We start from the raw sequence: 72,089 nt of genomic DNA, 5'->3' as shown, positions 1-72,089 counted from the left end.
TGATCCAGGTTCCCGAGGCTTGAATCATGGCTGAGGAGCTCGACAAGCCATTGCTGGATCCTGATAACTTTAACCGAGATGGGATAGATTTGGTAAGTTGCGCAACAATGAAATAAACTATTAATCACATGTTTGGAATGTCGATAATTTCTAGTACTAAAATCTTTTCAAAACTTTGTTTTATAGGAACGCTTGCCACTTGATGAAGTATTTGAGCAGCTGAGAACTACACGAGGAGGTCTTTCATCTGAAGATGCTGAAATTCGGTTGCAGATCTTTGGCCCGAACATGCTTGAAGAGAAGACTGTAAGTTTAAGAGTTATAGAGTATTGTTAATCTGCATGAAAAGTTTATCAGCATATTGATAAGCCTCCATTATAATGATGCAGGAGAACAAGTTTTTGAAGTTCCTTAGTTTTATGTGGAATCCTTTATCATGGGTTATGGAAGCTGCAGCTATAATGGCCATTGTCCTTGCCAATGGTGGAGTGCGTAACTTATTTTACTTCCATTTTGTCCTTGCTTGTCCTTTTTACTTGCTTCTGTTTCGAATAGATTCAGCATTAGTACCTCTGCTTTCTAATTCTTCTAAAAATGGTGTTTCAGGGTCAAGGTCCTGACTGGCAGGACTTTGTAGGAATTGTATGCCTGCTAATAATAAATTCAACAATTAGTTTTATAGAGGAAAATAATGCTGGGAATGCTGCATCTGCACTTATGGCCCGTTTGGCACCCAAAACAAAGGTATGATAGCTTTCATTGGGGCCCTCAAATATTATGACAAACGATATATGTTTATTTAGAAATTTATGACTAAACAGAATCTAATTTATGATCACTCGATTGTGTAGGTCCTCAGAGATGGACAGTGGCAAGAACAAGATGCAGCTGTTTTGGTACCGGGAGATGTAATCAGCATTAAGCTTGGGGATATAGTCCCAGCAGATGCTCGATTGCTTGAAGGCGATCCACTAAAAATTGACCAGGCAAGTGCATTTTAAACACTTGAAAAGTCATTTTACATTGTTCGTTCTGTATTATAAGCTTATGATGAATACAGTACTAAATTTGAAACATTTTTCTTGCAGTCAGCTCTTACCGGAGAATCTCTCCCTGTCACCAAGAGGACAGGAGATGAGGTATTTTCTGGTTCAACTTGCAAGCAAGGTGAAATTGAAGCTGTGGTCATAGCAACTGGTGTCAACACCTTTTTTGGTAAAGCAGCACATTTAGTAGATTCGACTGAAGTTGTTGGACATTTCCAACAGGTAGATCATATGCAATTATCAACATTTTCATAGAAATTCAGAAATTTAATGAAATCTATTCTACAAATTTTGCATTAAGGCCGGTCTTACATATTCAGAGACCTTTTACAATCAGAAAGCTCAAAACTGGAATGGAGTATGATATGACTTATGACTGAATTAAAATTTTCTTTTGTGATAGGTCCTTACATCCATCGGGAACTTCTGCATTTGCTCGATTGCAGTGGGGATGATTCTTGAAATCATTGTCATGTTCCCGATACAGCAGCGTTCGTATAGAGATGGAATCAATAACCTCCTTGTTCTATTGATTGGAGGAATACCTATAGCTATGCCCACAGTTTTATCTGTAACACTTGCAATTGGCTCTCATCGGCTATCTCAACAGGTGCAGATCTTAAACTTCTGTATATATCAAAACAATGAAAGTATCATGGTTCATAAATCATCAAATTTTTCATTCAATGTTGGCATTCTTTGCAAACCTTTTCTTTTGTTACTTTTTTAAGGGTGCCATTACAAAGAGGATGACTGCAATTGAAGAAATGGCAGGAATGGATGTTCTCTGCAGTGACAAAACTGGAACTCTCACCTTGAATCGCCTCACAGTTGATCAAAACCTTGTTGAGGTACAAAAGGCTATTTTATTTTCCATGAAGATTGTCTTCAAATCAAGAACAACAACAACAACAACAAAGCCTTAGTCCCGAAATGATTCGGGGTCGGCTAACATGAACCATCATATAAAACCGTGAAAATCAAGTCGTGTCAGCGACACAGATTCGCTCCCTCCACTCCGTCCTATCCACTACCATATTTTCCTCAATTCCCAATAAACTCATATCACTCTCGATCACCCTCCTCCAAGTTTGCTTAGGTCTTCCCCTACCCCTCACCACTACATCCCTTTGCCACTCTTCGGTTCTCCTAACCGACGCATCAAGCGCTCTACGTCTCACATGGCCAAACCACCTTAGTCGGTTTTCTCTCATTTTATTCTCAATAGATGTGACCCCTACTTTTGTCCTAATTATTTCATTACGCACCCGGTCCTTTCTCGTGTGACCACACATCCATCTCAACATACGCATCTCCGCCACCGACATCTTATGGATGTGGCAGTGTTTCACTGCCCAACACTCCGTACCATATAACAATGCTGGTCTAATTGCCGTCCGGTAGAATTTTCCCTTCAATCTATTAGGCATGCCGGGATCACAAAGGAAACCCGTAGCACTCTTTCACTTCGACCAACCAGCTTTAATCCTATGAGCAACATCTCCATCTACTTCAAATCAAGAACACGAATAAAAAATCTATCAATAGATACTTTTATCCATTAAGTGGCGGGATAAAATAAATTTCAGTTTTTTGACCCCTTCATCTTTTTTCCTGATTATCACACTATGGCTGGACCTTATTTTCACTTCTAATAATACCATATACACTAGTTCTCTGTTTCTTAACAGATTGTCCTGTTTTGAATCAGAATATTTAGTTTAGTAAGTAGCATTTTTTTTCTTGGATAAGTTCATCTTTATATTTCAAATGAAAAATATGTAACCCATAGTTTGTACCTCAAATTTCAAAGGTAAGACATAATTCAAACAGAAATTATACATAAAAAGTTTGTTGTATCGCCAAAGAGCTTCTGGGCTCTGGTGATAGTTCTGCTTCTTCTTCAAGAAATTAACCAAAATTTAATCTGAAACAGGTATTTAACAAAGATATGGAAAAAGATACTATTGTCCTTCTTGCAGCAAGAGCATCTAGAATGGAGAATCAGGATGCTATTGATGCATCCATTGTTAACATGCTTTCTGATCCCAAGGAGGTAAAGATTGAATATAGTCATTAATTATTCTGTTGTTATTCAGTATAATAATACAAGATGATTTCATCTTATTGACTTCAGGCCCGAGCAAACATCCAGGAAATGCACTTTCTGCCTTTCAATCCAGTGGACAAACGTACTGCTATTACATACATTGATTCTGATGGTAACTGGTATCGTGCCAGCAAAGGAGCACCTGAACAGGTATTAATAGCCTTCAGAATAGTACATTACCGGGTTCTGGACTCTTTTCGTGCATCGTTCTTTTTAGTGTTTCTTAGTCATTGCCTAATAGTATCTGAATAAGAAAGTTAGATTAGTTTTCCTTACTTTAGAAAGTTCCGCCATCTGATGTTTCTGTTCTTATTTTTCATGATATCAGATCCTACATCTGTGCCAAGAGAAAGACGAGATTGCTGGAAAAGTTCATTCCATTATTGATAAATTTGCTGAAAGGGGTCTGCGTTCTCTTGGAGTTGCAATTCAGGTACACAGCCTGCTTCAAACTTTTCCTTATTCATATAATACCAAAATGAGAGGGCAAGCCTTGGCGCAACGGTAAAACGTTGTTGTCGTGTGACCAGAGGTCACGGGTTCGAGTCTTAGGAGCGGCCTCTTGCCAATTAAATTGGCAAGGGAAGGCTTGCCCCCAATACACCCTTGTGGTGGGACCCCTCCCCGGACCCTCGCTCAGCGGGGACGCGTAATGCGACCGGGCCGCCCTTTATATAATACCAAAATGAAGAAATTACAAGGTTGACTTTTGAGCTCTTATTGAGAAGAAAAAACTCCGGACACTCTTTCTGGTGTCAAATTCATCTTCCTGATGTACATCATTTCATGTGGTCCGTTGCAGGAAGTGCCTGAAAAGACTAAGGATAGTCCTGGAGGTCCTTGGACTTTTTGTGGTTTGTTGCCCTTGTTTGATCCTCCCAGACATGATAGTGCTGAGACGATCCGCAGAGCACTTAACCTTGGAGTTTGTGTGAAGATGATCACAGGTACCTGAAATTTTTATGTGATATTTTGTGCTTTATACGTTTACATGTATTTTTACAATTATTATGCTTTTCTCTAATGCTGGAGTTTTACTTACTGCCTCTTTAATATTATTATTTTGAAAATTTAGGTGATCAGCTGGCAATTGCAAAGGAGACAGGAAGAAGACTTGGAATGGGAACAAACATGTACCCCTCTTCATCATTGTTGGGTCGTCACAAGGACGAAAATGAAGTTCTTCCAGTGGATGAGCTCATCGAGAAGGCAGATGGTTTTGCTGGAGTTTTCCCTGGTATTTGGTTTCATAGTTTAAGCTAGATTATGTAATGTTTCCTAAGAGAGAATCAAAATATCTCATTCCAATCTACACATCTCTTGATCCGATTTATAATTGAACTGTAACTTTCAGAACACAAATACGAAATTGTGAAAATTCTACAAGAAAAGAAGCATGTGGTTGGAATGACTGGAGATGGTGTGAATGATGCTCCTGCATTGAAGAAAGCAGATATTGGTATAGCAGTTGCAGATTCTACAGATGCTGCAAGAAGTGCTTCCGACATAGTCTTAACTGAGCCTGGATTAAGTGTCATTGTCAGTGCTGTCTTAACCAGCAGAGCTATATTCCAAAGAATGAAGAACTACACGGTTAATTATTGATCTTTTCTTTTGTATATATTTCATATTTGTCGCACATTAGTCATATTTCATTATGTCCCTTTTATTCTTTGTTTCAAATTTAGCTACAATATTGATCTAGAGGCTTTAAGTTGAGTCGAAGTAAGACAGAATATTTGGAGTGTAAGTTTAGCGGCCGTAGGAGTAGGGAGGTAGGGACAATCACCCTAGATGGGAGAGTTGTTCAGGCCTCGGATTGCTTCCGGTATTTAGGATCTATTATCCAAACGGATGGAGAAGTAGATGGAGATGTTGCTCATAGGATTAAAGCTGGTTGGTCGAAGTGGAAGAGTGCTACGGGTTTCCTTTGTGATCCCGGCATGCCTAATAGATTGAAGGGAAAATTCTACCGGACGGCAATTAGACCAGCATTGTTATATGGTACGGAGTGTTGGGCAGTGAAACACTGCCACATCCATAAGATGTCGGTGGCGGAGATGCGTATGTTGAGATGGATGTGTGGTCACACGAGAAAGGACCGGGTGCGTAATGAAATAATTAGGACAAAAGTAGGGGTCACATCTATTGAGAATAAAATGAGAGAAAACCGACTAAGGTGGTTTGGCCATGTGAGACGTAGAGCGCTTGATGCGCCGGTTAGGAGAACCGAAGAGTGGCAAAGGGATGTAGTGGTGAGGGGTAGGGGAAGACCTAAGCAAACTTGGAGGAGGGTGATCGAGAGTGATATGAGTTTATTGGGAATTGAGGAAAATATGGTAGTGGATAGGACGGAGTGGAGGGAGCGAATCTGTGTCGCTGACACGACTTGATTTTCACGGTTTTATATGATGGTTCATGTTAGCCGACCCCGAATCATTTCGGGACTAAGGCTTTGTTGTTGTTGTTGTTGTATTAACTGATTTTGATTTATGCAATTTGCAGATTTATGCTGTCTCGATAACTATTCGTATTGTGGTAAGTTAAATTTCTATTAATTGTCTAAACATTATTATATCCTTTCTGAACAGAACTTAACATTGAGATTTTCGAGGTTTGTTTTCTTTCAACTCTTGATGCTTGAACTGAATTCCTTTGCAGCTAGGTTTTGTGCTTCTGGCCTTGATATGGGAATACGACTTCCCTCCTTTCATGGTTTTGATTATAGCAATACTTAATGACGGTAATATTTCCAACCGCAGAATCTTATCGCTGTCTTTATGGTTCCTATATGCCCCTTGTGATGTAACTTTTCATAAAGTCTGACTCCTGACAGAAAATTTCAACCTTCAAATCCGGTTTTTTAACAGTAAAATTTCAGTTCAGTTCAGTTTACTTTACTTAATTTCAGTAAAAAAGAACAGGGCCTAACAGTGCTTGTAATGTACTGTGAAAGGAACTGTTTTCAAGAGTCGAACTTTTTGTCAATGGTCAAATTCTACTATAAAAGTAAAAGTATATGAGTCAAATGTGCGAAAATTGGAGTACATGAGCTATAATTTTAAATTGTACTAGTACATGGTTAAATTTCAATTTTTGCCTGGCCATATCAGTTCCCACCTATGTGAACTTTCATTCTCTAAATAAGCACAAGGCTACATATGCAGATCATATACCATTAGTAAAGAAAAAGATTTTTGTCTGAAAACATTTTCACGGGATACGTTTACTGAAGATTGATCTTGTGTTGTGTGTTTGTAATTAGGAACAATCATGACTATTTCCCAAGACCGAGTCAAGCCATCACCAAGGCCAGACAGTTGGAAACTACAAGAGATTTTTGCAACTGGAGTTGTCATTGGAACATATCTTGCTTTGGTTACTGTCCTTTTCTATTATATTGTGATTGACACTGATTTCTTTGAGGTATCATCTTTCTATTCGGAACTACCCGTATTTCATCTATTGTTATTATCCCTGCAAACAGATACTTAAGATTATTAATTTGGGTGCAGACAACATTCAATGTTAAATCGCTATCAGGCAATACTGAAGAGGTTTCATCTGCTGTATATCTCCAAATTAGCATCATCAGCCAGGCTCTCATATTTGTTACGCGTAGTCAAAGTTGGTCGTTTATGGAGAGACCAGGAACTCTTCTGATGATTGCGTTTGTGGTGGCTCAATTGGTAAAGTTCATTCCAGCAATGCTTCTGTTTACAGTCTGAGATTGGCGTTCTACTGAGTCGCTAATTTCGTTTTCTTTTTTCCGATGATTAGGTGGCTACCTTAATTGCTGTCTATGCAAATATTAGCTTTGCTTATATTAGTGGCATTGGATGGGGATGGGCTGGTGTTATTTGGTTATATAGTTTGATCTTCTATATACCATTAGATATCATCAAGTTCATTGTTCGATATGCCTTGTCCGGAGAAGCTTGGAATCTCGTATTTGACAGAAAGGTTAGCTCTTTCACTTGGAATCTCTAATACGTGTTAGAGATAGTAAATACTATTCGTTGTTCGTTATATGATTCTTTGACATGGTATCAAAACCGGTCAAACCAAAAGTTATAGAGTTCCATATGCCTAAGGAGCACCCATACGCAGGTTGTGTTCGATAATAAGTACTATAAACGAGTTGTTAATCATCTGATGTGCTTTCTATTTTCATCAGACTGCATTTTCTTCGAAGAAAGATTACGGAAAGGAAGATAGGGCAGCTAAATGGATTGTTTCACAGAGAAGTCTGCAAGGATTGATGGATGCAAACCTCGAATTCAACGGCAGGAGATCAAGATCTTCTCTGATTGCTGAACAGGCGAGACGGCGTGCTGAAATAGCCAGGTATATATCTTTGCTTTCAGCATGATTTTCTTTCGAGTTTCAGACATGAACATACCTAGCTAACCAACTCTTTCAAAACTGTTTAGGCTCGGAGAGATTCACACTTTGAAAGGACACGTTGAATCAGTAGTGAGGCTTAAGAATTTGGACTTGAATGTGATTCAATCAGCTCATACAGTTTGAAGCCCTTACTTGAATCTTCAATTTTTTCTAGAATGGCATTAATGATCCAATCAAATAGGTTGTCAATTTTTTTTTTTATTATTTTTTTTCATAGTATGTATTGCAATTTTTTATTTTTTTTGTTCAGAAATTTTTGGGAGAGACAAGGAGTATTAATTTGTCTTGAATCTGGAAATTCTTATTCTTGGTTGCAAAGATTTTCTTGTAATATCTTGGTAAATCCCATCATTCCAGTGTAATAACGATACATGATACAGTGAAATTTCCTTTTATTTATAATGAGAAGATGAAGCTATGGTTGAATATTGATCTCGGAGATTTTTAAACCGGGCTGAATATCCGAATAAAGAAAATGAGAATTAGATTTAAACCGGCCGAATATCCAAATAAAGAAAATGAGAATTAGATATTGTTGACTTACATAGTTATATTGGGTACAATTTTGGAGATTTTTAAATTCATATTATTATCGAGTAAATATGTCCACTGATTCTTGAATTGGATCGAGTATCAAAATAAAAGATCCAGAGCCCGGAGAGTTGATTTCTTCTTTAGGACCGGACCAAATTATTCTGTTGACTATAATTAAGTAGAGTTCTGGAGGTTTGAATTCTCAAATTGAACCGAACAGATGTCATCCCTAATCCCAACCATGACAGACGCTTTGCTAAATGCACACTCATTGAACTTGCAAAATGTTACACTGCTACTTTAAATGCACAATCATAGAACTTACAAAATGTTACACTAGGACTATGAAAGATTAACTCGATGTTAGTGTCTGTTTGGTTTCTCTGGCTTTTTTGGTTTGTTTTTTCCAACTCAAATAGTAAAATTGAAGTGTTTAATTAGTAATAGATGTTTATGGTTATTCCAAAAGGAAAATAAACTTTTTTTTTTTTTTTTTTTTTTTTAGCTATCAATAATAACAAACAGCTAAGAAAAAAAATTAATAACTAAAACCAAACATACTCTATGTGAGAACTCTTAGAAAAGTCATTATTTTTAGGGTTAATTACAAAAAACTACCATGTGATTTGCACTTTTTATAATATGGTATTGATGACTTGTGGAGAAATTCCGATCAGCTTCCGTCCCTGTGGGGGCGTCGTTGGGTTCGACGGGGGAAGCTCCGATGCCAAAGTCAGTAAGGAAGAACAAGAGAGCAAACTGAATTGACAAATGGTAAGTGAATGTGTACCTTGATAGCCTGAGACGTAGGCTATATATAGTCATGAAGTCGTAACCTTTGGTAACTAGAAAGTCTCCATTAATGTCCCATTAATGGCGGTTACAGGTTACCCTTAAGGTGGCGGTTAGCTAATTGATAGCTCATTAATGGTCTTTATTGTCGGATCGGCTCAGCCGTTCGAATGGCGGATTGAGAGCTTATGGAGATTCGCCTCACAGGTTCGCCTGCGGGTCTCTCTTGGCGAGTCCTTGGTGATCCGCCCATCGGATCTCTTTACTTCGATACGCCGCGGAATTCCTGTATCAGGCGACTAACACGTGGCGTTCTTTAGGCGAATATCCCTTTTGATCCTTGGGATAATATCACAATGTTATCAGGTATCTGTGGTATTTTTTTTTACAAACTCCTCCCGGTGGTTGTCACCGTTACCAAATTCGCGGAAACGGCTGGAATTCCATCAAGGGTGATGACGTGACCAAGGGCAATTTTGTCATTAAAAAAAATAAAAAATATTAATAGCAGAAAATCGAATTTAAACACAATAAAGACAACACATTGACCTTTGATCTTCTAACCCTTCTTCATCTTCCTCTCGAAACCACCGAATACGTAACTTTAGCCCTACTACATACTTGATTCAGCTAATCTTTCTTCTGTAAATTACAATGAACGAGTAAGAGAGTATCAGTGCGAAGGATTTACATCGGATTCTCGCGTAACAGAGCATGGTTCTTGCTTCGTTTCTGCTTAGCAAGTAGGGAAGTTCAGTGGGCTTACTTCGGTTGACGTGTCAGACAAGGTATGAAAAGTCTTCTACTTTAGTAGTCGTTTTGGATTTTGTTGATCGGTTTAGGGTTTCTGTTACTGTTGGTGGATAAATTCATCGTTGCTGTTGATTTGTTGAGTTGCGATTCAAGTTTTTTTTATCCCTTTTAATTGTTTGCATGCCATGTATGCATGTTATGTTTTTGTGTTTGGATACTTGGTATCTTTACTAAATTTCGCTTTCATTTCATTTGTATCAGATTATGACTGATATTATAACTCTGGTACTTCATTACGGGGGAAAATGGTCTTCTTATGACGATTCTATGGAGTATATTGGAGGGGATGTGGCTGAGGTTGATGTGGATATAGACTTGCTGTCATATTTTCAGCTTTTAGGGTATTACAGAGACCTGGGGTGTAGACATGGATGTCGGATATGGTATCATATAATTGGTTTGAGTGGTGAGGTCTCCTATGAAGAGATAGATGATAACAAGAATGTAGCTTTTATGTGTGTAGCAAACAAGGATTATCCCGAATGGGATATTTATTTTGAAGCCCTTAGTCCACCACTTAATATGGACATGACTGATGCGGCACCACAAGTGAGGCATGTGGTTAGTGATGTTGGAGCTTATGAGGAAGGGAGTAATGAGGTTGGGGCTCATGAGGAAAGGGCTAATGAGGTTGGTGCTCATGATGAGGGAGCCGATGAGGAAGGTGCTAATGAGGAAGGGGCTAGTGAGGTTGGGGCTCATGAGGAAGGGGCTAGTGAGTTTGGGACTGCAACTTCAAACGACCGCAAACATCTTCTTAGGTTGCGAATTGAGGCGAAGAACAACCCAAGCGACTGATTTATATTGGATTGAAGATTTTTACGATTTAGGCTTAAGAATCGTAGGATTTTTAGCAAAATCGAATGGATTTTGGGTATTTGATGTATTTGTGTGTTTAAATTCGATTTTCTGCTATTTATATTTTTTATTTTTTTAATGACAAAATTGCCCTTGGCCACGTCATCACCCTTGACGGAATTCCATCCGTTTCTGCGAATTTGGTAACGGTGACAACCACCGGGAGGAGTTTGTAAAAAAAAAAATACCACAGATACCATATTGTAAAAAGTGCAAACCACAGAGTAGTTTTTTGTAATTAACCCTTATTTTTATATCACAGTGCCGTTAAAGAAAAAAATGCCAATAACAGACTAAAAAGTGACCACTGTTGAGTTTGTAAAAATGCCCTATCAAAGGACAAAATCTCCTACAAATATGTCGAACCAACATCACCTAAACCGTAAATTTTGTTTTTATTATTTGCACCTCCAACGGCCTGTAATTTTTTTTTCTATTATTTGCAACTCCAACGGCCTGTAAATTTTGTTTCTGCTCATTATCGATTTTATACACTCCTCCTAAAAAATAAGCACACCATTTTTTTTAATTGAAATACGGATCTAGCCCAATGGGAAGTTCAACCAGGTTGGCATCCCCGAAAAGGCAAAGAACCAAATATATAAATGAAGAGATGAAAAAAGTATGAAACCAGTACAAAGAATGTTTTAAGAAAATCTAAACACATCCCTACCAAGGGCATTATCTCTAGCAAGAAAGGAGCAGAAGTCTGGAAGGGTATTCCACATTTGTAAATCTGAGGCCAGACGTCCGTAATTAGCAAGAGCGTCCGCCACTTGATTTCCCTCACGGAACACATGGGAGACAACCACCTGAATATGTGTCATTGAATCTAAACAATTTAACCAATCCACACGCATTGTCCAGGGAATGATCTGCGCACGGGCACGGAAAATTCAAATAACGTAAGTCGAGTCACTTTCAATCCAGAGACGAGTCCATCCACGTGACCTCGCAATTGAAACTGTAAAAATAGCAGCTTGCAATTCCGTCATGTGTACCAAAGCACAATCAAGGGGGAAGGCAAATGACCCAAGGGGATGCCCTGACTATTTCGAAAAACCACACCGCAACCAGCTCTACTCGAGATCACGGAGGCATCAGTGTTAGCTTTAATCCAATCAGACGGAGGGGGCTGCCATCTAACACCATTTGAAAACACCTGTATAAACAATATATCAATTAATATATTTGTTCAACTAAAATATAAGCACAAACAATTAGTAACACAATTTATAAAAGTGATAATGATTAAGAATACGCCATCAAACTCTAACCGTGATACTTATCACCGAAATAAAAAGTAAGAACAAAAAAGTGGGCGACTATATACCGCCCCCTAATTCCGTTTCACCGCATCCTGTTGACCATATTGCCCTTCTCATTATTTCAAACAAGAATTTTAAAAATTCCAAATCCTCTCTACTTTCTTTCCGTTTTCAAAAAACCGACCTAAAACGAGATGGCACGAAAAGTAGGCATCGGCAAAGGATACATGGGTATTACGGTAAGTTTTTTCGTTCAAATCATTAACGAATTAGTGATTTTTGGGGCTGAAATTCGGGAAAAAAATACCGTAAATCGCACCAGGCGGGTGCGATTTTCTTGTTCCACCGTAGGTGGAACAAGTGCGCGGCGAGCGATCCACCGTATGGTGGAGCGCGCGGCGCACGCGCTCCACTGTAAGGTGGATCGCGCGGCGCACGCGCTCCACCATAAGGTGGAACGCATATAAGACGTGCGCTCCACCTTATGGTGGAGCGCACGGCGCGCCCGTTTGGCCTACGGGCCAAACGTTTGCGGCGCACTAGTCGGCCCTATGGCCGACTGGTGCGCCGCACCCGTTTGGGCCTTAGTCCAGGTGGTGTAAGCCACCCGCCCAGGCCAAAAAGGGCCAAATTTTGTTTTTTTTTTAAAAAATTTGTACGGACCGGGCGTAGGCAGACCCGAACATATAAAAAATAAAAATTTATGGTAAATTGAATATAATAAATAAATAATATTACAGGATCGGGCGGGATCTGACCCCAGACACACGTCTTCACGTCTTGTTACTGCATCTGCTCGGCGGGAGCGGATGGAGCAGCAGCGGTTCATGGTGGACGCCCGGAGGGTACATGCAGCACAGGCGGAGCGTGCTGAGGGACAGGATGAGGCGGCTGATATAGAGATGGACGGAGATGCCTATATGCATCGTCCTAGTTCTGATACTATCCCCATACATCGTGGCGTCGTGACGAGGGGTCGAGACGGACGATTTTCTTCTACCGCAGGATCTTCTTCTGGTAAGAGAAATTTAAAAATCTGCTTATTTTTATTTGTTTTAATCGTGATTATTGGAAAATATACCAAAAATTTAATGTAAACCGTTTACTGTAATTTCAGGTAGTAGCAAGCGATCGAGGAGTGTTATAGAGGATGACTGGGTTGTGAAGGACCCTGTACCCGGGGGTCCATTTGATGGTGCTGTGATCCCGAGCTTTCTGGGACATGTTGCATGTGCTATCTGGGCCGGTCAGGATAGGGGCGTCCTTAGGTGTCATACCAGATCAGGGTATTGCTCGAAGCTGAGATCATGGTACAGTGGTTCTTCCAGGACGATTCAGTCGCGTATCGAGTCATCTGGCATGTTCCATTTACCTGGTATTATGCACAGTCATATAGATGCTGCTCTGCCAGACACGTCATCATTCACATGCCGTTTGGCGAGATGACCATTTTGATGCATGATGTGTGGGAGATATTGCGCATCCCCGTAGATGGTGCCATGGTGACTGCTGATGCGAGTATTGATGAGCTTAAGGAGTGCGTAATGGATTTGTTTGGGATGACTCGGGTTGAGTTAGATGCGCGTCATTATTCTTCTGGTGGTATACGAGCCGCTTCCATCATGGAGCACTGTGGAGGTGATCGGATTCCTGAGACCCAGGCTATAGCTTGGACGTGGCTGATGCTCGGTTCCACCTTGTTCGTAGACAAGAGTGGTGACCGCATCCAACCTTCTTGTCTGTTAGAGGTGCAGGATTCGGCAGCTGGAGCCATTGGACTTTCTTGGGGATCAGCTGCACTAGCATATCTATACCGTCATCTTGGTATTGCTACCAGAGGAGATTGCGGGCAGATGACGGGTTGTATGACATTGCTCCAGTCCTGGATTTACGAGTATTTTCCTTGCTTCAAGCCACATCGAGAGGCAGTTACAGTTGACCCGGATCTTCCTAGGGCTTCGTTGTGGCCATCTATATCGATGGAGAAGAGCGATGAGCGGCTGAGAGCATTTCGTGCCCGGCTTGATGTGTTGACGGCAGATGAGGTATACTTGCTATATAATTATAAATATTGTTCAATTAAAACAAATTTGTATTACTTGTATGTGTTAATGTAATTTTATACATCTGTAGGTGATGTGGATGCCATATGGCCCTGATGCCATTACGGAGACCCCGAGGACTCTATACGCTGGATGGATACGGTATCGGGATGTGATCGAGCCGTACATGCCGGGGCGATGCCTTCGACAGCTTGGACATATTCGGGAATGATTCTAATATTGTTCTCCATCTGCCATTCTTGAATTTAGAGGCAAGGCCTTTATCTCCCATGATTCTATACACACGATCTTCCACATCCTTATTTATATGCCAAGTGCATAGCAAGTGCGCTGCTTGTGGAAAAACTTCTTGGATCGGCTTTAATAACCCAAGCTCCCTGTCACTAACAACAACGGTCGGGTTAAGATCATCCCCAATTAAAATCTTCAGCCTTTGCAAAATCCAACGATAGCTCCCTTCGGTCTCGTCTTTAACAATAGCATACGCTATCTTGAAGTTATTATTGCATGGCGTCATCCCCACAATCTCAACAAACGGCATTTTGTACTTGTTTGTTTTGTACGTTGAATCAATGCCGATGTACCAGTGGTAAGTCCTGAACATATCAACTGACTCTGAATGTGCCATGAACACATGCATTATCACACCTGAATCAGCATGTGTGTAATTGACATATTTGTTCTCCACAGCAATATGGTAGAATTGACTAGCCAGGTCTCTACCTTCAAACCCGTCCCTCCTCATTTTGTCCCTGTAATTATATATGTGTTTAATTACTGAGTTGTCCTCTGGGTGTTTTTCTTTAACTGCTGCTAAAATAGCACAAGACTTTCCTTGAGCTGAAGTCATATCATGCACAATTTGTTTAGATACGATACTGAGTCCGCTCATTTGCCGACTTCCCTCTAGATACATACGCATTGTATGGTTATGCATTCCAGTTAACCCAGCCTTAGCCTGTATCCCCCATCCAGAAAGGTCTGCATGTTGATAGGCTTTAATCTGAAATTTACAGCGACGCGCTTTAGTTTTACTTTTCCTAATTGCAGGTTCTTCATCAATTTTCACAACACCTCTATATCGTTCACCCCGTGAACATCGCAACAGCTTCTGTTTTCCCCCATGTTTGTGCGAAGATATTACAATCTCAAACCCATTCTGAATAGCTATCTTTTTTGCCCAATCAATAGCATCCTGACTTGAGGGGAAAACGGTATCCGTTATGAAACGCGAACTATAATCAATGTTATCGGGGTTCCAATCTTCTATCGGTACCTGAATATACGAAAAATTGACATTAAAATTACAAAAAAAAAATACTTCGGGGCTATTTCTCCCGTGCAAAAATAATTCGGGGCAATTTCTGCCCATTTTTGCCTGAACGGGCAGGCTGCCCATTTCACCATAGGTGGAAACGGGCAGCGCGTACTGCCCGTTCCAAGGGTGGAGCGGGTGGCGCATACCACCCGTTCCATGGGTGGAGCGGGTGGCGCATACCACCCGTTCCGTAGGCCGAACGGGTAGTTCATCCGTTCGGCCTAGGGAAAGGGTGGTATGCGCCACCCGCCCAGGCAAAAACCAAAATAAAAAAAAAACAAAAATACCTAAATAACGTTTTTAATAATCGTAATATTACCTCGTGTTCGAACTCATTGTCTTCGGGAATGCTTTGATCTATTTTTGTCAAATCCGGGATTTGTGCTCGGGAGAGAAAAGTAGAGAGAGTTTTTAAGGTTTTGGGAAAAAAATGAGAAGGGCAATATGGTCAAAAGGGTGCGGTGAACCGGAATTTAGGGGCGGTATATAACATTACAGAACCACACAGAATTAATCAGAATTGACCTGTAACATTACAGAACCACACAGAATACATCACAATTCACCTGTAACATTACAGAACCACACAGAATTCATCAGAATTGACCTATAACATTACAGAACCACACAGAATTCATCACAATTCACCTGTAACATTACAGAACCACACAGAATTAATCACAATTCACCTGTAACATTACAGAACCACACAGAATTCATCAGAATTGACCTGTAACATTACAGAACCACACAGAATTAATCACAATTCACCTGTAACATTACAGAACCACACAGAATTCATCACAATTCACCTATAACATTACAAAACCATACAGAATTCATCACAATTCACCTGTAACATTACAGAACCACACAATATCAAGTACTAATATCCCCTAAGTTTGGCCAATCTGGTCCACTGTGCCACCCTATCCTGATAGAAGCGCTCCCATCCTACAATGCTTTGACCTCGGTGCAGAAACCACCAGTGTACTATAGGGGGCACCGGAAAGTTAGGCGATAAATTTAAACGTATGTAGTGATGGCAGTGATTCCCTAAATGAGCTATACAAGTCTCACGTGCTGGTCTTGTAGCAGTGGATGCGGCATACAATGGTAAGATAGTACCACACAACGCTAATGTGTCCCCACCTGAGAAGCCAAATAACATGATAGCAGAATTGTACATTGTAGCAACCGGCCACAAGTCATCCCAAACGATCATCCAATAATCCGGTGTACAACCTGCACCGTCCCAACTTACCCTACGAAGAGCTGCATCAACAGTATCAACAAACACTCTTTGATACAGACAACGGTTAGCAATTACTTCATTTCGAATGTGATGCCTAACTGTCTGCCACGCTTCTTCGTCACCAAAAATGTAAGTTGCTACCGTACGGAAACCACAATTTCCATCACCTACAACGTCGTAGTATGATTCGACGTATGGTTTAATTATGCCAACTATTTTATCGGAATGTACGAAGTCAGAACCATAATACGTTTTTCCATCTGCATTCATGTATATTAGTGTAAATGAACTCTATATTGCAAAACATTTATAAAAAAAAGTTAGGTTTATCAGATAAACATTACCTGATGAGGCAGCATTATGTACCGAGGATGACGAGCTAATTCTGCCACTTCTACCACGACTCCTAGATGAACTAGTAGAACGAGCCCGTCCACGACGAGTTTCATTATATTCCCAAGAACTCGACATACGTTTTGTGGATTTGCTCACCTTAGGTCGCCCTCGCACGTGAATTTTGACATCGGGTTCGGTGTACTGAGCTTGATCAGGGTGTAGTTGATCATGGATAAACATTGAAATATTACGCATTAAGGATGGGTCGCCTTTAGAGACCTGGTCCACTAAGGACTGAAAATATCGCTGCTCCTCGTTCAGATCATTGCGCCCGTCATTTTCATCAGTGTGACCATGATTGATTAAAAGTGTTCTCCAAAACATGTGAACACTCTCAGTACTGATCATTTGTTCCAGATCACAAGCTCGTTTCAGCTCGCATGCACATGGTATCTGATGCGATGTTCTCAATACACAACCGCAATGCACGTACACTTCATGGCTCAACCCTCTCATGCGCTCTAACTCTTGATTCAACAACTGCAGACAGTAGTGAGAGACTTTGAATACAAGTTGGCTTAATGGGCGTCCGGCGAAAGTGACTGCTTGACGAAGCCGGGACTGCTCAAGCATGTACCTGATATGAAGACAAAATTATTATTAGTTAGTGAAATGATACAACCATAAATGCAAATTCCTAAATTCCAGTAGAAGAAATTGCAAATACCTTATATTGGTTGCTTGTGATTCAATCTGCTTGTGAACCTTCTGCCATACCGTGTCAAGGGAGCCAGTTGCCGTATTGAGCCATTGCTTTAGACTAGCATGTTCGCTCTCCACTCGACAAGTAGTTGTGTTGCCAAAATATAGGAACTCCTTTGTCCAAGCAACAACAAACTTCTCCTTATGCACCAACCACGTCTCCTCAACATACGAGATAACTCATTTGAACCTGCTCATCTTATCCTTCATCATCATAAGATTGGTCTCGTACTCCTCAATGGTTAATGATTCTAATATTGTTCTCCATCTGCCATTCTTGAATTTAGAGGCAAGGCCTTTATCTCCCATGATTCTATACACACGATCTTCCACATCCTTATTTATATGCCAAGTGCATAGCAAGTGCGCTGCTTGTGGAAAAACTTCTTGGATCGGCTTTAATAACCCAAGCTCCCTGTCACTAACAACAACGGTCGGGTTAAGATCATCCCCAATTAAAATCTTCAGCCTTTGCAAAATCCAACGATAGCTCCCTTCGGTCTCGTCTTTAACAATAGCATACGCTATCTTGAAGTTATTATTGCATGGCGTCATCCCCACAATCTCAACAAACGGCATTTTGTACTTGTTTGTTTTGTACGTTGAATCAATGCCGATGTACCAGTGGTAAGTCCTGAACATATCAACTGACTCTGAATGTGCCATGAACACATGCGTTATCACACCTGAATCAGCATGTGTGTAATTGACATATTTGTTCTCCACAGCAATATGGTAGAATTGACTAGCCAGGTATCTACCTTCAAACCCGTCCCTCCTCATTTTGTCCCTGTAATTATATATGTGTTTAATTACTGAGTTGTCCTCTGGGTGTTTTTCTTTAACTGCTGCTAAAATAGCACAAGGCTTTCCTTGAGCTGAAGTCATATCATGCACAATTTGTTTAGATACGATACTGAGTCCGCTCATTTGCCGACTTCCCTCTAGATACATACGCATTGTATGGTTATGCATTCCAGTTAACCCAGCCTTATCCTGTATCCCCCATCCAGAAAGGTCTGCATGTTGATAGGCTTTAATCTGAAATTTACAGCGACGCGCTTTAGTTTTACTTTTCCTAATTGCAGGATCTTCATCAATTTTCACAACACCTCTATATCGTTCACCCCGTGAACATCGCAACAGCTTCTGTTTTCCCCCATGTTTGTGCGAAGATATTACAATCTCAAACCCATTCTGAATAGCTATCTTTTTTGCCCAATCAATAGCATCCTGACTTGAGGGGAAAACGGTATTCGTTATGAAACGCGAACTATAATCAATGTTATCGGGGTTCCAATCTTCTATCGGTACCTGAATATACGAAAAATTGACATTAAAATTACAAAAAAAAAAAATACTTCGGGGCTATTTCTCCCGTGCAAAAATAATTCGGGGCAATTTCTGCCCATTTTTGCCTGAACGGGCAGGCTGCCCATTTCACCATAGGTGGAAACGGGCAGCGCGTACTGCCCGTTCCAAGGGTGGAGCGGGTGGCGCATACCACCCGTTCCATGGATGGAGCGGGTGGCGCATACCACCCGTTCCGTAGGCCGAACGGGTAGTTCATCTGTTCGGCCTAGGGAAAGGGTGGTATGCGCCACCCGCCCAGGCAAAAACCAAAATAAAAAAAAACGAAAATACCTAAATAACGTTTTTAATAATCGTAATATTACCTCGTGTTCGAACTCATTGTCTTCGGGAATGCTTTGATCCATTTTTGTCAAATCCGGGATTTGTGCTCGGGAGAGAAAAGTAGAGAGAGTTTTTAAGGTTTTGGGAAAAAAATGAGAAGGGCAATATGGTCAAAAGGGTGCGGTGAACCGGAATTTAGGGCGGTATATAGCAATACCCAAAAAACAGATAAACATGACATTTTGAAAAATATATTGGGAAAATTATAAAACTAGGTCAAATTGAAGGCTTATTTACATATTTAACCCATTTACTCAACCTACTACATATCTAGATTGATTTTGTGTGACTTTCCCATAATACCCTCAATATTTACGCGCGTCTCGCCCCCTCCCATCTGACTTCGCAGATTCCATATTATGCGAAGCCTGTGAAGCTAATGTTTGGGTTTATATGCGAAGCCTGCGAAGCTAAAATATGGTTTACTTGATGAATTTAGTTCGCATATGCGAAGCCTACGAAGCTAAAATTTGGTTTACTTGATGAATTTAGTTCGCATATGCGAAGCCTGGATATATTTTGAAGCTAATTCGCGAAGTGGTATATAACAAAAAATGGCAAGCAACAATGGATTCTAACATTAAAATCATAACATTATCAAAATTTATAACAAGATTGCCACAATAAACTCCTAACAGATCACTTCAAAGTGAACCTGACTAATCTGGTACCAATTTTGAAGCGGATGAGTAATCTTGGTGTGCACCGTGGGACACATCCATCCCAAAAGGTATGGACTTCCATTTCTAGAAATGGCAGTCCAAACCTTTTGGGATGGACGTGTCCCATGATGCATACCAAGATTACTCATCCGCTTCAAAATTGGTACCGGATTAGTCAGGTTCACTTTGAAGATTGGCACCATGGGATGGACGTGTCCCATGGTGCATCCAAGATTGGCACAATCTCTCCTAACGAACCATTTCAGGAGTGAATGTGTCAATCTTGAGGGAAGTCCATCCCTATACAGGAAGGAAAATCATCTCCCCTGCAGCCCAGTATGCCGCCTTCCAGAAAAGGATGTTACGTATTCAACCACATTCGGAAAAAATTAATCATGTTAGGCAGAAAAAAGATGATTTTGGCTTCGCGAAATGAAGATTAGCGAAGCATGCAAATGTAAATGTGCAGGAAAAGAGTTGATTTTACTTCGCTAATCGATTTTTTCGCGAGGTATGCGAGGTCTGAAATGTGACGATCTACTTCGTGAATCGATGATTTCGCGAAGTCTGCGAGGTCTGAAACGTGAGGATCTATTCGCAGACTTCGCAAACTAATGGATTCGCGAGGTAGATCCACACGTTTCAGACTCTTTCTTTTCGCAGATCTTCGCGAAATCATCGATTCACGAAGTAGATCGTCACTTTCCAGGCTCTTTCTCTTCGCAAAGCTTCGCGAAACCATCGATTCACGAAGTGTATTCATGAAAAAACGCAGAAAATACAACAGATACTTACATTTTTCGCCCATTTCACCTCCAAAAGCGACAATAACAATATGATAACATGGGAAAAATGAAGGAAATAATGTAGAATAACCATTTCTAACATAGTAACAAGAAGAAAGGAACCAAGTAACGAACAGAAAGATGAAGAACCATGGTTTCGTTTTCTAGGGTTAGGAAGTTGCAGAATCAAGAGATGAAGAGAGGAAAAAGAGAAATTCATTGTGATTTGGCGAAATGGTGCAGATTTCGTGCAATTTAAAGGAAGAAAAGAAAAAGTTGGCTCATTCATTAATGATTTCAAGACTTTTGTCTTGAAATCATTAATGCAGGAGCCAACTTTTCGCGTAACCAAGGACTCCTTATTTATTGTAATAAAAAATTCATTCAGCCTCCAACTTAAAAATGTATATATGGGGGCCCAAATTTATCATCTCGCCCCTGGCCTCTAAAAGGTCAGGAACGGCCCTGCCAAGGAGATAGGGGGAGCGGCCGTTCGCGAGTGGTGGAAAGTGGGAAGGTTAGGGGTATTATGGGAAAGTCACACAAAATCAGTCTAGATATGTAGTAGGTTGAGTAAATGAGTTAAATATGTAAACGAGCCTCCAATTTGACCTAATTTTGTAATTTTCCCAAATATATTTGGCTATTTAGATGTTGTTAGTTAATGATTTGAGCTTAGGTACGGGCTCCTCCTTTACTGCGGAGCTCTGGGGGATCTTGTCTGGCATTAAACTCGCCATTCGCATGTGTGTTAAAAGACTTTCGGTGGAGTCTGACAATTTGGAGGCTATCAACAGGATTTCGAATAGACAGGTTGTTTGTCTTAAGAGTCAAAATCTCATTAAAGCCATCTTGAGGCTTCGTCCTGCCTTCGATTCTCTTACCTTCTCCCATATTTATAGGGAGCAAAACCGCGTGGCGGATCGCTTGGCAGCTGCTGGGCATGGGGGGATGTTAGGTGTTTCTACCCTTTCCGTTCCTCCTTCTTTTCTGTTACCTTCTCTTCTTGAGGATAGGATTGGGGTCAGTCTTCCTAGACTGATCCCGGGTTAGGTTTTTGTTTGTTTGTTTTTTTTCTTCCCTTTTTACCAAAAAAAAAAGTTAATGATTTGAGAGAGAACATAATAAAGTTGATATAATGAAAGCAACGTTAGTTCATTCCTCTATTTTTCCAACCAATGGAATTGGTTTCTACTAATGTAAATTATTTCGTGGAGAAGAAAATCTGCTATTATCCTTTCAATGTCTCCTTTCATATCTATCTCATAGAAAATGTTCAACTTAATTAAAATAATATATTTTATGTACGAAGGGGATCTACACAATAAAAAAAATGACCACTTTTTATGAGAAAGACATAAAAGGACACACTGACATAGTAACAACAGATTTTTTTCTATTTCATTCATTGTTTTATTTTAATCAATTAGCAGTTGACTCTTTTCTTTTAACCAAACACTACAATATTTGTTGTTTGAATGAAACACCAAGCCAAAGCTCGATTCGAATTCGAACTCGTTAATTTTATAGTGATCCGAGTTTGAGCAGGTCAAACTTGGCTCGATTATAGTCCTATTAAAAAGTACTGTAAAAACAAACACCTTGTAAGGCATTAAATGTAGAAGAAAATATATTTTATTTTCTTTGAAAGTACTTGAGTATTTCCATGAAATAAATGAATTCCAATTTTCTATTAAAAGACATACAAATTCAAGGTCAAAATAGCCTCCGAATTTAATTTTCAAAACCAATTTAGCTCAATTTAAATTTTAGGTACCTAACTCCACTCTTAGATTAAGAATTTAACCCAAATTTTACCAGTTTTAGATATTAAAAACTGATTATATTTGAACTAATTTAACAAAATTTATCTTGAGAGCTTAGTTTATACCTAAAATTTAATGCTTAAAGTACTATTTGGGCTCTGATCTATCCAAAATTTTGTCATTTGGCTATTGACCTATTATTTGATCACATTTTGCCCATAATCTATCCCAATTGATGAAATTTCACCCAATTTGTATTAAAACTTAACCGAATCGTTATTTCATTGATAAGTAATGATATTTTGACACTTGAACTTAATAGATCTTAGTTTAGGATTTGTTTTTTTTTTATTTTTTATAATGTAATTAATTATTTCCATATAATGGGACAAAAAAAATTTAAAAAGCATCATCTGTCAAGTTCAAGTGTCCAAATATCTTTACTTGTCAATGAGATAACGATTCCGTCAGTTGTGTTCACATGACCCTGATGACCACGTAAATTTGGTCATTCACCGTTAGATCTAGGCGGATTAAACCTTAGGATGTTTTGAATCTCCACCTTAGAATTTTAATCCGCCTAGATTTAACGGTGAATGACTAAATTTACGTGGTCATCAGGGTCCATGTGAACGCAACTACCGATTCCGTTAAGTATTTATATAAATTGGATGAAATTTCACCAATTGGGATAGATAAAAAACCAAATATGACCAAATAATAAATCAGGGACTAAATAACTAAAATTTAGATACGTCAGAAACCAAATAATGTTGGCAAAACACATTATTTGGCTCTTGACCTATCCAAAATTTGTGTGTTTGGCCCTTACCTATTATTTGGTCATATTTAACCCCTCACCTATCCCAATTAGTAACATCAAACCCAAAATGGATGGAAAGTTAACTGATGTTGATTTTGTTATACAAAAACAATCTATTGTGGCATTAGTAAAAAATTTAAAACTTTATTGAACCTAAAATGATATTTTACATTCCACCCCTTCTTCTTCAATTGCGCAACCTGATTCTTCTCCGACTCCGTAACAGGCTTTTGCGATTCCTTCTTTCGGCAAGAACTGCACAAGCGAGTTTGATTACAGGGATTGGATCGAGAAAATGATATAATTTTCTCAATTCGAAGAAGATTAGCCTAATTGAATTGGTGATTATGTGACAGAAAACTTGATTGGAGAAGGAGAATGTTGCAGGTGTATGAAGGAATTCTTCCGGATGGCAAATTAGTGGCAGCAGAGGTTCAAAAATTCATCACAAGAAACATGAAATAATTTTTCTCAAGAAGTGGAAATCATTTTATCATTAAACATTATTTGTCTAAATGGAGTTTGTATCAAAGCTGGTCATTTCTTTTCGGTTTATGATTTCTTCACTAAGCCTTTGTTTGGGAGTTAGGTCAATGGAAGTGAGAGTTAAAGGAGGTAATGGAAAGGGAAGTGAAGTGATGAAATAAAAAGTTAAAAGTTAACATTGTTTGGAAGTTTATAGGATGTAAATGAGGTTAAATGTTTAACCTTGTTTGAAAGTTTAAATATAGAGGGGAATGAAGGTTAAATTTACATTGCAGAGACAAGAAATTTTAAAAAAGTTTACGTTACTCTCATTAACCCTCAATTTGGAGGTTAGAGTTTGAAGGATAAAGGAAGTAAAGATTAAATCCATTAACCTCCATTTACTCTTAAAAAATAACTCCAAACAAAATTAACTTAATACTTAACCTTCCATTACTCCCGTTTACTCCCGTATTTACCTTCTCCCAAACAAGGGCTAAAGGAAGTTTGGAGTTAAATCTATAAAGTAAGACCTTCAATTCTTCTCTATTAATGAGTACTCGTCTATCATCTATCAAATTCTGCAGGCAAGAAGAACAAAAAGTCTTCACTACCATGGAAAGTGAGCAGAGCAGTTATTGCAAGCCATTTAACCCAGATCAGATCGCTGCTGGTATCGGAGACTAAGAAGAGCGTTTGAGGATGAGAACCAAGATGCAGAGAGACAAAGTGCTGACCAGAGCAAGAGTAAGCACCGGAGATAACCGGGATGGGAATCGCAGAAGCCGGAAAGAAGTGGTCGGGAATCGAAGAAGAAGGGTTTGGACGTAAAATATCGTTTTAGAGTCAACAAGGTTTTGCAATTTTTATTAATACCACAATAGATTGTTTTTGTATAACAAAATCAACATAAGTTAACTTTCCATCTATTTTGGGTTTGATGTTACTAATTGGAATAGATATGAGGCTAAATGTGACCAAACAATAGGTCAGAGACCAAATACACAAATTTTAGATAGGTTAAAGGCCAAATAGTGTGTTTTGCCAACAATGTTTTAGGCCAAAATTTAATTTGAGATTAAATTAATTCTAACTATCGGCTTTACCTTTAAGGGTGATTTTGATAATTACTGATATGTTCCAACGATAATAGTCAAAATCTATTTAGCTCAATTTGAATTTTAAATATCAATTCAACCTTAAATTGAGAAATTTTAACAAACCAACCCAAATATTATAGCTTTCAGGTTTAAAATTTATTATATTTGAATTAATTTATCAAAATTTATCAACTTCAAAACTGAATTGATACCTAAAATTGAATTGGATTAAATTGATTCACACGGACAACAACTATAAAGGTAATTTCGACACTTAATTCAAAAACATATACCGCATCATTAGAAGTAATATATAATTATTATTGTGCAAAAGAAAATACAATTATTAAACAACAACAACAAAAATCATTAAAAAAAATAAAAATAAATGACCCTAAATCAAACAATTACCCAACACATACACATCACCAGTTTTGATCACATCAATCCTTAAAACATTTATTGAAAAACATAGGTTTTTATTGGAGGAACAACACCTCAATAATGTATAATATATGTCCATCAATGAACTCTTATTTCACATTCATGATAATCTCCTTAGCATTTGAGAAGAAAGCTTTTGAAAGAGGTGAAAGGAGTAAGTGATCCCTTCCTTCCAACCCTAACAGAATTGATATACTCCACAGGGCTATGAGCAGGAAAAGGTGGCATCAAAAGTCCTATTACCCTAAACAAAGTGCTCAACCAAGTCTCCTTGTAGTCTGGGCCATATATATATCTTATAAATATACTTCTAAATAGCTCCCATGCTGCATTTGCCCACATTGGTATCATATACCTCAATGCAAAGAAGTTCTTGTTTGGCTCCTCCTCCATAAACTACAATGTATAACCATACATGAATACAAGTTAAATTATTGGTCAATTCACTATAAATTATGTGAAAGTATGTGCGGGTGAGTGTCAAAGATAACATACAAAAGTTATTGGCCTAATCATTACCAGTTCTCTGAACTTGTCCAAAATAGTAGATTGACTCCCTGAACTTTCGAAAGTGTTTCATCAGCTTCCTAAACTTGCTTATTTCGTATCACCAACTCCCTAAACTTGTCCATAAAAATAGATTAGCTCCCTGAACTTTGCAAGTATCTCACCAACTCCCTAAACTTGCTTATTCTGTAGCAACTGAATACAAAAACTTATTAAACCTAAATTCTAAAAATACGTCTTCATCAATTCGAGAGGTAATTTTTTTGCTTCTCCTACTTTTAAACCTATTATAAGAGTTAGTGTTGCAGGTTTGAGAGATTAAATTAATAAGGATCGAGGGTTAGTATTATGGTTTTTGTATTTAGTTGTTACAGAATAAGTAAGTTTGGGGAGTTGGTGAGACACTTGCAAAGTTCAGGGAGCTAATCTACTTTTATGGACAAAGTTTAGGGAGTTGTTGATACAAAATAAGCAAGTTAAGGGAGCTGGTGAGACACTTGCAAAGTTCAGGGAGCCAATTTACTATTTTGGACAAGTTGAGGGAGTTGATAATGTATTAGGCCAAAGTTATTCATATGTCTTACATATAAGTTTAAGTTATTTGGCTAAATAAGGGGGTATTTAGTTGGCACAGACATGTGCATAACTTTTGTATGTTTATATCTGAAGTTGTCTGTTTATATCTGTTCCAGAGAAAAGGAATGATATATCCCTGATATATTTGCTATTATAGTTGATCTGTGAAAAAAGTACCTAGAAAAGTTCCAAGACTACATCAAAATCAGGGGCCAAAAACAGTACATACCTTACCAAAGTAGCAGCTATCATAGTAAATACATGTTCCGAAATGCTTGAATGCGAAGAGCTTGTTGTCAAAAGGAACCCTGGGAATCAGATCATTGCAGTAAACAATCCTGAAATATCTCATCGCCGGATAGTTCAGACGAGTTTCCACGAAAGCCCCAAATTTAGAGTCTCCGATCCTTGGCTGGCCAAAGGTGTAAACATTTAGCAACCTTTCAAGCATTTCTGTTTCTTCCTGAACTACAAGCACACTTGGAAATAATATAGCAAGTGCACCTCCTAAGCTGTGTCCTGTGACTAGGAATTTTGCATTCTTGTGCTCCTTCAATAGGTCCGTAAGTGCCAATGCCACAGCATAGTAAGCACTTTTCTCGGCGAATTCCTTCATTTTCGCCTCAGTATCGCCTTCCAAATGGAAGAAGTCTGTTTGATGCTTGACAAGGTGAGTTTGGAAACTTGTAGGATCAGTTCTGCTCCCCAAACCCAGAGCTTCGAGGAATCCAATGTGGACTTTTCCAACTTTGGGGATTTCATACCAGGAGAAATCGAAATCCGTAATCATATCTTGTGCATTTTCTGTTCCCCTGAAACTCACCACTATCAAGTCTGCATCTTTCGGCTTGTCACAGCATATGAACACCTGGGTACTGCTTTGCTCTTGGCTCTCTGCAGCTCAAATTGTTCAATAGACGGTAAAACTTAATTAAAGCGATAAGTATAAATTTGTCAGTAAGGTTGTAAAAAACATCAGAGGCTAGTCGGACGGAGGGCCCTAGAGGATTAACCGGATTCATATTTTTGTATTTTTTATTTGTTAATTTATATAAATTCAATTAAATATGTATTATACTATCTAAAATAGAAAAATACGTATATTTGTAATATATATCTTTAAAAATTAGCAAACATCAACATTTCAACAACAATATTATTGAAACAACTCAAAAATGAATTATAATAAAGAAAAAAATAAATTCATAATAAAAAATCCTTTTGTTCATCGTTACTTAGGCGGCATTGAGGCAGCCTAGGCGGCTAAAAATCGCTTAGAAACCACAAAAAAGCCTAGAGAGATTAACCAGAGAAAATCGGGGCGGTTTCTCGATTTGGAGCGCTTAGACGGTCCAAGCATCCTTTGTTTTGAACAGTGATAACAGTTTAGAGAGTTATTAGGCATTCAAGTTGAAGGGAGCGAATATTAAGCCGTTTTCTTACCATTCCAGCAGTCATAGAAGGCGACGAAGTGCATCTGTTCATGTTAAGAAATGACACAATTAGATACAATAAGAATATATAACACTAAAGTGATGAATTTAATGAACTAATGAAGATGATAATAGATTAAGAACTTGCCTTCCAGAAACTATCGATCACATATTGAATAACTTTCGGATTCTCATAAGCCAGTTTAGAAGCCATAATGCTAAGGTCCATCAGATATCTGTTACCCAGATCAGCTTTTACGTTTGCAACATCTGATGCAATATAATTATCTACATTCTCTGATAAGATTGTAGTCTTGTACAGTTGAATTCTTCCATCTACTTGCCCGTTGATACTCAAGAAATTCACCGTATCTCTTTGTGGTATCTTCAGACTTCCTGCAAATTCACATACATGATCACATATTCAATCAATATTACAAGTAAATGCTTAGGAAATTACTGATCGAATCAAAATCAAGTGTTTTGTTAGGATTGAGAAATAGCTATTTCGGCAAGAAAATAACCGAACTTCTACCAAACTGTAAACAGCTAACATCAACAGTAAGAGGGAGAGAAGAGAACATGTAATATATACCGCGAAATAAGTTTTGGAGTATGCCAAAAAGGCCATAATTTTGAGAAAGAAGATTGAGAAAGAAATCAACAGCGTAATTCATGTATTTCATTGGCTTATCAATAAGTTTAAAGATTCGGCAAATGATGATAGAAAGCAACAACATCCATCTCTGACTAACAGCTGCATTAACCTTAATTTCTTCTTCTGAACTATCCAAAAAACTCATTCCACTCTTCACATCTTTCCATACGAAGTACTTCACTATGTCTCTCTTTCTTCCCTTATTAGGATTCACTATCAGGAAACTTGGAGGAGGGGAAGAAGCAGCACAAGTCATGGCTTTTGCTTTCTGATAATTTCACTCTTTCTTTCTCAACAAAGGCTCTGAACTATATTGAAGATGGAGTGATAGATGAGGATTAGGAGTGTATCTATAGGTGAATTTGGTTTCTAAAAAAGGCAGAGATATGATTCATCCAATGCATGTAGTTCTTTTTTCTGCCAAGAGATGCTTTAATTATTAATGTTAGTTATTATCTAGAAAAGAAGAATACTCCCATAATCTTTTTGAAGTTTAATGATAAGCTCTAGTATACAACAACAACAACAACAAAGCCTTAGTCCCGAAATGATTCGGGGTCGGCTAACATGAACCATCATATAAGCTCTAGTATATTAAATATTAATTTATCAAGCTAATGAATTATAGTTAGGGAAAATTCCTAATATAAGCAATTTGGTTTTGCGATTTGTAGATAAGTACCTGTAGTTTTTTTATGCAAAAAGAGACTGAGTTCCTTGCCGTTAGCAAAACCAAAGAATTCTAGATTGGCATTGTCAGCGTCAGTTTGACCATGAATCACTTCAAAATAGATGATATTGCAAGAATTGCTAATATTCTAAGGAACTTTAATTCTTCAATTCGATGTCATTTAAATGTTGTTTGGTTAGGAGAGAAAACTCCGAAAATGATGATTTTCGAAATCGAAAACGTGGTTACATGGTAAATTTGATACTAACAAAATTTAATTTTTGAGATTTTCTATTTTGATGTCATTAACGGTCAAACTGACAGTATAAACCTAAAAGTTCTTAGTTATACTAACAGTAAAGACGTTTATCCTATTTTTACAACAAAAGAAAAACACAGAACTCATTCAGGAGTTATATTTAAATTTTAGCGTATAAGTATGCACAGTGAGCCTCTAGCGAACGAGATGAACATCAAAGATACAACGGATTAGGCGTCTTTAAATCGAATTTGATGTTCATCCTGCTAGTCAAGAGCTCAATATGTGTATTTATAATTTAATAAAATTTAATCTAAAAAATAAAATTAAAAACTCCCATGCTATTTAAAAGTTGTTTGCAGTCCTAAAGTTGGTATATAATTGAAAATTGTATTATTTAGCTTCCTAATCATGTGAGACTGCAGGACATAATTTAACTATAGATTTTAGTCTTCCTTTTCCTCAAAAAAATATTATATTCGTATGGTATATATATGGTGATGATGAGAAAATGGGGCTATGATAAAGACATGCAACAAGCTGCTATGGTCATTTTCTTTGTTCAATGTGACAAGATTGCATTCCATAAAAAAGTGAAATACGTGTGATATGTTCATTTACATATCTAAATTCATTTGCACTGATGTATCTAAATTTTTAATCAGATTTGTATGTGACATTACAATTGTAATAAATCATAAGATCTATTTTAAGGTGATAGGTAAGACTGATTTAAGAAATCGCATTGTTTGTTACAGCATAAGTTTCGTATCGGAGAGTAAAGGAGAGAAAGATGGATTGTTAAGGGCAAAAGGTAGACGTAGGGGTACAAACGAGCCAAACTGAGATCGAACAGGAGCAGGCTTTGGCTCGGCTCGAGAAGTTCGGAGATCGGACTCGGCTCGAGCACGAAGCTCGTCGAGCCTGGAATTTTGGAGCTCGGCTCGAACTCGATATAGGTTCGGCTCGAACTCGAAACTCGTCGGGCGGCTCATTTTGATTTTTTTTTGAAATAGTTTTGAATTGTACCCGTTAACATTTTATTATCTAAAATCAGATTTCTAACGAAGGAATACTAAATTTAAACTCCAAAAAGCAAATATAACATAGGATCTAAAACAAATTTAAACAAAGTAATAAGATTAAACAAATATAGAATCCAACAAATTCGAATTTAACATGTAATCTACAAGCATATAGTTTCGAATTGAGTTTTGGACCAAACGTTCATGTGTGGTTCAAAGTTACTAATTAAAAACACTAATAAAAAAATTAAAAAATATTTAAATTAAAAAAATAAAAATAAAAATCAAATATATATATATATATAACTCTCGAGCCTGCTCACGAGCTTTGACCGAGCCGAACTCGAATATTTTACGAACTAGGCAGACTCGTTTGCACCCTTAGGTAGAGGAATAATAGATAGAATTAGAGGAATGATTGGGTCCATTGCACTATATTCTTATTTTTAGAGATAAAGGTATAAAAAAAATGACCTCAAGTTTTTTTTGACAAAGTACCAATTTAACTCTCAAATTATAAAATAGCATCATTTTAGAGTCAATGTCTGTGAAATGTTACCAATTTAATCTTTAATAACAGAACTTGATACCTCAATGCATATGAAATGGTAAATTGGTACCATTTCGCAAAAGTTTAGGTGTCATTTTGTACATTAAAGCTAAATTAACATTTTCCCAGAAATTTTGAGCCTATTTTGCTAACATTTTACTAATCTTTTATCATTAAGTTGAGTCCGGAGTTATCCGGAGCTCTCATTGTAGTTCTGCCACTATTCGCTAATAACATAGTTCATTTACACAGGTGAAAACCCAGAATGAGGCCCAACCTTCAAACTAGTAACGCTATCACAGAAGATTAAAAACAACATGGAATAGTGCAAACCTTGCCATTGGAGAATTGAACAAATCTGCGAAAAGTAGGAAGAAAATGAGAAACGCGAGTTCCAGATTCACCATCTTCCAATTTCTCAGTAATTGCCCTCTCTCGCGTACAGAGGAACATCCGACCTATTAAATATCACAAAATCAGTTCAGTTATTTTACAATTCAAATCAATCTCACAATATAAAACAAACAAACACGCGAAGAACTAAAGTAATACCATCAATCGGTGATAGAAACTCCTTGATCGCGTTTAATTTGCTTATAATTAACAATCGACCTTCTTCGCGAGGGCATAGGCATCAGTACCATCAGGAATTACACAAACATCATCCCCAAGTATGACGTAGTCGATATCGTATTCTTCCGTAAGCTTCTTCATGAACTCTTCTGTAATTGAATACGGGCGCGCCTAAAATTAGGGAAAATTACGCAGAAATTCATATTTTAAAAATTATTTACAAAGTCATCGTTTTTGTATTATATCAAACTAGTAAAATCAGTACATTTGATATATTTTAAGGATCAGAATTTATAAATTAGAAGTTTAAAATATATTTTATAGGGTTTATGATTTATGAATTGGAGTCTAGAATTTGTAAATTAGGGTGTAAAATCACAATATATAGAAAATAATGATATATTAAGAATTAAGTTTGGTGATATGACTTAATTGTAATTTTATACTTAATTATGATATTCATGTATTTGACCCTTAAAATTACCTCATCGGCCCAATTAACAGCGGAACCAGAACCCAAACTAAGCCGGAGCTTAAATATTTAATAATAAATTTTTATAACGTTAAAAATATTATATCACGTAAAATTCAATAATTTTTAACATAATAATTTGGGGGACTAATTTTAATCGTACGTTTACGGTAAATTGTAAAAGTCCAGCCTGTTAGGATTGGGTAAAAAAAATTTAGCCTCCAACGCGTTAAAACTGTAAAAATGCTATCATTTTTTAGAAACTAGCATTGAACTAATTGAAAATTAAACATGTTTACTTTTTTTAATGGTAAAGACATAATAAAAATGAATATTAAATATGTTTACTTTTTTTTTTTTAATGGAGTTGAACATAGACCTCTCAAATGGAAATAAGCATCCTTAACCATATCAGCTATATTTAAACATTGAAATAATACTACATAGAGTCAATATAATTCCCTCCAAAATATTATCGGACAGCATTATTAAAAAAAAAATTCTCAATTCTTCTGCGCCCTGCCGGGGCTCGAGCTCACCCTAACCTCTCTGGTTCCGCCCCTGGCTTTAACCATTATCATTCACTCGTGGAGGGGATTTTATTTCCTACACCGGGTGAGAGGCGTTAATAGGGGAACCTTTATTCGATATGATATGGACTTCACTTATCCGTAGTCGGTTAACCAATGTATTAAGATTAATTTAATCGGTTAATCATTCAATTAGTTTTTTAATAACACTAATCATTTATCAATCTATTTAATTCGGTTAACCACTAATTTAGTTAATCAATTATTTCTATAGATTAACTTTTTATTTCAGTTTCTAACTATTAGTAAATAAAAATAATAAAAGAATTCTAATTTTTATTATGACTGAGACGACGGATCAATAATGAGTTGAAGTACATTATATCTATGGACTATGAATTAGAAAATGAAAGAGATGAAGAAAGGAACAACAGAAACTCGAAATGATCAGTTAAATAAAAATATGATTCAAAACAAATAAATGAAAAAATAATATATAGATGAATTGTATAAATAAAAAATATTTATTTTTATTTATCAAAACAATAATAGATATGCAACTTATATTTTAATTCGTATAAATAAATTTTAGCGCAAACTAAATTTTGTTTCAATTTAGTCGACGAATATTCTGTTTTCCTAGAACCAATAGACGAGAAAAGCAAAATTCTTTCATCCAACTATTTACTGAAAAGGGGCAAATATCAACATTAATTCATTTGCTATGCTTGATACACGCATCATTAAGATCCACATAAGAATCATCATCAGGGCAAATCTGAGAGTGCAACCATACAAAAAGAAAGGTGTCAACCATCATAATTCCCAAATGATTGAACGGATGCCTAATTACCAATTACAAATCAAACAATTATAACCTTCGAATTAGTAATTTTACATGAAACTTTTCGTTATTCTGTTCTTCCTTTAGCTTGTGATACCAGACTAATTTCAGAGAGAAAGAGATTGAGAAGAAAGAAGAAATCTGTTAATTTTCATTGATGATTTGCAAGGAAAGGTACAGGGGAATATATGACCGTTGCTCTCGTGTGTTGCGCAGCAACAAACAAGAGAGAGAACAAACACGTGTCAAGCACAATTACAGCTAGTTAACGGTAAAAATAACAAACATAGGCAACAGTAATTAAAAGAACAAAGATGAAATTAACCACATAACATCACTCCCCTTAAGCAACCTTGTCCTCAAGGTTAAAATCTGGAAAACGTTTCTGCAGATCAAAAGCAAATTCCCAGGTAGCTTCCTCTGGTCCATGATTGACCCACTGAACCAAAACCTTGGTTGCAGCCCTGTTTCCCCTTTTCACCATTTTTCTTTCAAGTATAGCAGCTGGAAAAGGAAGTTGAATTGCATTGCCTGGTAACTCTGTAGTGACACTTGACTGGTTAGAAAGGTGCTTCCTGAGCTGTGAAATATGCACTACAACAAATCACCACTTGTGCCACGAATCATGCCATGAGAATTCAAAATCCGTGGCATAATTCCATCTTGCCACGGGAAAAATAGATTCCACCATACACTTATTATCACATCATATATTTATGCCACGAGTCAATTTTTTCTGTGGCAAACATACACTTATGCCACGGTAAATATTTACTCGTGGTATAAAATTAATTATGCCACTGGTATTTTATTTCGTGGCAAATAAATTACTTATTCTAAAATTATTTTCTAATATATTTATTTTTTATTTTTTTTATCTTGTATTGGGCGGGGAGAACAAATTTATTTTGCAGAGTACTGACACTACAAGAAAATGAGGTATTAGTAAGCAAAAATTATTAAGGGTATGAAATTCTCTTATTAAAAATATATTCACAATACATTTAATAAGAGTAAATCCTCTAATTATATTATTAATAAACAAAACAGTTTTTTTTATTAAATTTTGCTAAAACTTCCTCTTATTAACTCATTATAAATTATAAGATTTTTATTTTTATTTTGATAGAAAAAAAAACCCTTACTAACTGTAATAATAAAATAAACACTTATTAATTGTAATGGTAAGAAATAAACCCCTTAACTTTTCTTTTCCCTTTTACCGCCAACATTTCCCCCCTCCATTTTCGTTTCCCCCAATTCATCTTTTCTCCCTTGAAAACCAAAATTTCAAAATCAAAAATTCTTCCCTCTCCCAGACTAAAATACATCGACTATATGCAAAAACCTCCTCACTTTATCTTTGTAGAACCCCTTTCAATTTATTCTTGCAGAAACCCTAGAAGACGAAATTCTCATCTTGTATTGAACGCCTAATTTCTTCCGCGAGTGGTTGGGTGGCCGATATACTAACATGGATAGGCCTTGTCAAGCTTTCAGCTCCAAATTCGAAATTGTAACTGGTTCAACAGTTAATTTTCACTTCCATATCCGGCTCCTCTTCTCGTGCTCTTCTTCAGGTATTGATCTTTAACTATCCCTATTGCTATCTATTTGGTTGTTGTCTTAGTTTGAAGCTTTAGAATCTATAAATTATTCAAATTAGGGTTATTGTGTTAAGCTCAACTTGATGTGTAGGCAAGGTTTGTTTGATTTTTGTCCTGCTTTCCTTTAGGGTCGTAATTAATGTTTTTGTTATGTCCTTAGGGTTTCATATGAGTTCTGCATAAATTATTCTAAGCATCTAGGCTGTTTTATGCCCTTTGGGGTTAATGGATGATGAAACAATTAAGACTGGAATTAGTAAGAGACTTTATATGTAAAACTAACCATGCTCTCTTGATGTTAAGTGGTGGTTTGATGATGGATGAGATGCTGGTTCTCGAAAAGTGGGTGAAGATTGTGTGGAACAAAGGTTTCAGTTATGTAGAAGTGTAGTCTAGATGAGATGATTCTCTGTGAACTTGTCAGCCTTTTCTGGTCAGGAATTGTTGATCCTCAGTTGGTTATCTTGAATGTTTTCTCTTAGTTTTAGCAACTAGTGTTGCAGGACGGACAAAAATGAAGAAACATCAACTGTCTTAATTTTTCTGCAGAAAGCTTGAATGTATATAATGAATCATAAAATAATGCTTGATTGTTAATGTGAAACGCTGCTCAACATTTACTAGAAATGTTTATTATCAACTAGAAATTTATGTTTGTTCAGTGGTCGTGTATGTTGAACAGAAGTATGCAATAGTTGAACAATTAAATGTGAAAATAATGAAGGCTTGGACGTGGATGGAAAATGATTCTACTAATTGAATGCAAAACTGATTCTACTATGAATAAAATGTTATACAGGTAATTGTTCCTTAGTTGTGAGTGGAGGTACAATTTGTTTGAGATCAGAAGATTCTAATTTGTGAATGTGAAGATGACAACAACCAAAAAGTTTTCAAGTTTGAGTATCAATTTATAGAACTTTATCAATTTAGTCTTTCAAGTTTTTTTTTCTTTAGTCCAAAAGGATATGTGCTAATATCAGAAAATAACATTTTATATATTGACATGTGCTACTTTTGAACTAATTTGACTAAAATGCCATGCTATAAACTAAATTGCAACTGAAATTTCATTTTGGTTTCTGCAATTTATTCCATATCTTTCTCTCTAAGTTGGGTTTCCCACTTGCTCTTTGATTTCAGTCTGTATCTCGTTATAAGGACAGGATTGGCGAAAGGGAGTGTTGAATTAGCAAAATGGGAGTGCTGAACTAGGATTAGTCCGTAGGATTAATGTTTTTCTTTATTTCAAACATTGCAGGTTTTGAAGCTCCAAATTGAAACTTCAAACTCCTTCAGTCTTTCTTGCTGTTCACCCTTCAGTCCGCTCTCTTTCAGCGTTTCAGGTAAGCTCGCCCTATTATGTTGGATTCTTTTCGATTTTATTGTTAAATTCATCTCGTTTTGCTTCAAATTTTAGTGTATTGCCTTGCCTTGTTGTGCTATATTCAGTCTGTTCTTTATTTTCGATTGAATTTTTTTGTTATTAATTTTCAGATATTGAGCTGAAACAGTCCAAAAATTTAGCTAATTGATTTTGTCTGTTATATGATAATGAAGATGTAAGCAAAAGGTCATGTAAATTAGGAACTATTTCATTTTGTTTCTTATGTTATTATTTGATTAAGGTCATGTCAGATGCTAAGTTGTTATTATTTAACTATCCTACCAACATTAGGGATATTTTTTACCCTGGTCCCTTTTTGGGACAGTATATGCATGTAATGTCTTTGGGTCAAGAAATTTTGTGCTCCCAAGTTACGAATTGTCATAGCTATAATATAATATGTGCAACTCAGGCATATGATGCCAGCAAAAATGTTTCTTCTTTTGAGGCACAAAAAGGGTTCTGATCCATGTTGTGGCTTATTCAGACAACAGTACTTTTAGTAACTTGAGTTCAAAGTTTCTATGAAGTTAAGTTACTGCTGAATCGTAATAAGAAAAAGCTCATTGGCTCCCACTCACCATATCTTAATAAATGCATATGGAGATATTAAAAAAAGAAATGACAAAAAGAAAAACAATGGACTATACCTGGCTTCTTCTTTTTTTTTTTTTATCTATACTTGGTACCAGAACCAGGAATGTGCTCTCTCTCTCCTGCCTTCCCCATGTACTCTTGCAAAGTTCTTGTAAAAAATATTGCCTCTCTCTCCTGCTTCTTTTCTATGATAACTAATTTTGGTATCTTTAGTTTCCTTTTAGTCAATAGTTTAAGGGGCCTAAAATAATGATTGCCCCAATGAACTTGCTTAAAGTGACTTGATTAACCTCCTGGTGCTACATGGCCAGCAAGACACTTTAAGACAAGTTCAAGGAGCCAATAGGTCACTTTAAGCAAGTTCAAGTACCACTTGGTTAGTTTAAGTAAGTTTAGGGTTTAGGGTACCAATCAGTCATTCTAAGTAAGCTAAGGGAGTTAATAAGACATGCCCAAAGTTCAGGGGTCAATAAGTGTTTCGGACCGAGTACAAGGGACCCTTGATGTATTCAACGTTTTGTGTGTATATGTGTATCGTGGATCCAGTCTCACTCTTTCCTTGACCTATATACTCTGCTTCAGGATCAAAACCCTCAATTGCGGGAGTTCATCTATGCTGCTCAAATGGCAAAGGAATTTGATGCATCAGAAGAGAAGGTAAATTCTGTGTAATTTGAAGTGTTCTTTTTATTAAAACATGGAGAAGAAAAAAAATCAACAAAATCAGAATCATCTTTATACATAGAGGGAGTTGATATAGAGTATCAATGAAATTTGAAGTCGTTTTAAAGCAAAAGGGGAATTTTGTAATGTGTTAGTTACTTGCGCTGCTAATATAAAATTTGTATACAAGTAATTTGGTCCCTCAGAAAGTCTTTATGGATTGAAAAAAAAGCATACTAACAGCATCACTCATAGTGTAGTGGACATGGGATGATGTCCTTTATGGATGCTTTTTCTATTAATATAACCAGATCAAGATGGTCGAGGAAGACCGAGAGAAAATAGCCTTTATCACCATGTGAGCTAGGAGGTCATGGTCTAAGGAATGTCGGGTTCATTGTCAGCACAAGAGAAATCTCAGTCGAAGATAGGGCATCATTCCTAACTTGATGGTTAATCTAATAGATAGAAGATCTAACGCCATGGTAAGAGAGAATAGGGCTAGGAAAGAGGCTCCCTAGTGCTTTAGATAGCATTCCTAATTCCTTCGTAACTATCATTCGCCTCGCTCCACTGGCTATTAAGAAGTTGAAATAGGCACTAGTACACTCAAACCTTAACCCTATCTCCTACCTCTATTAGTGAGAAGTTTGAATTTAGGAGCCCAGATAACCTGACTGAACTACCGAGTAAGACAGACAGGAAAACATCTGATAGCAGGGCAAGAAAGTGCTAACATGTTAAGACCAATTCATCATCCCAAACTTGCTCGCTGCAAGTATTCCGCTCACTCTAGATAGAACTTCTTCTGAAGATCATTTCACATCTAGATTTGGATGTAAATCCAACTACTGGTTCATTGATAACGTACACCTTTGCCAAGGATGAAATGCCAGATTGAACTAATACTTTTGGCCAGAATCCTCTAGTCTCGTTTTCTCTTATGTGGCGCTATTTCTCAGTTAGCATGGTTTATGTCACATGATTTTTTCCAATTGCATCTACCTAATTTTTATGATTGAGCTTATAGCCAAATAATAAGAAATTTAAGTCAAACCTAATATGGAGAATTTATATGTATTTTTTAGTCGAACCAACTCAGCAACTCTGGGAAAAGTTGATGCACATGCCTATAAGCACAATCATGTGAACAGACACCTTGTTTTACTCTCATACCTTTTCACAATGCGTGTGCCTTTTTATAGTTAATCACCATATTTGTTTTAATTATATGCATCTATGTGTACATATAATCAACCAATTAAGTCTACCTTTTCTCTACATATTAGTTGAGTAGAAGCTTCTCAACTAGTTACGTGGTTATGACTTTAAATTTGATACTCATTAGTGTAATGTGGTATTTGATTATTTAAGTGATTATACTTGTCATCACCAACTAATAGCTAGGCTTGGAATTTGTGTACATTTTCAACATAATTCTGAATGGTATTAAGTGATTATACTTGTCATCACTAAATTCATTCTTTGCACCTTGTTCGATCAGGTTAGGTCTGTCTAAGCTGAGTTGCACAGCCGCTGCCCTCTCCGTATCTGGCACTTCCATCTGCATCATTGTTGTTACCCTTTACCATTTGACAAGGCACTATCCATTATAGGTATATGCATAAATATTTAAATTTATTATGTAGTTTTTTTTGCTTTCCAAAATGCATATTTCTGTTTTTGTTCAAGCTGGAACATTTAATGAAAAGAACAACTGTGTAAAAAATGCATCCAACTGTGTAAAAAAATGACAAAATAATTGCAAATTATGCTATTAGCCATATTTTACACTATATTCTACAAAAGTAAAAAAAAATAGGTAGGCCCACATCCAAACATTGGTCTCTCACAGTAATAGTTTTGAAAACACAAAATTAACATTGTATAGCATCTAATTTTGATTGCTGATTTTATCAAACGCTTATGTGAGAGTCTTTCTCCTTATTGATTTTGTGTTCATATTATTAATGCATAAGTTCAGTTTTAACTTTGATTTTTGATTGCTCATGTTATTCGATGCTTATGTGATAGTCTTTCTCATTGTTGCTTTGTGTTCATGTTATTAATGTATAAGTTATGTCTTAACTTTGATTACTTATTTTGTGGTGTGAACCATTTTATCTCTACAACTATGAGTGGGGTAATGTTGCATTAGGTTTCCTCAACATCTTAACTCTATCTTTGGAATCTTAATTTTGATCTTTGGAAGCTTGCTCTGAATCTCATCATTTTCCTATCAACTCCACAGTTTCTGGAACTATTATTCGTATGGCATCAATATGGAATATATATTTTTTGTTAGATACCTTTGATTTAGTCTTAGAGCTTTTGTAATATATATGTTTTTCTAATTGGGATATTTTTTTTTCTTATTGGGTGTTTTTTTTCTGGGTGACAGAATGATTGTTATTTATTTAATAATTATTTATTTTTCGTTAATGGCTCAAATTTTGGACTTTGCTTATTTCTATTTTTATTGTTCTTATTGATTTTAATGTAGCTCCCTTCAATCCAAAAGTTCATATAATAATAATAATACATGTAATAACAATATTGATAATAACAATAATAATAATAATAATAATAAATTTAAAATTAATTAAAACAAATTACTAAATTTTTATTAAGTTTGCCACGGTTATGCTTGTGGCTAAGCAAAGATTCTAGCCACACGTGTTCTATCTTTGCCACAGTTACTCTCGTGGCTAAGTGGAGTTAACTATTATGGGCCACTATGTCTTGCCACGGGTATTTTCTCATGCCACGGTTGTATCCGTAGCAAAGGAATGCGATTAGCCACAGATTTTTCCGTGGCATAAAAACCAATTTATGCCACAACCATTATTTTCCCGTGGCAACTACCTAGCCACGCTCACTTGTGCCACGAGAGAATTTTCGTGGCTATATAGTACAACCACGAAAATATTACACTTGTGCCACGATTCTAACTGTGGCACAAGTGATGATTTGTTGTAGTGATGGAAAACAGGATGAATAGAAGATTCTGAAGGCAACTGTAATTTATAGGCCACTGCTCCTATTTTGTCTATGACTTTATAGGGTCCATAAAAAAGTGGAGACAACTTGTAATTCGAACGTTGTATCACTGACTGTTGTCTGTAAGGTTGTAGTTTAACATAGACTAAATCTCCAATGCTAAATTGCCTCTCTGTACGGTGAGAATCAGCATGTTGCTTCATCCTATTTTGTGCTCTGTGCAGCTGGAACTTCATAACTTGCAGGGCCACTTCTCTATCCTTCAATAGTTGATCTACAGAGCCAATCATAGAGTCACCAGGGTAGTAGGGGATATGAATTGGAGGTGGCATTCCATAGACAGCTTCGAAAGGAGTCATTTGAATAGAAGTGTGGAAACTAGTATTGTACCACCACTCTGCCAAAGATAGCCATTTGACCCAAAGTTTTGGATTCTCATGTGACATACAACGCAGGTATGTCTCTAGGCATCGATTAACCACCTCTGTCTGGCCATCAGTCTGAGGATGGTATGAGGTGGACTTAAGCAGCTCCACTCCCTGCAACTTAAATAGTTCAGACCAAAACCCACTAACAAAGACAGGATCCCTATCTGTTACAATTGAAGCAGGTAATCCGTGTAATTTGAAAATATTATCAAGGAATAGCCTTGCCACATCCAGAGCTGAGTAAGGATGAGCCAGACCGAGGAAATGAGCATATTTGCTCAGTCTGTCCACTACCACCATGATCACTTCCTTTCCCTGTGCTTTAGGCAACCCTTCTATGAAATCCATGCTAATATCAGTCCAAATGCCCTCTGGTATTGGCAAGGGCTGCAACAGACCAGGGGAGCCAATATTTTCATACTTACAAGTCTGACAAACTGTGCAAGCTCTAATATGATTTCTCACATCTCTTTCCATTCCTTTCCAGTAAAAGAGTTGTTGGAGTCATTTGTATGTTGCCTGAACCCCAGAGTGACCCCCTGCAGATGAATTGTGCACTAACTGCAGAAGTTTGAACCTCAAATTCTGGTTGTCACCCACCATCAACCTTCCTTTTCTTCTGAGCAGAGAATCCTTCCAAGTGTAGGGTCCCCCATCAAGCTTATTAGCCTCCAAATCAACAATCAGCTCCTTGAGTTTAGGATCTTGTGTCCAGCTTAATTCCACCTCAGGCAGGAGGCTATTAATGGGAGTAGAAACAGTTAGAGCAGCTAGCTCTGCAGCAGGCAATCTAGAAAGGGCATCACCAGCAATGTTTTCCTTTCCCTGTTTATAACAAATCTCAAAGTCATATCCAAACAATTTCGCTATGTATTTTTGTTGATGACTGGTAGTGATTCTTTGCTCAATGAGAAACTTGAGGCTCTTGTGGTCTGTTTTGATGAGGAACCTTCGATGAGCAACATAATGATCCCAATGCTTGACAGCATGAACCACAGCTAGAAGTTCTTTTTCATAAACTGATAGGCATTGGTGCCTGGGAGCCAAAGCTTTGCTGATGTATGCAATGGGATGAGACTCCTGCATCAAAACTGCTCCAATGCCCACATCACAGGCATCTGTTTCAATTACAAATAGTTTTTCAGGGGAAGGAAGAGCTAAGACAGGTGCACTTGTAAGAGCCATCTTTAATTTCTGAAAGGCTAGAGTTGCTTTGTCATCCTAATGGAAGTTGTCCTTCCTAAGGAGATCTGTCAATGGCTTGCTGATGACACCATATTATTGGATGAATCTTCTATAATACCCAGCTAATCCCAGAAATCCTCTAAGTTGCTTGATGGTAGTGGGTAAAGGCCAATTAGCAACAACATCAATCTTCCTTGGATCTGTGGATACTCCTCCTCCTTGGATCACATGTCCCAAGTATTCCACAGATGGGCTACCAAAAGTACACTTGCTCCTCTTGGCTAGTAACTGATGTTCCTGTAAGGTCATGAATACCCAACGCAGGTGTTGAATATGAGTCTCCATGTCCCTGCTATACATAAGAATATCATCAAAAAATACAAGAACAAACTTTCTTAAGTAATTCCTGAAGATAGTGTTCATTAAGCTTTGGAAAGTAGAAGGGGCATTAGTCAACCCAAAAGGCATGACCACAAATTCATAGTGGCCTTCATGAGTCCTGAAAGCTGTTTTGTGGATGTCTGGAGTGTGCATTCGGATTTGGTAGTAGCCTGAAGTGAGATCAATCTTGGAGAAGACATGTGCTCCATGTAACTCATCCAACAATTCTTCAATAATAGGGATGGGAAATCGATCCTTAACTGTTTTTCCATTGAGTTGTCTATAATCCACACACATCCTCCATGAGTTATCCTTCTTCTTCACTAATACTATAGGAGATGAGAAAGGGCTGACACTATGCCTGATGGTTCCATTATCCAGTAGCTCTTGAACCATAGCCTCTATTACATCCTTCTGCATTGGTGAATGCTTGTATGGTCTGATATTAACTGGAGATGCCCCATCAACCAAGGGAATCCTGTGATCTTGAGGTCTTTGTGGTGGCAGCCCACTAATTTTGTTAAACAAGAAATTGAACTCGCTTAGAAGAGACTCCAACTCGGGAGGGACAGCTTGGCTGTCAAGTTGTGGCACCCCTGAGCTTTGCTGAATTTGAGCCAAAAAGGCAGTGTACCCATGGTTGAACATTCTCAACAAGTTACTTTCAGAAATGAATTTCACAGTTGTTGAAGAGACACCCTGCAAACAACATAATTTATCTTTTCTATGGAAAGTCATGCTTAGAGAATTAAAATTCCAAGTGATGTCTCCCAAAGTGATCAACCATTGAACTCCAAGGACCATCTCACAACCCCCCAAATTCATAACTAGGAAGTCTGCTTCAAAGACTTCCTCATGCATTACCCATTGGAAAGCTTCACACATATATGAACACAACACTTCTTGACCATTTGCTACCAGAATTCTTACAGGTGGATCTATTGGTTTAAGCGGATAACCCAGTCCCTTAGCAATGGTGAGGTCTGTGAGTGCTGCCAGAATCCACTAGTATATGCAAGATCTTCTTCTTGTAACTCCCGACTAGTCTCATAGTTTGAGGTGTACCCAATGCATTACCTCCCATTGCACAAAGAGATATGAGAGGACCTTCTTCTTGGTCTGGTTCTGCTGAGTGTTCTTCTTCTAGCAACTCCTCAGGGCATTCTTGCACTACTATCATGTGCATATACTTCTTCTTGCATTGATGCCCTGGGGTGAACTTCTTATCACACCAAAAGTAGAGATTACGAGCTCATTTTTCTGCCAACTCAGCTTCAGAGAGACGCCTAGCTTTTGGTGGATTGGTGGTTCTGGATGGGGTGATGGCTGGTGGTCGATTTGGTGGTTGGTATATTGAACTAGTTGCTGGAAATTTTGGGGTTGAAGGTGATGGTAGCAATGGTGGTTGGGGTCTGTAAGGTGTGATTGGAGTAGTAGCAGTTCTGTTCATAGCTGTTTTTCCAATTTTTACTGCATTCAGGTAATTATCTTGGATTCTAGCTAAGGCGTAAGCCTGTTGCAGGGTTTTTGGACCTAACATCTGTAATGGGTAACCAATTTCATCCTTCAAACCACTCAAAAAGCAACTTAACACATTTTCTTCAGATAATGAAACCTTATGAGCACAAACATCAAAGGCCTCCATATAGTCTGAGAGATTACCAGTTTGTGTGAGTCGCTTAAGGTCTGCCATTGGATCTTCATAGATCCGTTCTCCGAATCTCCCTTTTACAGCTTTAACAAACTCTAACCATGGCGGATCATCGTTTCGACCTCTGTTCTTCAAGTAGGACTGATGCCATTCTAGAGCTCGGCCCTCCAAATGAAGTGAAGCGAGTTTCACCTTGGATTCAGGAGGTGTGTTATCTATTTGGAAGAATCGTTCACATCTGAACAACCAGCCGTCGAGCTCTGTTCCGTTGAACTTTGGAAAATCAACCTTTGCAAATCTGGTGGAAAGCTGGTATGGGTGCTCTGAGTTCGGATTCAGGTTGAGATGACCGCTAACATGAGGTCCTTGGTTATGCGATGAATAGGAATGAGAATCCCGTTCTGTGAAATAAGTTTTAAGCTCATTCACAATGGAGCTCTGTTGCTTATTCATCATGTATGCAATCAGCTGTTCTTGTTGTTTCCGATAATCTTCGTTCAGCTGTTCTTGCTTCTTACTGTGCTCAACGAACCAACCCTTGACCATCGATTTGAGGGTATCCTCAATCTTCTTTAGTTCTTGTAATCTGGTTCCTTCAGCCATGGCAGATGCAAGGTTTGGATATGGCGGGAATGACACAGGTAGGATAGATTCTCTGATACCAAATGATACCAGACTAATTTCAGAGAGAAAGAGATTGAGAAGAAAGAAGAAATCTGTTAATTTTCATTGATGATTTGCAAGGAAAGGTACAGGGGAATATATGACCGTTGCTCTCGTGTGTTGCGCAGCAACAAACAGGAGAGAGAACAAACACGTGTCAAGCACAATTACAGCTAGTTAACGGTAAAAATAACAAACATAGGCAACAGTAATTAAAAGAACATAGATGAAATTAACCACATAACATCTTGCTGAAAAAATACAGAAATCTAATGAAAGAGAAAAAATGCAGAAATCAACATTTTCGGAAAAGAAAGAGACAGAGAACTCACCGATGGAGTGTGGAACGATCGGCTACCGGAAAAGGAAAAAATGAAGCTCAGTTACATCGTCGTTGACACCTACTTCCTTCATTCTACATCGTTCTAAAGAAGAAATCACGGTCGCTCTTCGTTGTTCCCCACCTTCGCTCAGTCATTCGATTGTTGATTGTTGCTCAAACAGATCCCTAGTGTAGTGGATTTCAATGAGAACAACGGAGAAGGGTCCTTTGAAATCTCAGATGGGTCTAATTTTTAAGGGTTTTTTCATTTCATAGATATGCCATGTATTATAATTTTTATTAAGATTTAAAATTAGTTTTAATGAAGCGTAATTTGTTGATTGGTGTTGTATAAGGTTGTAAAAAACGCTAGGCGCTAGTCGGGCGGACAGGCCCCTCAAAGATTAATCGGGGATTAGTCGGAGATTAATCGGGGATTAATCGGATTTGTATTTTTGTATTTTTTATTTATTAATAAATACAATTAAAATATGTATTATACTATCTTAAAATAATAATATAAAATTATTTAATATAGAAAAATACTATATATCTTTCAAATTGTGCAAACATCAACATTTCAACAACAATATCATTGAAACAACTTAAAAGTGAATTATAATAAAGCAAAAAAATAAATTCACAATTAAAACTACTTTTTTCATTGTCGTTTAGGCGGTGCCGAGGCAGCCTAAGCGGAGCCTAAGCGGTTAAAAATCGTCTAAGAATCAATAAAACGCCTAGAGAGACTAATCATAGAAAGTCGCGGCGGATTCTCGATTTCGAGCGCCTAGGCGGTGCCTAGGCGGTCCAGGCGGCCTTCGTTTTGAACAGTGGTTGTATTAGTAAGGTGGTGACTAGGCTAACAGTGTTATGACAAATAAGCATACCGTTTAGATTAGAGCATTTTTGCTATAATTTGGAAAGTTTCAGTATATATTTGTGTGTTTATTTGATATAGGGACAAATCTGTTTAAACGGACAAATACAGGAAAAAAATATGTGTATTAACCCATGATTATATGACAAACATGTATACAATAACATATCATAAACATGTTAAAAAAAGTTCAAAATAATTGTCCCATGCTTTGCGAGAAATTTTAGAGTATATACTTTTCTTAGTTATAAAAAAAGATTGTATATTTTGTATAATACCATAAATAATCTTAGCAACAAAAAAGTATTTCATTTGAGTTTAAAATATATAATCTCCATCTTTGTTCTAAAATTATAAAAAAAAACAATTTCTCTACAATGTTGAATGGAATAATCCCATACAAATATCCACAATTATCAAAGGAAAATTATGATAATTGGTGCATTAGAATGAAGGCTTTGTTGGGTTCCCAAGATGTATGGGAAATGGTAGAAACTGGATATGAGCAGCAGAGAATGAGGAGGAATTGACGAATGCTCAAAAAGCGAAAAGGAAGAAAGACCAACAAGAACTCTCTCTAATCCACATGTGTCTGGATGAGAATATGTTCGTGAAAATTTCGACTGCAACAACAGCCAAGGAGGCATGGGAGATTCTCGAAAATTCCTTTAAGGGGAAAGATAAAGTAGTCAAGGTGCGTTTGCAAACCTTGAGAAGTGAGTATGAGAAACTCAAGATGAAAGAGTCAGAGAAAATTGATGAGTTCTTTAATAGAACTTTGGTAATTGTCAATCAGTTGAAGAGATATGGAGAAAAAATGGAGGATGTTCTTGTGATAGAAAAAATCCTTCGTTCTTTGACTCAGAAATTTGATTACGTGGTGACTGCCATTGAAGAATCAAAAGATCTGGAGACTATGTCTGTAGATCAACTCTTGGGCTCGTTACAAGCCCATGAGGAGAGATTAAAAAATAGAGAAGAACCTGTCGCTCAGGTGTTGCAGGCGAAACTAGATTTGAATGATAAAGAAGAAAAGAAGCAATTTGAAGGTGGATATGGAAGAGGAAGAGGAAGAGGAAGATCAAGAGGTAGAGGCCGTGGCCGTGGCTGGAATCGTGGATATATTGGAAGAGGTAGAGGTGGCAGAAATTTCCACAATAATGAAGCCACAAATAATCAGCAATGGAATGCAAGAGGCGTGGTAGAGGCAACAATTTCCAAGGCCGTGGAAATAATTGGCATGGTCGTGATAAATCTCGTGTGCAATGTTACAATTGTCAAGAATTTGGGCATTATGCTGCTGAGTGTAAATCTGAACCTTTTAAAGACGAACATGCCAATTTTGCCGAGGAGGAAGATGAAGAATCAACTTTGTTACTGACATGTAGCGAAGATGAAGCAAGGAGCAAGGAGTCTTGGTATCTAGACTCGGGAGCAAGCAATCATATGACGGGAAATAAATAACTTTTTTATAAGCTTGATGAATCTAAGAAAGGAAGTATTTCTTTCGGTGACAAAACAAAAGTTCCAGTTGTGGGAAGTGGTGACATTCTTATCAAACTGAAGAATGGAGATCATCAATTTATTTCTCATGTTTATTATGTTCCAGCTTTGAAATCCAATATTTTGAGTATTGGACAACTTTTGGAGAAAGGTTATGAAGTGGAGATGAACAGGAATGGGCTGGTTATGAAAGATAGAAAGAAAAAAATGATTGCAAAAGTTCCTATGTCTGCAAACAAGATGTTCAAATTAAAAATCAGCAGTGATCATCCTATGTGTTTGAAAGCCTCATCAGATTCTGCATGGCTGTGGCATCTCAGAATGGGTCACTTGAATTTTGGTGGACTGGAGCAAATGTGCAAGCAACAAATGGTGTATGGATTACCTTCCATAAATCATCCCAATCAGATTTGTGAAGGGTGTATGTACGGGAAGCAATTCAGAAGGAGTTTTCCAAAGGAGTCTTTGTCAAGCACATCAAAACCACTTGAATTGGTGCATGCAGATATTTGTGGTCCCATTAATCCGACTTCACATGGAGGAAGCCGGTATTTCTTATTATTTATTGATGATTATACTCGGAAAACATGGGTTTATTTTTTGAAGGCAAAATCTGAAGCATTTGAAGTGTTTAAAAAATTTAAAGCACTAGTTGAGAATGAAAGCGGTTTGAAGATTCAAGCATTGCGAACTGATCGAGGAGGAGAATTCACATCTGAGAAATTCAATCAGTTTTGTGATTATAATGGTGTTCGTCGATTGCTTACTGTTCCAAGATCTCCTCAAGAAAATGGTGTCGTGGAACGAAAAAATAGAACCATTCTTAACATGACCCGAAGCATGATGAAGTGCAAAGGTATGCCAAAAGAATTTTGGGCAAAAGCAGTAACATATGCAGTCTATTTGAATAATAGAAGTCCTTCAAAGAAGCTTTTGCAAAAGACCCCCAATGAAGCATGGTGTGGAAAGAAACCAAATATTTCTCATGTAAAAGTATTTGGTTGTCTTGGTTATGTTCATGTTGCTGACGAATTGAGAAGCAAATTGGATGATAAAAGTGAGAAGATTGTGTTTATTGGCTATGCAAAAAATTCCAAAGGTTATAAATTTTATAATCCTCGGAATGGAAAAGTTGTGATAAGCAGAGATGCAGAATTTCAAGAAGAAAGCTCTTGGAATTGGAAGATTCCAGAAGATGAAAATTATGATTTTCTTCCTGTATATGATGATGATTTTGCAGGTCAAAATGAAGATGTAATTATCACACCACCAAACTCACCTTCCACATCTCAGACAAATGTGACAGACTCATCCCTAGAAAGTTCATCAGAGAGGCAGCCTCGAATGAGAAGTTTAAGTGAGATTTATGCAGCAACTGAAGAAGTAGATAACGCTACTTTATTCTGTTTGTTTGCTGATACAGAACCTGTACAATTTGAAGAAGCTGTTCAGGAAAAGAAATGGAGACAAGCAATGGATGAAGAAATAAATTCCATAAAGAAGAATGACACTTGGGAATTGGCAACACTGCCAAAGGGAAAAAAATGCTGTAGCAGTGAAGTGGATTTTCAAAATAAAGAAAAATGCCAAAGGAAAAGTGGAGAAGTATAAAGCTCGCCTTGTTGCAAAAGGTTTTTCTCAAAAGGCCGGAATTGATTATGAAGAAGTTTTTGCTCCGGTGGCTCGAATTGAGACAATTCGATTAGTTATTTCTTTGGCAGCTCAACAAGGATGGAAAATTCACCAAATGGATGTCAAATCAGCATTCTTAAATGGAACTCTTGAAGAAGAAGTTTATGTCAATCAACCATTGGGTTATACTGTGAAAGGGCAAGAAGATAAGGTGTTGAAGTTAAAAAAGGCTTTGTATGGCCTTAAGCAAGCTCCAAGGGCTTGGTATTCTTGCATCGATGACTATTTCCAGAAGAATGGCTTCACAAGATGTCCATATGAGCATGCTTTGTATATCAAGGAGAATGAGGATGGAAAAATAATGTATGTATGCTTGTATGTTGATGATTTAATTTTCACAGGATCTGATCAAAAGATGATTGAAGAATTTAAGAAGTTGATGACAAATAATTATGAGATGACAGATTTGGGGCTGATGTCATATTATTTGGGCATTGAAGAGCAAAGTGATGAAGGTGTCTTTTTGTCTCAGAAGTCATATGCAGAAGCTATTTTAAAAGAATTCAAGATGGATAAATGCAATTCAGCTTCTACGCCAGTGGATTGTCGAAATAAGTTGTCAAAGCATAATGATGAAGAAAAGGTGAATCCAACTTTGTTTAGAAGGTTGGTTGGAAGGCTGAGATTTTTGACATGTACAAGGCCAGATATCTTATATGGAGTTGGACTCATTAGTCGTTACATGGAGGTTCCAACTTTAACTCATATGGAGGCAGCAAAACGAATACTTCGATACATCAAAGGTACACTGGATTATGGTTTATTTTACTCTTCCCAGAACAATTTCAGATTGTATGGATTCAGTGATAGTGATTGGGGAGAAGATGTTGATGATAGAAAAAGCACAACTGGTTTTGTGTTTTTTATGGGAACTGCTGTTTTTGCTTGGAGTTCTAAGAAACAAGCAATTGTTACACTTTCAACATGTGAAGCAGAGTATGTTGCAGCGGCTTCTTGTGTTTGTCATGCAATATGGTTGAGACGGATGTTAAAGAGTTTGAAGTTTGCTCTAGATGGAGCAACTGATATTTTTGTTGATAATAAGTCAGCTATTGCGTTGGCTAAAAATCCAATCTTTCATGATAGAAGCAAACACATTGACACCAAGTATCACTTTATTAGAGAATGCATTGGAAGGAAAGAAATTCAACTCAAGCATGTACCATCCAAAGATCAAGTTGCTGATATTTTTACTAAAGCTTTGAAGTTGGAAGATTTCAGCAGATTGAGAGCTGTTCTTGGTGTTACTAAGGGATAAAAAAATTATAAGTTTAAGGGGGTGTGTTGAAATAATGAACTTATAATTAATAGTCTTTAATTTGATTCAGTGGATTATCCAAGAGTCATTTCTGTATCTGTATTTATAGAGAGTTAATGTGGTTTACTAAGAGTCATGTTTGTAATCTATAAATACCTATCAATACAAAGTAGTAAGGCAAGAGAATCAGAAGAGAATTTCTTCCAGCAATTATACTCTTCCTCTGTACCTCTGAAAGTTTATTTATTTGATCCAACACGTGCGACACAAAGTTGTGTAAGTAGTCCAACTGGTTATTTTAGAAGAAAGCATAATCTAGGGATTCAAGAAGATGACACTGAATATGGCCGCAGATTAGGAAAACAGATGTTCTGAAAGATGTCCTGATATGGGGGAAGGTGCTGGAGGAGGAAACATAAGGGGTACATAACAAAAGATTGGCAATGGTAACCACAGTGGAACACAACTTGACAGTCTGATGCCTAAATTATTAGAAGCAACAGCTATGCTAGATGTAGAAAGTATATGTTTAGGTGCAAAACGGGCTGCCTAAATAATTTAATTCTTAATGGTAGAGAGAGGTTTGAAGACGTTGAGAGAGAAATAGTAGAGATAGGAGTGAGAGAGAAATGGTAGAGAGATGAGTGAGAGAGATGTAGAGGAGAAATGGGAGACATGGGTTGAGTGAAGAAGATGAGGGTATTTTAGTAAATTTATAAAGAATAAGGTTATATTAGTCATTCCATAAAGAGCGGGTCCTACTTTTTTTAATTCTATAATGAAAAATGCTGACATGGCATAGTTGACCAGCGCTGACCGGTCACAAAAACCGGTTGTACACTTTAGTGGGAGGTCACCTGAAGTTCGTACGGTTTAGTGTGACAAAATTTTGGTTGTACACGAAAGTGTGATTTGGAGTAAAAGTTGTACACCACGTGTATAATTTACCCCTATAATTGATAACATCCAGATATTATCCTCGGGATAAATTCATAAAAATCCACAAGTAAAAGGATCAACTAGTAAACAACGCCCCGCCACCAGATGAGATCCGCTAGGCCAAGGCAGTGGCGTAAGCTTGAAGCCATACGCCATAAAGATCTTGCTACATGGATATGTCTCGAAACTACCATACGTCATAAAGGACCCACGTTTGCCAGGCTGACATGGACATGCCATCCAAGGTAGATTCGCCCATAGTGTCAGCAAGCAGTTATCAAGGAAACCACTACAATTAATAGAATTAAATAGTTCCTTAAAGGCACTAACGGTCCGACATAAAGAATGTATCATTAAATCATATTAAAGGGCATTAAATGAAGGACTACTTCGATGATTATGGAATTTAGTATAAGTACCCCACTACGAGGCATTCAAGGGACACTTTTCTAAATCTCTACTTTGTGCTTATAGTTTATTGGAAAAATGCATTATTAGGCTCCTGATCTTTTTTTTGGTTCATTAAGCCCTTGATATTTTATTTGGATACATTAAGCCTCTGGTCATTTATTTTTAGTCTCATTAAGCCCATGATGATCCAAAAAAGTAATTTTGAATATAAAATTCGGTTAACAGTCTATTATTTATTAAACCTGCATTAAAAATTTATATTTTTTCACTATTTGAAAGCAGTTTTGGATGTGTAATGTGGCTTATAGGAAAACTGTAAAACCTTAATTCAAACTGTAAAAAATATTTTTTTTAATAATTTCCAGTACAGATGAAGTTAATACGTATTTTTAACAGAATTAGATGTTCACAATTTGCTAATTTGATCATCAAGGGCTTAATGATACCAAAAATAAATGATCAGGGGCTTAATTTATCCAAATAAAAGATCAAGGGCTTAATATATCCAAATAAAAGATCAATGGCTTAATGAATCAAAAAATGAAAGATCAAGGGCCTAATAATGCCTTTTGCGTAGTTTATTCTCTCTAGGATCATTACTAACTTAAGTATCGGAGTGTCCCCAGCCGAACTCAACTGCGCCTCACAAGGAAGCATTCCGGTGGAGGAAATTGTGTCAGATATCAATTAGTGCGGTGAGCGTCTCTAAGACTAATATAGTTTTCACCACGAGCATAATGACATCGGAAGGACTAACCCCTTCCACTGGTGGGACCATCGTTCCACCTTCTACAGGGAATAATGTGACTTACATAGGGAATTACACTCTCCCAGAGGACACTGTAATTCAACCAGCACATGAATTCTCACCTTAATCCTTCCATGAACAAGTTGTTGATACAATAGCAAACAGTTTAGGTTACTAAGCCGCCGAACATGTAAGATTAATGTTGGAAAATCCATCCATAGGAGGAGCAACAAGTGGCAGACCCCTAGCCCATAGCCATGGAGGACAGTTTGGAGCTGGAAATAACCAAAGGCATTGGGATGACCTAACAAATCGAGGATCCTGAGGATTTATATTGGGAACATGAGCTCATCTTTTTTTTTTGGAGCCAGGGGGAGCTCTCAAATGCAACGTATCGGGATGAATGCCACTTTCACCATGACAGGACCTGTCATTACATCAAGGCGATTGTTCCATGACCTAGAGGGTCATTGTAGGCAAGAAGTGGCACTTGGCAATGTGACATATTTTATACATGGGATTCACTAGGCTTGACATATTTTATGTCACACAACGACTTAGAAGTTATTGTTTGCATTTACCAAATAATGAATGGAGGCATCTTTACACATCATTCATTATCCAAACATAGTTCTAATTTAAACATCCAAGCTATTGTGATGTTGATGAGGGGAATGAAAGATTACAAGGAGATGTGTGGGTTGCTATTACATTTTCCTTGGTAATGCATTAGTTTCTAGGGAAGCAAAAAAACATGCAATAGTTAGAAGATCATATGTGGAGGAATGATATAGATTAATGGATAACCTGACTTTTGAGATCAAGTGGTTAACTCGTTTTCTCAAGGAGTTTCACGTTGAAGTTCAGTATCTTATTCCATTATATTGTGGCAACCATGAATCCATACACATAGTAGAAAATCCTGTTTTTCATGAACAAACTAAGCATGTGGATATTGAATGTTATATTGTACATGAGAATTTGAGGTCTAGGTTTTCACATACTCCTCATATGGCTTATGAAGATAAATTGGCTGATCTATTCACTAATTATTTATCTCATAAACAAATGCAACGACCATTTGATAGAATGGGAGTCATATAAATCAATTCATATGGTTCTCATTCAATTTTGATACAGTTTTTGAGGTGAAGAATAAGCCAGTTCAAGATGTACAAGATTGTTCATTTTAAGGAGGAGATGTAGAAGAATTGGAGAAGATTCATGCATATACACATCAAACTTCTTGTTCAATACACTACAAAAAAAAAACGACTTTTAAGGAGGGGATATATTCTCATTAAAAGTCTAAATATCCTCACAAAAGTGTTTTTAATGAGAATAATTACTCTTATGGGCCCTTCATTACTGGGGTTCCTTACTAAAAGTATCAACGAGAATAAAGTTTATTCTCATTATAAACTTATAATGATAATAATTTTATCCCTATTAAAATAATATTTAGTGATAATAAAAGCTTCTCATTAAAATATTTATAATGATTAAAATATATTCTCATTAGAATGTTTATAATGATACAAAATTATGTCATTTAAATAAGTAATAATGACATAATCACTTCTCATTAAAGTATTTGTAATGATTGAAAATCTTCTCATTAAAATATTTATAATGTTAAAAAAAATTATCTCATTAAAATGTTTAAAATGATAAAAAAATCTTCTCATTAAAATGCTTGTCTTTATAATGATATTTTCCATTATTAATAATATTATTTGAACTAAAATGGTAAATAATAAAATAAATAAAATTTTGGATGGAAGGGAGCTATGATGCCATCAAATTTTTACGTATGCAATTCGAATAGCACTTCTCAAGATTCGATCAAGTAGTGGGCAATGTAGGCATGGTGTTTGTAGTTAACATTAACAAGCAAAGAAACAAAATGTTAAGGGTTAAATATCCAAGACAGAAAACCAGTAATTAATATAACTGCTCCAGCATGAATTCCCCCAATAGTTGCAAGGCCAAGAACAACATGAAACAACATAAGCACTCGAAACAGGACATCTAATTAGATGTACCAAATAAAAGAAATCTATACAGCAAGAACAGAGACTATATAACAAAATTGATCCATAAATGAAAACCTCATAGGACAAGAATCATGTTGACAATGAAAAAAGCATAGGAAAAAACAACAAAAAAAGAGGCAACTTCAATAACCTTTATATGTAAGCATAAACACGTTTCCATTGGGAAAAACAAGCAGACCCTAGTCCTCATCTTGCCTAAAGAACTAGGCCATTTATACAATTCCATTCCAGTGAACATCAAACCCAAAAAATATGCAATTTTCTTTTAATATACGTAGCCCATATCAAGCAGATAAATTAATTCAACTATCATTAGGAGCAACTTCAACTGCTTCCTGGAAAGTAACATGAGGCTCTGTCATGGTCTCTTCCATATTGCCACACCAATTTTACATAGTGTGATTTAATCTCACCGCTTCATGGATCAATAATTGACGAAGGAAAATCAAAACAGTTTAGGACAAATGATTTCAACAATTTAGGAAAGAAAATCACAATTTAGGGTAATTAATTTCTCATAATCTAACATACAAGCCCCAAGAATCCAGTAACACAAAAGAAAAGCAAACACGTGTAGAGTCATGAGTCTAAAGTCAATACCCAAAAGTTACATCCAACTTAATCAATCTGCAACCCAAAATTAATCAGCAACATCATATAATGAACACACTCAAATGAAATGGCATGAACAACGAAAGAGAGAGGATGAAAGATGCAGAGACCATATGAGGAGAAAAGTTGAAATGATAAAAATCTAACCATACTGAAAGATGAAATGATAAAAATCTAACCATACTGAAAGATGAAATGATAAAAATCTAACCATACTGAAAGATGAAATGATAAAAATCTAACCATACTGATTCGTCAATCTGCACATGTTCTGAAGTTATATGCTCATTGCAATATATTTTCAAGGGAAATGCACCTGGTTCATGAAAGAACCTGTAAGCATAAATAAAGCTGTAATTAATTAATGAAATTTCAGAAAGGTTTAAGGAACCTGTTAAAATCAAGGTTCAATTTTGCAAAAATATCACCAGCAGCTTCCATAGCTGCCTCATCAGGCTTCTTGTAACTTCCATAGATGCCCACATAGTCCAACAAGAAATCCTATCTTTATCATGTTTGTTTGAGTCAATTCTTTTTATCAAAATTTATGGTTGCAATCAAATCAACGAACTCTCCAATGGCATTAACAGGATGATATTCTGAAACTTTCTGTTTCTCACTACTTTTATCCACCTCTGACAGAGAAATCAGTACCTTCCGTACATAGATTGATTCCTTAGTTTTTTCTAGCAATTTAGTGACATGGATAGAACCAACTAACTAGCAATTTAGTGACATGGATAGAACCAACTAACTTAACTAAAAAAGTATTCATTAGCCATAAAAAAAGCTCCGATTAGACAACGGCAAGACCTCTAGTTGCATCATTGACAAAATCGATCTTACAAATGATGTGATCAACTATCAAACCAAAAGCTAGAGCAACGAGGCTCAACCATACAAACAACAGAACACTCCTTATTCCTTACCCAAAATAAAGAGCTCTTTCATAAACCCAAAACCTCCAAATGAGCAATAATATAAGCATAGTATAGAGTTGGGAAATGAATCTCCCGCAGATGATAGTAAATATCAATAAACACAATTTTTATAAACCTAGATCCCAAAACACAGGTTTGTGCAAGCTATCCATTGTAAAATTCATAATTAAAAGCACGGCAGCACACAAAAATGCAGCTGATTCGAAAGCGGGGAGGGATACGAATATTCCAAGTTTCTTACCTTTTCTCTGGGTGCTATTTTCATCTGTAGAAATTTCCAAGACAATTGCTTCTTCTACAAGGATGCTGATGCTCACTGACCCTGAATCTTCTTTTTTAAAGGTACCTTCATTCTATGCATTTGGACCCACTCAACAGCACTTCTAGTGGCTTTGAAGAAACTTTGTTGAAGTCTTTTCTGCAATGGACCAAAGTCTCAAAATATAAAGCCGGAATTCAATATTCCAAATGAACACAAAACCACAAGAATAAAGTGGTGATAATGCACTGTAATAGAAAAAGACACAACAACCATATCCCCACTAACCCTGCAGGAGTGGAAACACAAAAACTGACCTATTAAATTAGCCAATCCTTCATCGCCAATTCTACATGAATCAAGGTTCAAGCTCTCAAAATTGGTCAAACCTCATTCCATGAGCCTGGCATGCCAGGAAGACACCAATGGCTGCAATCTTGGTATCGTAATGGTGATTTTCTTTCCTCCGGTAATGTTACGTGATGCTTCCTATAGATGGAAGGGTGACCATCTTTTCAGTAATCTATCATTTGTGTGACATTTAGATACGTCAAATGAGTCTTCATCCCTCTTAATACTTTCTCTAGAACCAACATTTCAGGTGGATATTGCCTTAAATATGTAGCATTATTAATTGGCTCAACCTCACTGTCGCAGCCCCACTGCAGAATGTCAAAGCAATGAGATGTAAATCACTTTCTCACAAGAAACAATAAATCACGACCGAAAACATGAAACTTAATCATACACATTTGCATCAATTTAGAGAACTAGCAAGAACATAGCTTTGATGGAAAAATAACATGTGAATCGCTTAACCTGAATTGCAAAGCAGAATGTCTTCTGAAAAAGATCAAAGACTTCACTAGGTTATGTTATGATTAATCCATCTAGCCCATGCAGTTAAAGCTTTTCGAAATGCCTCTAAAACATTCAATTCATTATAAATTTGACTTCCTTCTTGGTAATGATATTTCCTGCATATATAGACAATCAATTCTTTTTATAACATAACTCGTTGGCATTCATATATCAACATCTCATAACTAAAAAAAGCTAGAAGCTAACCCTTTCGAAGTTTTTTGGTGAGTCCACCAATGTCTGGTGTTGAAGATGATTATATGATGCAAATAGCATTATAACCAATACTGGAACAACCTACCAGATGAAGAGTCTAATAACTTACAGCCCTTTCCCATTTCTAGAAGAGCATGACTGCTAATCCTTTGGGCCTTCCCATACATGGTGTTTGCAGTTGACAGTAACAAGCAAACAAACAAAATATTAAGGGTTAAATATCCAGGACACAACACCAGTGATCAGCAACATTTAGAGAGCGTAATTATCTATGTTTGAGAGTATTGAGTAAGCTTTGTACCTCTATGCTAACCCAAACATGCCAAAAGTTCCCCCTGCACGAAGCATTACCACTTCTACACCTTCCTCCTCCTTATCCTTACTTAGCTGAGTTGCCATTTCCCAAGCAGCCAAAGTATACACTGGATCCACTAGAATCCCTATTTCTTGGGCTATGTCTTGGCATCTTTCTATCTCTCCTTCGACAACTTTCCCAAATATGGAACACACACTCATCTTTAACTTAACATGATTTTTACACAGGCAGTTAACAGGCCTCGAGACCCTCATCCTGCTCCCAGGCAAGGGCATGTGCATTATACATGTTCTTCATTAGTAGTGTACATGCTTTATCAGGACAAAAATGAACTCTGCTGCACCACTGGCCCAACTGATAAAAACAAGTTAGAGTCAGCTACATGGTCCATTTCCGAGTATGCTAGATCAGATCTATCATTTTTAGCTATTCAAGTCTTTTTCCCATCCAAACTTTGGTTACAATAACCCAAGGTCCAGCTCTATCTATGTGCTCTGTTCTCTATGACTAATGTTTAGAATCTAAGAAGGCTCTGTTTCATTTACATTTTTCATAAAAACCAATGTTCAAACAGCAGGTATTGTTATCGTGAACAGAATGGGATACAATACGAGTGTAGGAAACATGACAGAGTCAAGAAAAAGGTTGCTAAACAACCAACCATTTAACAAAGGGCCAGATGAAGAGAGTAGTTTGGTTGAATTTGGAAGTGCATAAACCATTTAACAAAGGGCCAGAGAAACACAAAATCAGGCATGTTCAGGCATGTTCAGGCATGTCACAAGAAATCACTAAGGGACAGAAATTACCTGCTTGAAAATAATGCTTGTAAGGACTGCATAAACAAGCACATGATTAATCACTTCTTACTCATACTTTAAATTCAAAAAAAATCAAAGCACCAGTGTAAAAAAATGAAGTAAATTGCATTAGGTCATTGCCTGAGTAAAATGATCTACAAGGAATAACTAGATTGTATTTTCATTCAACAAAAGTGCAGTAATTTAGGTTCTCTAAGTAGATGGGAATGGACATAAAAATCATCAAAATTATAATCCTAATGTAATAAAATCACAATCCAAACAACATTTCTTGGATACAAAGAGGAATCAACAAAAAAGCAGATGAGAAGTCACAAAAAGGATAAAAATTTGAGAAACTAACTAACCAGTGCATTTGGAGTGATCACTTCAGATTGGGAGAGAGGTAAACATGCTCTTCAATGGTGTAATATGGCAAAACATATTATTACTTTGGATTAGAAGAGTACACCAAATGGATAGATGACCTTCAGAATCTTCACGTGATTGTCTCTTTCAGCTGAATATTAGTGATTTGGATATGATCATTTCTGTGTAATAAGCTGGCAGAGGAATGGCTACTACAATGAACAGAAATTGTGACTTGATGAGTTGTACTATAAAATACTACTTGCAATTGAATAATAAACCAGTTAAGAATCAACTGAATAAACTAAGTTAAGTTTAATTTACAACTGAATTAAACCAGAGATTATTTCTTGGTTCTAGACAACTGAATCTACAAACCAAGTTAAATTTCTACTATTTTTTCTTATGGACAACTGACCTATATTAAATGATGGTAGTTCTAACTTCTAACATGACCACTAGGTATTACTACAATCGAATTACATGGAATAGGCAACCACATTGCATCAAATGCCATAATTATAAAAACAAAAACCAAGTAAAAAAAGCCCATGAAAATTTGCTAGCTAGGAATAATAATATTGACAACACTGAGCAGGAAAAGAAAAGCTCATACCAACATACACAATGTACACAATAGTTTGCTAGCTAGGAATGAACAATATATGAACAGTTTGATTTTAGTTTACATTTTAAGGAACAATAGATAACATAATGATGGCTTGAACAAAAGAAACAATAGAATCCAATATGTAAAAGAATCTTAGAGGAAAAGGCAATATTTCTCACAGTGGTTTATGAGCACTTTAGGATGGAACATTAAAAGCCAAATTCAAGTAATTCAATGTCAAACCAGAAATCTATCACACAAATTCCCAACGAAATCTTTCTCAATATAGTAGATATATTATAACAGAGTTCCAAAATCTAACTGAACCCATTTTCTCAACCTTTACTAGCGCTTTACAGCCTAAAAGGTAGAACCTGCTAAGTAGTTGAAGAGAATAAAAACATAAGTCAAACTTAAACATTAGCAGTAAAAAAACCCCTAGAAATACAGTACCTTATTGAAAACATAGTCGCGCTCGGAGATAAGTTCCAGTCTATGAATAAATCGAAAGCCTTTTAGATCTCGATAGAAGTATCTGAAACCCTAAAAATCCAATGCAAAAAATATTCAAATAGAAAACCCAAAACTCATTAATGGATAATCGAGAGAAACAGAGAAACCATTGTAGAATCCTTAGTTACCTCTGGTTTTGTTCTCGGCAAGTTCAATATGAATTTGATTATCAAACCAAGAACAGAGAAGCTACAGACGAGAAATTACCTCTGGTTTTGTTTTGCATGTTCAATTGAATTTGTTGTCATGGAAATAGGAAATCGATGCCCTTGTTTATCTGACAAAGTGTGAAATTAGGTTGAGGAATGAAATTGGAAATATTTGAATGGAGGAGAGAGACTTTGTCTTAGTCAAAACATGGAGGGAAGCCCAAATGTTTGGGGGGAAAAGTTAGGCGGTAATGTAAAAAATTTGGGTAAAATTATTTTATGGGTTAATGAGAATAAAATATCTTATTCTTACTGTATTAAAATAAAACAATGAGAATAATGAAAATTTAAATTTAATAAATTGATAAAAATTAAGTATCAATGAGAATAAAATTAAATAAATATATTTTTTTTAATTTTAATAATAAAAAAATATAAATATTTTCATTAAAATTATTGAGAGAGTGAATTTAATGAGAATAATTTGTATTCTCATTAATTTTTTCTCATTACTACTCAATTTTCTTGTAGTGATAATAGAGCAATTAATTGAACCCACTATTCGAAACGAAGGCCACCTAAACCGCCTATGCCCTGCCTAGACGCTCAAAATCGAGAATTCGTCCCGATTTTCTATAATTAGTCTTTCTATGCGTTTTATTGACTCCTAGGCGATTTTCAGCCTCTTGGGTTCTGCCTAGGCTGCCTCGACACTGCCTAGACCGCCTAAGCGACAATGAAAAAAAGTATTTTTAATTGTGAATTTATTTTTTCCTTTACTATAATTCACTTTTAAGTTGTTTCAATGATATTGTTGTTGAAATGTTGATGTTTGCACAATTTTAAAGATATATATATGTTACAAATACACGTGTTTTTCTATATTAAATAATTTTATATTATTATTTTTAGATATTATAATACATATTTTAATTGAATTTATATAACAATTTCTTTATTAATAAATAAAAAATACAAAAATACAAATCCGATTAATCCCCGATTAGTCTTCGACTAATCTCCGATTAATCCTCGAGGGCCGTGTCCGCCCGACTAGCGCCTAGCGCTTTTTACAACCTTGATTGAAGCTTTTCCATTAGTTTTAGTTTGTTAAGATTGGTACCAAAACAAGTTTAGTTAGTTAATGATGCGTGAGAAATGAAGATAGTGTTATGATATTCTTCTTCCCAAATATTTCTTAGTCCTCCATTAGAATAAGTTTCCAAAAACACAATAATTACACAACCCAATGCATACACACAAGTCCTTAAAATATTTATTGGAATAGGTTCTACATTCAAAACAAAAACATTGTAAACAAACCCTAAATATTTTATATGCATATGATCAATATATAAAACAAACACTTAAACAATTGTATACAAGGCCAACATTTGTATCTCCATGATTGATCTCTTATTCACATCCAATGAAGAAGGAGAATCACCTATACCAGCCCACACAAAAACTTAGGATTTGAGAACAAAGCTTTCCAAAGAGAGGGAAGGAATAAATAATTTATCCCTTCCAAGCCTAACAGAATTGACATAATCCACAGGGCTATGAGCAGAAAGACCAGGGATAAAAAATCCTGCTATCCTAAACAAAGTGCTGCACCAAGTCTCCTTATAATCAGGTCCATGTATATAATGTAAAATGAGACTTCTAAACATCTCCCAATATGCATTAATCCACATCGGTATCGCATACCATAATGAAAGGTAATTCTTGTTTGGCGCCTCCTCCATCAACTACAACACATAACACCATGTACATAAATATCACTTACATTTGTGAGAGATAATAATAAAAGCTATTATTGGGTGTTACATCAGCTTCAGTTTTTGGTTCAAATATAGTTTTCTTGACATGGTACTAGAGCCTTTTAAACCAAGTGATCGAAGGTTTGAATCCTAACAACTCTCAATTATTGGGTCTTAACAATTAGTTTACAATTTAAATGGTTTCTTGCCAAAATTATTGTTGATTTGACAAAACACTATATATGATTCCTAAAGAAATATATTACACTTTTAGGATTGGTGTACCATATCATCTATGCACCAAAATTTGATTTCACGCCATATATTTTCGACTCTAAAGTTTATAAATTTAGTGGTTTATGATTTATTTTTAGGATCTAAGGTCTATGTTTTAGAGTCTAGAATGATTATATGACAAACATGTATATAATAACATATCACAGACATATATACACGTTACAGAAAGTTCAAAACAATTGTCCCATGCTTTGTGAGAAATTTTAGAATACTATTAGCGTACATACTTTTCTTGGTTATAAAAAATACTGTATATTTTTATGATACCATAAATAACCCTAGCAACAACCCTTTTACCCTTAAGGAGCACCATACTGCCGCATTATCCTACTTTTTTTTATTATGCTTTGCATGTGTTGGATAAAAAAAGTTAAAATCCAAATATTTAATTGAGTTTATAAATATTTAATCTCCATCTTTATTCTAAAGTTATAAAAACAATTTTTTTTCTAGAACCAAGAAATATGTAACTGGTCCAAAAGCGAAGAGCATAATATATGTGCTTTTTAATGATGTATGAAATTGACCAAACTTGGTTTTTAAATTGTAACATTTTAGATGTTAGAGGTAAAATTGATATTGAGTGTCAATATTAGAAGTATTTTTATACCTTATACCATGAAAAAAACAACAAAAAACCCTTATAGCGATGATTAGATGAAGGGTTTGGAGGGGTTAGGCTCCTCCAAACCCTTCATCTAATCAAAACCTAAAAAAGTTTTAACTAAAATGTCCCTAAATTAAATATTCAGTTCCAATGAATATTCTATTGTACTCCTCGTGTAATACACCTTATTAACGAATTACTATCATTTGTCTAATTTTATTCTTAACACCAATCATCGGCCAACGAGATGAGATACAGTGTAGTAGAAGGTCTTCAATTCCATATCTACATAAAAATGAGGGGACAAAAAGTACGTACCTCGCCAAAGTACCAACTGTCATAGTGAATACATGTTCCAAAATGCTTGAAGGCAAACAAGACCTTGTCGTCAAAAGGAACTCTGGGAACCATATCATTGCAGTAAACAACCCTGAAATATCTCGTTTCGGGATAGTTTATATAAGCTTCCATAAAGCCCGCAAATTTTGTATCTCCAACCCTTGGCTGCCCGAAGGTGTAAACATTTAGCAACCTATGAATACGAGTATCAAAATGAGTTATCATAATCATGTCATAAGATTTATATTCTATTCATGAAACCGACATAAAAACTAATAACCATGCAAAACATCGTTGTCTTGTCTCTTTAAATCATATTGTCATAATTCGTATAAAAATAATAAGACCATATTAGTCATGTCAATCGAGTTCTCTCTGTAAATCGTGTTATACCTGTCAAGAATTTCCCTCTCTTCTTGAATCACAAGCACACTTGGGAATAATATAGCAAGTGCTCCCCCTAAGCTATGTCCGGTGACTACGAATTTCGCATTCTTGTGCTTCTCTAATAGCTCTGTAAGTTTCAATACCACAGTATAGTAAGCTCTTTTCTTAGCGAGTTCCTTCATTTTGGCCATGGATTCGCCTTGCAGATGGAAAAAGTCTGTTTCATGCTTGGCAAGGTGAGTTTGGAAAGTGGCAGGATCACTTCTGCTACCCAATCCCAAAGCTTCTAAGAATCCGATATGGACTTTTCCAACTTTAGGGATTTCATACCAGGAAAAATCGAAATCAGTAATCCAATCTTGGGCAGTTAAGGGCTCCGTTCCCCGGAAACTTATTACGATCAAGTTTGCATCTACTTCCTTGTCACAACATATGAACACTTGGGTGTTGCTTTCTTTTTGGCTCTCTGCAGAAATTCTCAACAATATGATGAGTTATAAATTTGTCTCCAACATTAGGGAAATTAGCACATATATTATCCCATAAATCATAACTATTTCCCATTTTGTGTTATTTTAGAAATTATTTCTCAAATTGGGGTAGTTTTGATCCAATAGACTTGTGAAATGCAAAGAGGAATTACATCTTCCAATTAAATCTTGTGGTTTGACCTATTTCTAAAAAATAGTTATCATGATTTAAAAATTTGCAAACAACGATAATGTTTGTACAGTTTATAAACTCAGACATTCGTAAAAAAATGTTACCGTGACCATTGCCAAAAAAAACTATTTATAGCAATTAAAAACACTGATTTTATAAATTACGTAAAATAAAGGTTTGACTTTGCAAATTAATTAAACAATAAGTATTATTTGACCGAAAATTGACTCACACATCTTTTAACTACAAATTTCATAAAGCACATAAACTTTGTTCGCAAATTTTTAAACCACAAAACCTGTTTTTACAAATTAATAAAACAAAATGATTAATTTTTATACTTTTCTCTATTTTTATTATATTCTAGAATTTGTTATTCTATTACCCTCATGTAATTGTAATGTGGTTGAATATGTATTTATATATATTTGGATAGTTAATAAAATTAGCTATTTAATTTTCAGAACTATATATATATATATGGCTAAACTATAAATGTCCAGAAAATGATTATATAATAATAAGTTTTTATTGGTTATATGTCTTACCCTAAAATTGAAATTTTGTTTTATGTCTTTACCCTAAAATGTTAAAGTCATACAAATATTCAATGATGTTAATCCCAGTCTCTATCTCCCTAAATCCATCGTGTATATACGTAACAAATTTCAAAACCAGTTTTTACTAGATCTATTCACACACCGCGTACCTGCTATATCCATCCAGATCCACGTCAAATGAGTCGGATTTAGACAAGGAAAATGAATATTAAGCTTGATTCGGTTCAAGGTCGCCAAAGTTTGCCTATATCTAGCGCGAGTTTTTGAGATTTATAAAATACAATAGGCTGGCCCGACCTGGCTCACCTCTCCGTATTATTAATAATTATTAAATATACATTTTAACTTTTATTATTAAAAATATATGTTCTTTTTAGCTAGGTTTGCTCCGTGTGGCTTGAGATTTGATTTTTAAGTGAACCCAGCCTGATTTGAGCCTTCCTTCATTAACATCAGTATTTTTAGGTGAACGCCTTCTAGGGCTAGTTTGGACATGGTTGAGCCTAGGTGAAAAATCGAATGTTGTCCCAAATTTGTAAACATGCATTAATACAGAAATAGCCTATAGCCTATAGCTACGGCTTATTAGCAACGGTTTCAATATAAAACAGTTGCTAAAGATCATTGGAGTCGGTTGTTTGTAACAACCGACTACAATAATGCCTTATTGGCATCGGTTAAGGCGGCTAACCATTATAATAATGCCAAATCATTATAATAATTTTAATGTTATAATTGGATTAAGTTTGGTCATTGGTGTCATTGGAGTCGGTTGTTAGAAACAACCGACTCCAATGACTATGTATCAGAGTCGGTTGTTGCAACAACTGACCCTAATGACATCATTAGGGTCGGTTGTTAGCTAACAACCGACTCTAATACCTAGGCATTGGGGCCTGTTGTTCTAACAACAGACTCCAATGACCACCTTTAGCATCGGTTGTAACCGACGGTAAAGCCCTCATTATTGGCGTCGGTTTAACGACCGACGCCAAGCATTACCGTCGCCTCCCTTTAGCATGGTCGTACAACTTTAGCTAATAACGGTAAACGACCTGGCTATAGACATTTATGTACTAGCGATCGATTACGAGAAATTTTTTACATTACTCCGAAAGGAATACACACGACCAATGAAAAACATTTATTGCTCGGGTGTATTACTCTCCAAATACATAAAAAATTTCATTAGTTACAAACTTAATAAACTTGTTTCTTACCAATCCAGCAGTCGTAGAAGGCAACAAAGTGCATCTGTCCATATGAAACAATCAGATTCAATTATTATAAAGTGATGAAATTAATGAAGATAATGATAGATTAAGAACTTGCCTCCCAGTAATTATCAACAACATTTTGAACAACTTCCTTATTCTCATAAACAATTTTAGAAGCCATAATGCAAAGGTCCATCAGATATTTGTCACCCAGATCAGATTTTATCTTTGCAACATCTGAGGCTATATAATTATCCACTTTCTCTGATACGATTCTAGTCTTATACAGCTCAATTCTATCATCTACGTGCCCTATCATGCTCAAGAAATCCTTCGAACCTCTTTTCGGTTTCCTCAGATTTCCTGCAAATTCACATATATATTGTTGGAGATAATTAATAAGTCTAATAGTTGTCCGTTGGTAGTTGACAATAGATAAGGAGATAATTAACAATAATTATCTCTAATATATATATATATAGACAAAAAGCATTCAGAGGTCTTATTTTTCATTGTTTGGTTCATTAAGATCTCGATCTTTTATTTAGGGCCGTAAATGAGCCGAGCCGCTCATGAGCAGCTCGGTGATCGGCTCGATAAAAGCTCGGCTCGATTTGTAAATGAGCCGCTCGTGAACACGATTTACTGGCTCGGTTCGTAAACGAGCCGAGCTTGATCAGGTCAAAGCTCGCGAGCACGCTCGATCAGAACATTTATAAATAAATTTTAGTTTGGTAGAAAACTATATAGATTTGTGTTAATTCACAAATATCTAAACTTAATATTATTTCATTTGCTATTACATGATTTCGTTCACAAACATAATAAATGAGTAATAGACGAACTATTTATAAGCATTTTGTTTATTTATTCACGAACTTTGCTTGTGAGCTTGTTTATGTACACAATTAAAGAGTTATTTGCAAGCAAACTTCACAAATATAATTAATGATTTACTCCGAAACAATTCATGGTTAGATAATTTTCTTAATGAACCAAGTCTAAAATAGAATTTTGGGTTCGAAACAAGCTCGAATCTCGGCTCAAGCTCGTTGAGCAAGCCAAAGCTCGGCTCGGGCTCGGCTCGTTAATTTTATAGCAAGCTCGACTCGGGCTCGAGCTCGTTAATTTTATAGCGAGCCGAGCTTAAACAGGCCAAAGCTCGGCTCGGCTCGGCTCGATTACAGCCCTAGACACATTAACCCATTGATCTTTCATATATGGGTATATTAGGTCATTCCATAAATCAATTCATATATGGGTGTATTAAGGGTATGTTTGGTTAGATTTATATAACCCAGCGTTTAACATTTTCTCTGGACACCGCAGCATTTTGGAACTTTTCACGAAAAAATCGTTTTTAGAGTTTTTCATGAACGTTTGTAATTGCTTGTTATTGATAAAATAATCTTTCTTATTTCCACAGAATGTGTTTTCCTTTTAATATTATTTTTATTTTTAGAACATAATTATCGAAAAACAAGGTTTTGTTGCGTTCAATAAATTTTTTATTTTTTATTTATTTGTTGATTATTTTAAAACATATCCATATTAGACATTTTAAATACTAACAGCAACAGTTCAGTATAATTCTACCAAACACTAATAATTAAACAGCTAATAACAAACACCCAATAACAACAACAAACAGCTTACTACAACCGCAAACAACTAACATCAACAGCAACATCTATTAGCTAACTGTTTAATCAAACAGGCTCTTAATACACACCTATATATGAATTGATTTACGGAATGGCCTAATACACCCATATATGAAAGATCAAAGGGGTCAATGTGTCTAAATGAAAGATCGATGCCTTAATGCACCAAACAATGAAAGATCATGAGCTCAATGTGTCTAAATGAAAGATGGAGCACTTATTGCACCAAACAATAAAAAATCTAGGGCTTAATGCATCAAACAATGAAAGATCGATAGCTTAATGCACCAAACAATGAGAATATAGTATATGTACCATGGAATAAGTTGTAGAGTATGCCAAAAAAGCCACCATTAAGAGAAAGAAGATTGAGGAAGAATTCAACTATGTAAGACAAGTATTCCATTGGCTTATCAAAAAGTTGGAGGATTTTGGTAATGATGAGTGTAAGCAACACTTTCCACCATTGATCAATAGCTGTTTTACTCTTAATTTCTTCATCTGAACTTTCTAAGAAACTCATTCCACTCTTTACATCTTTCAGCAAAAAATACTTCACTATGTCTCTCTTTCTTCCCTTATTAGGATTTAGTATAAGGTATATTGGAGCACTAGTCTCTTCACTAGTAGCAAGAGCAGAAACAGCAGCCATGGCTTTGAAAATAGCTAGGTTGAAGATGGAGTGAGAGAGGAGGATATTTAGGAGTGCATTTATAGGTTCATTTGGCTTAAATATTTTCTGCTTTTAGCAAAAAAATAAGAGATGCTTTAATGATTAATTTTAATTATTTTCGGTTACTTATAAATGTTAATTATTGTTATTGGTTTGTTATAAAAGCATATATTATTACATAAAAGGGAAAAATACACATGCTATACGTTAGAGATTAATACAAGATATATGATTGAGCCTTAACTATCAGCTAGAACTTTTAGTTCAATGGATTCCAAGATACTGTAAAGATAAAAATGAATAAAACTCTATGTAATTCTAGATAAAATTTGGTACAAAAAAACCACAAACAGAATGACACAACACACAAGGGAAGAACATAGCCTCAGACTTGGATTGACACGATCGTATTTAGATTGAAACGTGGGACTTTAGATATTCCCTTGAAGAACTTTCTATTTATACATCTTCTCCATCCGTTTTTGAATCTTTTTATTCAATGCATTGAAGCACATGTAAAAATCTCTAAATATCGATCTAGAAGGTATCCATTTAGTGTCTACTCGGACTATAAAGGTACTACCTAGATTAGACCTTAAATTTTTATCTCTGTAGTCATACAGTCTTGCAAATTCTACTATATAGCTACCTTTTTTTTTTTTCTACATGTCACTTCAAGCCCTACTGTCACTTATGGGGCAATTCGTTTGACTCTATCAAAGCACATGTAGTTTAACTTTTTTGCAACTAAAAGATTAATTGACTACATTTTAAATAAATTGATGAAACTTTCTCTTCTTTTGTTCAAACACTCATTTTTTTTCTTTTATTAATATATTGCGGGTTTGTTAGTTCTTGGACCATGGATGCTCATCCGGCCCAAGTTCTATCTCGTCCCAATTTCTATCAAAAAAAATTGATGAAGCTATCCAAACATATTAAGGGAGTTGAGAGAATTTTCTGGATATTTTGAAATTTCAAGGTCGATTAAATTTTTTAATAAATTCACAGGACGGATGATATATTGAGTTAAAATTATTTTTTTCTTAAAAAACGTATATTATTCCATTAACGGAAAGAAAATAGATAAAAGATATTGATTTGAAACAATACACCATGTTTTTTTAGAGATAAACAATAGAGAAAAGTTTTATTAATGTTAATTATTAAAATATTTGCTTTTATGCTTTTAGTCACGTGATCAGACGGGTGGACTTTGATAAATAATTTAACTAGATTTTAGTCCAACTTCTTCTAAATATCTATTTGTACGGAATAAAATGGGTCTATGATAAGGACAATGCAACAAACTGCTATGCTCATTTTCTTTTCATATATAGGAATGTGAAACATGTGTGCATATAGATATTGCATAATATTAAGAAAATATTACTTTGAATGAATCTAAGATTTATTTGTAATTCAAATATAACTTGTTTTAATTTTATATCCTTTAAAATCTATCAAACTCACTTCAACCAATTATTTATTGTGGAAAACCCAATTAATACTTGCTTTTCAAAGGCCGAAGGTTGGCACATTATTGGCATATCATGTTGATGCATAAGAATACTGACATGAACTTTAATAACCAAATGAATTTGGTTATTTACCGTTGGATCTGGACTTATTAAATCTAAGCCGCTGGATGCTTTGAATCTCCACTTTAGGATTCAAATAAGTCTATCTCTAATGGTGAATGACCAAATAGTGCATGGTTATTAAGGTACACGTGATCAAAACCGTGTTGATGCAATCGTTCTTCCTCCTACTAAGGAATTTCCTACCAAAGCTGGTAATCTGGCCTATACAATATGGGAACTGATAACCGAATAATAATCCTTTGGATTTTATATTTGTTAAGATATTGACTAATTCTATTCTGTTTGTAATTGAAATTGTAATTGGTTACAACCACTTCTTATGTGTATACTATTTAAGATATCTTACTCAATATAAAATATATAAAAGATAATATTGTTTCGGGAACAATAGGACCAACATGTGTTTAGTTGGATCATATAACCATTATCTCATGGTGTCTTACCTCAAGTTGTCGGAGCCAAAACAGCTAGTGCAATATGGAAACCGCTTGTTAAAGCATATACCATTGGTTATCAGTCTCGGATTATGGACTTCAAGCATTATTTACATAATCTCAAGCGGGAGAATGACATGATCTCGTTTTATTGTCCGTTTGCAAAGCTTATCGATGAACAATTAACTTCTCCAGAACATCTGGTTTCAGAAAATGATTTCGTAGAAGTAACACTTAATGGACTTGGCCCAGCCTATTGGCTCTTTGTGCGTGCTCTTGAGGCTCGTTTAGAGTCAATTTCTTTCTGGCTTACTCCTAAAGGAACAACAACTTTCTCGAGAGTCATTTGCAGCATCATTCACTCCATTCGTGCATTATTCTGCACACAGAAATGTCCGAGGAATGGGGCATGGTGGTGGAAATTACAAAGGGAAGTACTCCAACCGCTCTAACCCACTGTTGTTGCTCCTCTTGATGTTTATTTGCTGACTTGTCACAATTGCTAAGGAGCTCGACATATAGCAAAATAGTGCCCATCTCCTAAGCTTACCGAAACTATAGAAATTCATTCAAATCGTCCTTTAATACGGCTAGTACATCAAACTCGGCTTTCACTGACTAACATTACCCCTTCACATGGACCTCACTACCTACCACAATAAACAGCCAACTATGTCCTCCGACCCCACTCCCACTATTCAAAAGCAACCAACACCAAGAACGATCCAATGGTTATCCGATGATAAACCATGTAAACTATCGATTTCAACTTTTGAGTTAAGTGATTCTTTGATGGATAGATATTTGCACTTTATTACTATCACGTTGGGTTGTAATCGTTAATTTCTCATTATGACTATTTTTTCATAAAAAGAAAACAAACAAAGCACCGATAGAATTATATATATATATATATATATTGTTGAATCTAAAATACAATAAAAGGCAAAAAAAAAAAAAAAAAAAAAAAAACAATAAATCACACACCCCAATACATCAATCCTCAAATATTTATTGGCAAACATAGGTTCTATATTGAAGAAAAACACATCATAACATAGCCAAACTATTTTATTTGCCTATTACGAATATATATATAAACAAACCTTTAAATAATTGTATCCATGATTCATATCTCTTATTCTGATCCAATAAAGAAGGAGAATCGCTTCTTCCATAGCCATAGAAAAACTTAGGATTTGACAACGAAGCTTTTCAAAGCAAGGGAAGGAGTAAATAATTTATCCCTTCCAAGCCTAACAGAATTCACATAATCCACAGGGCTATGTGCAGCAATACCTGGAACCAAAAGTCCTACCATCCTGAACAAAGTGCTGCACCAACTCTCCTTGTAATCAGGACCATATATATAACATAACCAAAGACTTCTAAAAAGCTCCCAATATGCATTCACCCACATCGGTATTGCATGCAACAATGAAAAGTAATTCTTGTTTGGCACCT

At 36.2% G+C, this 72,089-nt stretch overlaps 4 protein-coding genes and 2 long non-coding RNA genes across 8 annotated transcripts in view; 2 read left to right on the top strand and 4 right to left on the bottom strand.

Moving 5' to 3' along the window:
* The window catches only part of LOC136223239 (ATPase 10, plasma membrane-type-like), a 9,047-nt gene extending 1,052 nt beyond the window's left edge, over window positions 1-7,995 (top strand). Inside the window, exons 2-22 of the mRNA XM_066011137.1 lie at window positions 9-92; window positions 187-306; window positions 390-488; window positions 607-744; window positions 852-986; window positions 1,089-1,268; window positions 1,450-1,656; window positions 1,778-1,897; window positions 2,983-3,102; window positions 3,184-3,306; window positions 3,485-3,589; window positions 3,959-4,103; window positions 4,232-4,393; window positions 4,511-4,749; window positions 5,662-5,694; window positions 5,818-5,899; window positions 6,422-6,582; window positions 6,672-6,845; window positions 6,937-7,119; window positions 7,334-7,503; window positions 7,590-7,995. Coding sequence (XP_065867209.1) covers window positions 27-92; window positions 187-306; window positions 390-488; window positions 607-744; window positions 852-986; window positions 1,089-1,268; window positions 1,450-1,656; window positions 1,778-1,897; window positions 2,983-3,102; window positions 3,184-3,306; window positions 3,485-3,589; window positions 3,959-4,103; window positions 4,232-4,393; window positions 4,511-4,749; window positions 5,662-5,694; window positions 5,818-5,899; window positions 6,422-6,582; window positions 6,672-6,845; window positions 6,937-7,119; window positions 7,334-7,503; window positions 7,590-7,686 — 2,859 coding nt within the window. The 5' untranslated portion in view covers window positions 9-26 and the 3' untranslated portion in view covers window positions 7,687-7,995. The remainder of the gene's footprint in view (window positions 1-8; window positions 93-186; window positions 307-389; window positions 489-606; window positions 745-851; window positions 987-1,088; window positions 1,269-1,449; window positions 1,657-1,777; window positions 1,898-2,982; window positions 3,103-3,183; window positions 3,307-3,484; window positions 3,590-3,958; window positions 4,104-4,231; window positions 4,394-4,510; window positions 4,750-5,661; window positions 5,695-5,817; window positions 5,900-6,421; window positions 6,583-6,671; window positions 6,846-6,936; window positions 7,120-7,333; window positions 7,504-7,589) is intronic.
* Window positions 7,996-25,169: 17,174 nt separating this feature from the next.
* Window positions 25,170-28,853, bottom strand: LOC136221941 (triacylglycerol lipase OBL1-like). Its single transcript, XM_066009417.1, has 5 exons — window positions 28,414-28,853; window positions 27,967-28,214; window positions 27,829-27,862; window positions 26,615-27,279; window positions 25,170-25,698 (listed from the first exon to the last, which is right to left on the bottom strand). Exons 1-5 carry the CDS (start codon window positions 28,730-28,732, stop codon window positions 25,417-25,419), a joined length of 1,548 nt encoding a protein of 515 aa, XP_065865489.1. The 5' UTR covers window positions 28,733-28,853; the 3' UTR covers window positions 25,170-25,416.
* Window positions 28,854-34,639: 5,786 nt separating this feature from the next.
* On the top strand, window positions 34,640-40,016 carry LOC136224395 (uncharacterized). Its single transcript, XR_010686405.1, has 4 exons — window positions 34,640-34,979; window positions 36,268-36,352; window positions 37,573-37,647; window positions 39,158-40,016. It is a non-coding gene; the product is annotated as an uncharacterized lncRNA (long non-coding RNA).
* A 14,984-nt stretch (window positions 40,017-55,000) lies between these two features.
* On the bottom strand, window positions 55,001-60,584 carry LOC136223826 (uncharacterized). Of its 3 annotated transcripts, XR_010686144.1 has the most exons (9): window positions 60,397-60,584; window positions 60,209-60,298; window positions 59,145-59,357; window positions 58,786-58,811; window positions 57,652-58,330; window positions 57,403-57,560; window positions 56,901-57,245; window positions 56,566-56,742; window positions 55,001-55,716 (listed from the first exon to the last, which is right to left on the bottom strand). It is a non-coding gene; the product is annotated as an uncharacterized lncRNA (long non-coding RNA). The 3 variants fall into 3 exon arrangements; XR_010686143.1 differs by lacking the exon at window positions 58,786-58,811; XR_010686145.1 differs by lacking the exon at window positions 58,786-58,811 and having other exon boundaries at window positions 60,476-60,584.
* A 1,070-nt stretch (window positions 60,585-61,654) lies between these two features.
* Window positions 61,655-68,615, bottom strand: LOC136223615 (triacylglycerol lipase OBL1-like). Its single transcript, XM_066011718.1, has 6 exons — window positions 68,230-68,615; window positions 66,366-66,613; window positions 66,254-66,287; window positions 63,817-64,276; window positions 63,403-63,616; window positions 61,655-62,168 (listed from the first exon to the last, which is right to left on the bottom strand). The coding sequence occupies exons 1-6, from the start codon at window positions 68,564-68,566 to the stop codon at window positions 61,887-61,889; spliced, it is 1,575 nt and encodes a 524-aa protein (XP_065867790.1). The 5' UTR covers window positions 68,567-68,615; the 3' UTR covers window positions 61,655-61,886.
* A 2,905-nt stretch (window positions 68,616-71,520) lies between these two features.
* LOC136223232 (triacylglycerol lipase OBL1-like) overlaps window positions 71,521-72,089 on the bottom strand; it is a 3,821-nt gene continuing 3,252 nt past the window's right edge. Inside the window, exon 6 of the mRNA XM_066011127.1 lies at window positions 71,521-72,089. This exon is cut by the window's right edge and continues 10 nt beyond it. Coding sequence (XP_065867199.1) covers window positions 71,818-72,089 — 272 coding nt within the window. The 3' untranslated portion in view covers window positions 71,521-71,817.

This window comes from Euphorbia lathyris, chromosome 3 (assembly GCF_963576675.1).
Source record: "Euphorbia lathyris chromosome 3, ddEupLath1.1, whole genome shotgun sequence".
Lineage (NCBI taxonomy): Eukaryota > Viridiplantae > Streptophyta > Magnoliopsida > Malpighiales > Euphorbiaceae > Euphorbia > Euphorbia lathyris.
Note: the sequence above shows the minus strand (reverse complement) of the source record. Positions and strands in the feature narration are given on the sequence as shown.

Excerpts from the sequence above, each read along its gene's own strand:
- LOC136223615 (XM_066011718.1), bottom strand. The coding sequence starts at position 68,566 with ATGGCTGCTGTTTCTGCTCTTGCTACTAGTGAAGAGACTAGTGCTCCA. Across the intron at positions 64,277-66,253 it reads CTTCTACGACTGCTGGATTG|AGAGCCAAAAAGAAAGCAAC; the intron begins GTAAGAAACAAG and ends GAATTTCTGCAG. Across the intron at positions 63,617-63,816 it reads GAGAGGGAAATTCTTGACAG|GTTGCTAAATGTTTACACCT; the intron begins GTATAACACGAT and ends TCGTATTCATAG.
- LOC136221941 (XM_066009417.1), bottom strand. The coding sequence starts at position 28,732 with ATGACTTGTGCTGCTTCTTCCCCTCCTCCAAGTTTCCTGATAGTGAAT. Across the intron at positions 28,215-28,413 it reads ACTCCAAAACTTATTTCGCG|GAAGTCTGAAGATACCACAA; the intron begins GTATATATTACA and ends GTGAATTTGCAG. Across the intron at positions 27,863-27,966 it reads TGATCGATAGTTTCTGGAAG|ATGCACTTCGTCGCCTTCTA; the intron begins GCAAGTTCTTAA and ends TAACATGAACAG.